The sequence below is a fragment of the Salmo salar genome, chromosome 02, assembly GCF_965601325.2.
Source record: "Salmo salar chromosome 02, fSalSal1, whole genome shotgun sequence".
In the NCBI taxonomy this organism is placed as follows: domain Eukaryota; kingdom Metazoa; phylum Chordata; class Actinopteri; order Salmoniformes; family Salmonidae; genus Salmo; species Salmo salar.
Window position 1 is genome coordinate 76,054,700 of NC_138292.1, and position 71,447 is coordinate 76,126,146.

Here is a 71,447-nt window from a genome sequence, read left to right on the forward strand (position 1 = left end):
TAGCAGCCTATATATGTTGTGATATCCATTCATTCCTCCTGCTCTCCTCATAGCAGCCTATATATGTTGTGATATCCATTCATTCCTCCTGCTCTCCTCATAGCAGCCTATATATGTTGTGATATCCATTCATTCCTCCTGCTCTCCTCATAGCAGGCTATATATGTTGTGATATCCATTCATTCCTCCTGCTCTCCTCATAGCAGGCTATATATGTTGTGATATCCATTCATTCCTCCTGCTCTCCTCATAGCAGCCTATATATGTTGTGATATCCATTCATTCCTCCTGCTCTCCTCATAGCAGGCTATATATGTTGTGATATCCATTCATTCCTCCTGCTCTCCTCATAGCAGGCTATATATGTTGTGATATCCATTCACTCCTCCTGCTCTCCTCGTAGCAGCCTATATATGTTGTGATATCCATTCATTCCTCCTGCTCTCCTCATAGCAGGCTATATATGTTGTGATATCCATTCATTCCTCCTGCTCTCCTCATAGCAGGCTATATATGTTGTGATATCCATTAATTCATCCTGCTCTCCTCATAGCAGGCTATATATGTTGTGATATCCATTCATTCCTCCTGCTCTCCTCATAGCAGCCTATATATGTTGTGATATCCATTCATTCCTCCTGCTCTCCTCATAGCAGGCTATATATGTTGTGATATCCATTCATTCCTCCTGCTCTCCTCATAGCAGGCTATATATGTTGTGATATCCATTCATTCCTCCTGCTCTCCTCATAGCAGGCTATATATGTTGTGATATCCATTCATTCCTCCTGCTCTCCTCATAGCAGCCTATATATGTTGTGATATCCATTCATTCCTCCTGCTCTCCTCATAGCAGGCTATATATGTTGTGATATCCATTCATTACTCATGCTGTACACATAGCAGCCTATATATGTTGTGATATCCATTCATTCCTCCTGCTCTCCTCATAGCAGCCTATATATGTTGTGATATCCATTCATTCCTCCTGCTCTCCTCATAGCAGCCTATATATGTTGTGATATCCATTCTTTCCTCCTGCTCTCCTCATAGCAGGCTATATATGTTGTGATATCCATTCATTCCTCCTGCTCTCCTCATAGCAGGCTATATATGTTGTGATATCCATTCATTCCTCCTGCTCTCCTCATAGCAGGCTATATATGTTGTGATATCCATTCATTCCTCCTGCTCTCCTCATAGCAGCCTATATATGTTGTGATATCCATTCATTCCTCCTGCTCTCCTCATAGCAGGCTATATATGTTGTGATATCCATTCATTCCTCCTGCTCTCCTCATAGCAGGCTATATATGTTGTGATATCCATTCATTCCTCTTGCTCTCCTCATAGCAGCCTATATATGTTGTGATATCCATTCATTCCTCCTGCTCTCCTCATAGCAGCCTATATATGTTGTGATATCCATTCATTCCTCCTGCTCTCCTCATAGCAGGCTATATATGTTGTGATATCCATTCATTCCTCCTGCTCTCCTCATAGCAGCCTATATATGTTGTGATATCCATTCATTCCTCCTGCTCTCCTCATAGCAGGCTATATATGTTGTGATATCCATTCATTCCTCCTGCTCTCCTCATAGCAGCCTATATATGTTGTGATATCCATTCATTCATCCTGCTCTCCTCATAGCAGCCTATATATGTTGTGATATCTATTCATTCCTCCTGCTCTCCTCATAGCAGGCTATATATGTTGTGATATCCATTCATTCCTCCTGCTCTCCTCATAGCAGCCTATATATGTTGTGATATCCATTCATTCCTCCTGCTCTCCTCATAGCAGCCTATATATGTTGTGATATCCATTCATTCCTCCTGCTCTCCTCATAGCAGGCTATATATGTTGTGATATCCATTCATTCCTCCTGCTCTCCTCATAGCAGGCTATATATGTTGTGATATCCATTAATTCATCCTGCTCTCCTCATAGCAGGCTATATATGTTGTGATATCCATTAATTCATCCTGCTCTCCTCATAGCAGCCTATATATGTTGTGATATCCATTCATTCCTCCTGCTCTCCTCATAGCAGCCTATATATGTTGTGATATCCATTCATTCCTCCTGCTCTCCTCATAGCAGCCTATATATGTTGTGATATCCATTCATTCCTCCTGCTCTCCTCATAGCAGGCTATATATGTTGTGATATCCATTCATTACTCATGCTGTACACATAGCAGCCTATATATGTTGTGATATCCATTCATTCCTCCTGCTCTCCTCATAGCAGCCTATATATGTTGTGATATCCATTCATTCCTCCTGCTCTCCTCATAGCAGCCTATATATGTTGTGATATCCATTCTTTCCTCCTGCTCTCCTCATAGCAGGCTATATATGTTGTGATATCCATTCATTCCTCCTGCTCTCCTCATAGCAGGCTATATATGTTGTGATATCCATTCATTCCTCCTGCTCTCCTCATAGCAGGCTATATATGTTGTGATATCCATTCATTCCTCCTGCTCTCCTCATAGCAGCCTATATATGTTGTGATATCCATTCATTCCTCCTGCTCTCCTCATAGCAGGCTATATATGTTGTGATATCCATTCATTCCTCCTGCTCTCCTCATAGCAGGCTATATATGTTGTGATATCCATTCATTCCTCCTGCTCTCCTCATAGCAGGCTATATATGTTGTGATATCCATTCATTCCTCCTGCTCTCCTCATAGCAGCCTATATATGTTGTGATATCCATTCATTCCTCCTGCTCTCCTCATAGCAGGCTATATATGTTGTGATATCCATTCATTCCTCCTGCTCTCCTCATAGCAGGCTATATATGTTGTGATATCCATTCATTCCTCCTGCTCTCCTCATAGCAGGCTATATATGTTGTGATATCCATTCATTCCTCCTGCTCTCCTCATAGCAGCCTATATATGTTGTGATATCCATTCATTCCTCCTGCTCTCCTCATAGCAGCTTATATATGTTGTGATATCCATTCATTCCTCCTGCTCTCCTCATAGCAGGCTATATATGTTGTGATATCCATTCATTCCTCCTGCTCTCCTCATAGCAGCCAATATATGTTGTGATATCCATTCATTCCTCCTGCTCTCCTCATAGCAGGCTATATATGTTGTGACATCCATTCATTCCTCCTGCTCTCCTCATAGCAGCCTATATATGTTGTGATATCCATTCATTCATCCTGCTCTCCTCATAGTAGCCTATATATGTTGTGATATCCATTCATTCTTCCTGCTCTCCTCATAGCAGGCTATATATGTTGTGATATCCATTCATTCCTCCTGCTCTCCTCATAGCAGCCTATCTATGTTGTGATATCCATTCATTCCTCCTGCTCTCCTCATAGCAGGCTATATATGTTGTGATATCCATTCATTCCTCCTGCTCTCCTCATAGCAGCCTATATATGTTCTGATATCCATTCATTCATCCTGCTCTCCTCATAGCAGCCTATATATGTTGTGATATCCATTCATTCATCCTGCTCTCCTCATAGCAGGCTATATATGTTGTGATATCCATTCATTCCTCCTGCTCTCCTCATAGCAGCCTATATATGTTGTGATATCCATTCATTCATCCTGCTCTCCTCATAGCAGGCTATATATGTTGTGATATCCATTCATTCCTCCTGCTCTCCTCATAGCAGCCTATATATGTTGTGATATCCATTCATTTATCCTGCTCTCCTCATAGCAGGCTATATATGTTGTGATAACCATTCATTCCTCCTGCTGTCCTCATAGCAGCCTATATATGTTGTGATATCAATTCATTCCTCCTGCTCTCCTCATAGCAGGCTATATATGTTGTGATATCCATTCATTCCTCATGCTGTACACATAGCAGCCTATATATGTTGTGATATCCATTCATTCCTCCTGCTGTCCTCATAGCAGCCTATATATGTTGTGATATCCATTAATTCATCCTGCTCTCCTCATGGCAGGCTATATATGTTGTGATATCCATTCATTCCTCCTGCTCTCCTCATAGCAGGCTATATATGTTGTGATATCAATTCATTCCTCCTGCTCTCCTCATAGCAGGCTATATATGTTGTGATATCCATTCATTCCTCATGCTGTACACATAGCAGCCTATATATGTTGTGATATCCATTCATTCCTCCTGCTGTACTCATAGCATAGTGATATCCGATATCCCCTCTCTCCACTGGGATTCTCTGCCTCAAACCCCTGCCGTCCCTAGGAGGGGTGCGTCACTTGAGTGGGTTGTGTCACTGACGTGATCTTCCTGTCCGGGTTGGCGCCCCCCCTTGGGTTGTGCTGTGGGGGAGATCTTCGTGTGCTATACTCTGCCTTGTCTCAGGATGGTATGTTGGTGGCTGAAGATATCCCTCTAGTGGTGTTGGGGCTGTGCTTTGGCAAAGTGGGTGGGGTTATATCCTGCCTGTTTGGCCCTGTCCGGGGGTATCGTCGGACGGGGCCACAGTGTCTCCCGACCCCTCCTGTCTCAGCCTCCAGTATTTATGCTGCAATAGTTAATCGGGGGCTAGGGTCAGTCTGTTATATCTGGAGTATTTCTCCTGTCTTATCCGGTGTGAATTTAAGTATGCTCTCTCTAATTCTCTCTCTATTTTTCTTTCTTTCTCTCTTTCTTTCTTCTTTCTTTCTTTCTTTCTTTCTTTCTTTCTTTCTTTCTTTCTTTCTTTCTTTCTTTCTTTCTTTCTTTCTTTCTTTCTTTCTTTCGGAGGACCTGAGCCCTAGTACCATACCTCAGGACTACCTGGCCTGATGACTCCTTGCTGTCCCCAGTCCACCTGATCATGCTGCTGCTCCAGTTTGAACTGTTCTGCCTGTGCCTATGGAATCCTGACCTGTTCACTGGAAGTGCTACCTGTCCCAGACCTGCTGTTTTCAACTCTCTAGAGACAGCAGGAGCGGTTGAGATACTCTGAATGATCGGCTATGAAAAGCCAACTGACATTCACTCCTGAGGTGCTGACCTGTTCCACCCTCTACAACCACTGTGATTATTATTTGACCCTGCTGGTCATCTATGAACATTTGAACATCTAAAACATATCAGAGAAATGTAATAAAAACATTAGTCATCAGTCAGACTCTTTACCTCTCTTTTATTAAGTGTTCATAAATGTTATCCCTGAACACATGATTAAATAAATAGATCACTGGACACCCAGAGAAATAATTAAGGGAATAGATTTAAGACAATTTTTATAGCAGTTTCCAAATATAAGGTAACAAGTGTGAAAAAGGCCTATCTATCTATCTATCTATCTATCTATCTATCTATCTATCTATCTATCTATCTATCTATCTATCTATCTATCTATCTATCTATCTATCTATCTATCTATCTATCTATCTATCTATCTATCTATCTATCTATCTATCTATCTATCTATCTATCTATCTATCTATCTATCTATCTATCTATCTATCTATCTATCTATCTATCTATAAAACCATCTATCAATCAATCATTCAATCTATGTTCCTGTTGTTTGGTCTTGTTTGACTGTGTTTACACAGGCAGCCAAATTCTGATCTTTACAGAGGCAGACAAATTCTGATATTTTGCCCAATTATTGACAAGAGATCGGATTGGTCAAAAGACCAATTAGTGGCAAAAGATCAGAATTATGTTGCCTGCGTAAAAACAGCCTTAATGATGTATACAGTATGTGATTGTTATACAGCTACGGAGACAGGTGTTTTAGCTCCACACCTTCCATTCTTTAGGCAGATAGCCGTTATTCCACTGGCTACTCCCAGCACCAGTAAGAGTGGAGCTAGAGCCAGGGCCACTGTGGTATCAGCAGCAGTTGCTATGATCACCCCTACTACTACACACACTACTGTTACTGCTAGAGCAATGTGGAGATTCCTCTTTTTATCTACCTTCTCCCTTTTCTCTTCCTCCTTTTCTTTCTCTATCTCTACCTTTACCTCTTCTTTTAATTTTCTCTCCTCCTCCTCCTTCCTTCTTTTCTCCTCCTCCCTCCTCCTCTCCTCTGCCTCCCTGATCTTCCTCTGAGCCTTCTGGTACATCTCGTTGGTGTAGTGCTCTCCTCCGTTCAGCTCCACCATCTCTTTGATCTTCTCCAGCAGCTCTGGGACCTGAGTGGGGTCATCTTTGGCGTCGTTGTTGAACGAGTGATACCCGCCGCCTAAAGTGATGGAGAGTCTCCTTAGCTCTTTACACATCTTCAGAGAATCTGTGACCTGTTTCCCCTTCAGCTGGTCTTTACAGGTGAACAGTAAGATGGTGTACATGGAGGCATCCTCTCCAAAGTTCTCCTGGATCCACCTCACGGCGTTCCTCTCCTCCTCTGTGAACCTCACCCCCAGCCTGATCACCAGCAGGAAGGCGTGGGGGCCCGGGACGGACATGTTAACACACTCCTCTATTTTCTCTTTCACTTCTTCGTCCAACCTGGCTGTGTCGAAGAGGCCTGGTGTGTCAACCACATGAACCGTCGTCCCGTTGACCTCTCCACTCTGTCTCTCACACTGTCCTGTCACTGACTCAGGGGAAGAGTCGACTTTAAATACATTCTTCCCCAGGATGGTGTTTCCTGTTGCGCTCTTCCCTGCTCCAGTCTTCCCTAGCAACACAATCCTCAGGTCAGCGGTCAAACCAGACCCTGTAGAAACCACACAGATAAAGTCAATGTAGCTCCCAGTAACTATCACAACAACAAAACATTTAAAGTAATTCAACTATCACACTGTAAAATAGAGATAATGTATGTTGATTCATTTAATTCATTCAATTGATTCATTGATTGATTCAATGTTTATTTGAACCATAACCATCCTGCTCAAAGTTACTAGTAGAGTTAGTATTATAAGTTACTAGTAGAGTTAGTATTATAAGTTACTAGTAGAGTCAGTATTATAAGTTACTAGTAGAGTTAGTATTATAAGTTAGTAGTAGAGTTAGAATTATAAGTTACTAGTAGAGTTAGTATTATAAGTTACTAGTAGAGTTAGTATTATAAGTTACTAGTAGAGTTAGAATTATAAGTTACTAGTAGAGTTAGTATTATAAGTTACTAGTCGAGTTAGTATTATAAGTTACTAGTAGAGTTAGTATTATAAGTTACTAGTAGAGTTAGAATTATAAGTTACTAGTAGAGTTAGTATTATAAGTTACTAGTAGAGTCAGTATTATACGTTACTAGTAGAGTTAAAATTATAAGTTACTAGTAGAGTTAGTATTATAAGTTACTAGTAGAGTTAGTATTATAAGTTACTAGTAGAGTTAGTATTATAAGTTACTAGTAGAGTTAGTATTATAAGTTACTAGTAGAGTCAGTATTATAAGTTACTAGTAGAGTTAGTATTATAAGTTACTAGTAGAGTTAGTATTATAAGTTACTAGTAGAGTTAGTATAATAAGTTACTAGTAGAGTGAGTATTATAAGTTACTAGTAGAGTTGGAATTATAAGTTACTAGTTGAGTTAGTATTATAAGTTGCCCAGCTCTAATGTGAGGTGTGTCATGATTTGACTAAACCATTAGAGACCATAACATCACAGTCCAAACAGAGTACATACCATCATGATTTGACTAAACCATTAGAGACCATAACCTCACAGTCCAAACAGAGTACATACCATCATGTTTTGTTGAGCCACACCCATCAGACTCAGGCAGCCGTTTCAGCTCCATCTCTCTGAGTGGTTTAGCTGGTAGGATAACATAACAAGTATATTTCAGTTAAATGTAAAACAGTCTTGTATTAGCTGAACTACAGAATCATTGTGATAGCTACACGTGTTCCAGGTTGAATGAACAGTTCAGTCTGCTACATCCTTCTCAAACAGTAAATGTATATGATATTTCATTATATAATATAAGATATTAAACCAAATATTGAGTTTTACCTTCAGCCATGGTTCTGTCCCTCTTTGCCAATATATTGTCAAATGTCACCAGCTCTTTCAGCTCCCCTGCCTGCGTTGAACCAGCTCTTTCAGCTCCCCTGCCTGCGTTGAACCAGCTCTTTCAGCTCCCCTGCCTGCGTTGAACCAGCTCTTTCAGCTCCCCTGCCTGCGTTGAACCAGCTCTTTCAGCTCCCCTGCCTGCGTTGAACCAGCTCTTTCAGCTCCCCTGCCTGCGTTGAACCAGCTCTTTCAGCTCCCCTGCCTGCGTTGAACCAGCGGTCTGAGTACTGAAGTTTTCTCACAAACAAAGAAAGGAATATCCTGTGCATCTGGCAGAATGGAGGGGAGGTTCCTGCTTCCCTGGATTGTCTACAGTTCTGACAAACATGGCCTGTGTCCCAAACGGCACCCTATTCCCTTTATTGTCTGCTACTGTAGAGCAGGGCCCTGGTCAAAAGTAGTGCACTATATAGGAAACAGAGTGCCGTTTGGGATGAACACGTGGACTGTTTCTCGAAACATCCCCTACCCTCTGCATCCCTTAGCCCCAATCCCCCAGGGACTGGAGTAGATCTGAAAGGCTTGGGTAGGTATCAGCAGTATGGTGGAAGTTCGACCTAACCTATCAGAAGGCAAGGTAGAGTCACTACCATGTTGCTTATTCCTGTCCAACTCCTCCATATCTACAGGAAGTATTTAGGCTGTAGTAATGAGGCTAGGGGTTGGTTGTACGGGGCCAGGTTGTAGGGGGCAGGCAGGGGCCAGGCTAGGGGTTGGTTGTAAGGGGCCAGGCTCTAGGGGCCAGGCTAAGGGGCCATGCCAAGGCCAGGCTAGGGGCCAGGCTGTAGGGGGCAGGCAGTGGCCAGGCTAGGGGTTGGTTGAATCTGGACTGGGCCTGGAGACCCAAAAGGGTGGGTAGTGACAATGTAGGCCAAGTTTTGAAGAATGAATAAAAGAATGAAAGAATTAATTCATTTTATTTGACAGATTTTAATATATAGAGAGTTGATTCAGCCATGTACAACAAATCATATAGGTGTAGGATCTTAATTTAATCATTGTTTTGTTGCTGAGAATTTTCCTGCTATGTGATTAACATAAATTAACTGAAAACCCACACTAACACATGGTTATATTAACACAACTGCACAGTACTACAGTACTTTTGTCCAGCTAATAGCCTAACCACCGATCAAGCAACATTATGGACAAAACTTTTAAATCCTGTTGCCGCAGTGTTATTTTGCTACAACAATATTGGTCAAATTAAGATTTTACATCTGTACATAAAAAAATGATGATTGAAACTTCTCTGACTTTCTGGTGTAGGTGTTGCTGAAACTGTAAGGGAAGTAGCTATACATGTTATTCTACAACTCTCTCTCTCTCTCTCTCTCGCTCTCTCTCTCTCTCTCTCTCTCTCTCTCTCTCTCTCTCTCTCCCAGCCTCACACAACAACTGTAACAAAATGTACAACTACATTTTCAAAACTGAAGTATAATTACTGCACGTTGACTAGAAACGTATTCAGAACTAAATTAGTGTGGTAAAACATGAGTATACATACTCACCCTACAGATGCACCATGTCCCATCCTCTAATAACGATTCTGTACACAATAATACACATCATAGAGATATAATGAACTATTAGCAATGTGCACTTCCTGTACGGCAGACAGTTGATTCCTACATTAACTATTAGCAATATGCACTTCCTGTACGGCAGACATTTGATTCCTACATTAACTATTAGCAATGTGCACTTCCTGTACGGCAGACAGTTCATTCCTACATTAACTATTAGCAATATGCACTTCCTGTAAGGCAGACAGTTGATTCCTACTGTCGTGTCTTTGGGGTACCATTAAACTGAAGACATGTTTATCAATTAACTCCCTGTAATTATTATCACGTGATTAAACTGATTAATCGTTTAATTGTAATTAACTAGGAGATCGGGGCACCAAGGAGAATATTCAGATTACAAAGCTATAATTTTCCTAATATAACTTTCCTGTATTATAATATTATATTCTATTATAGTATAGGCCGATTATCTTCTGGTTTAAATGGTGTATTTTACCTCGAGTCCAGTCTCATTCCAAACGTCGTAAATTGTTGTATCTGCACGAACCCAGTCTTTACTAAAATCATCCATACATCAATTGTCTTAAAATCATTTATTTACTACACTAAGTAATTAACAGAAAACATACAAACAGTAATTATCGTCACAAAGGATTGGTATAGTAATGTGCGCTAATTGCTAACAGGCATGGCTGGTCTGTTAGACAATGGGTCATAAACAGTCAGCTGAGAAGGTACAGAGTTCATTAATATTAACAATTGAAGGCTCGCTCATTCAGGAACAATTGCAATCAATATATATTTACGCTCATGTGTCGTCGTTCTTTGTTGGAGCGTCGTTCTGTGGAGAGTTTTGTCTCTCTCTCTCGGTTAGAATGGATCTTTCAAAGCGACATTCATTAATGTCGTCATAGAATGGATGTTTCGTTGGTCTTCGCGTTCGATGATATAATTTACTTAGCTGCAGACTAATAATTAATATCAAAGACTTGTTCTTATTCTGTGGGTCTCGATAGTCTAAAAGTTAACCACGTGGTGTAGTTCACTTTCAGTAGAGGAATTGGATGGTAAAACCTATTGGCCATGGAGTGGAGGCCTGGTCTGAAGAAATGTAAATCAGGGTGGGTTTTATAGTGACCCTTGAACAGGCTTGTCAAATGACGCCTGGTCCTGTCTGTGTCCCTTGGGGGCGTGCCGATGGCTGAGTGAAGCTTGGTACAGAAATCCAATTCTATCACATTAACATCAGTACATAGCATCTCAATGTATTACAAATAGCTTTATCCTTATTAATACATTTTATACAACCATTATGATGCAAGTCTCAAGCTGAGGCTATTATATAAACAGTTTTATGGTAATATGGCTATATTGTCTCTTCTGAGTATCACAAAATTGTACCAAGCGGACCAGTTCGTAGCTGGATTCTTCACCAATCTTCCATACCTTCTCCAGAACACAAATGTCGCTTGGCTCCCCAATTCTGTGAGTTGGAAGAATTTCCTGTGTCTCTCTATGGGCCATGTGGCCAGAGACTCCTCTTAGAGTTTTTACAACCCTTTCACACAGGGCCTGGGTGGTTGGGAAGGTAGGTTGGGGGATGGTACAAAGGGGAGGGGGTCAACTGTCCTTCCTGTACCCAAAGAGGCCAACGTCATGACACTACATTAACTATTAGGAATGTGCACTTCCTGTATGGCAGGCAGTTGATGCCTACATTTTCCTAAATTCATTCCACTTTATTTCCATTTGAGAACTTAACCCCCTAAGGTCAATGCCCCATGCAAATATAATTAGCATAATACCAAAATCCCCATAAAAATCTCCCAATTTAAGCTAGAGATATGTTTTTGTGTTGCTTTGGATGCGTCTAAATCCGCTGCATTCTCCTATGTCACGTTTAAAGCTGGAGGTGCTTTTATAAGATCTAGAAAACAGTGGTTAGAAAAGAACAGCAGGTATTTATTTAATTTTTAAAAGAGAAGAGGTCATCTGAATATGGTTAGGAGACTCAACATTGATGAGAAGAGGAGAACTGAATATGGTTAGGAGACTCAACACTGATGAGAAGAGGTGATCTGAATATGGTTAGGAGACTCAACATTGATGAGAAGAGTTGAACTGAATATGGTTAGGAGACTCAACATTGATGAGAAGAGGTGAACTGAATCTGGTTAGGAGACTCAACATTGATGCCATAGTCACTGTGGATAATAAATCAATATCAGACTTCACTGCAAACTTTTAGAAGAATTGATACTAATTTCACTCTTGCCTGATTTAATTCAAATCAATTATTCAGCTCCATTCTTGATGGCAATTCTGTTGATGAGGAATTCAATAAAGTTTGCTGGGAAGATTTGACAACAAAGGAGATCAGATATGATCACAGAGTTAAAAAATATCACACCCCCTGGTACTGATGGGCAAACCTCTAATTCTTACTTGCCACATATAAGAAAGCTATAGAAAAATGAGAGCTTCCAGCGTCATTAAAATAAGGTGTTATAACTCTTACCCCTAAACCACATAAGGATACATTCTTTCTTGATAACTGATGCCCAATTACACTCTTAAACAAAGATAAGATACTAGCTTCCATTCTTGCAAAATGCTTAAAATCTGGTCTGTGTAGTTTTATTAATCAGTGCCAATCTGGATTTTTGAAAGAGCGTCATATCTAAAAAAAATGATCAGGCTGGTCTTGGACTTGATGGAATATAACGATTAATTAGGTGACAACCCTGTTATTGGATTATTGGATTTCAAGAAAGCATTTGATACTGTTAGTCATCATGAGTGCATTTTTTGAACATTGCACTCTTTCAAATTTGTATTTTTTTAATCAATACGATTAAAACTCTTTCTAATGGTGGCAATAAACTTTCCCATGGATCCTCACCTACAGTTGAAGTGGGAAGTTTACATACAATTAGGTTTGAGTCATTAAAACTAGTTTTTCATCCACTCCACAAATTTCTTGTTAACAAACTAGAGTTTTGGCAAGTCGGTTAGGACATCTAATTTTTCAAACAATTGTTTACAGACAGATTATTTCACTTATAATTCACTGTATCACAATTCCAGTGGGTCAGAAGTTTACATGCACTACGTTGACTGTGCCATTAAACAGCTTGGATAATTCCAGAAAATGATGTCATGGCTTTAGAAGCTTCTGACAGGCTAGATTTTAATTTACCGGACATTTGAGACATGTTTCGGACATCCATATGCATTCAGATCTAACCTGGCGCAAATAATTAACGAGATCTTACCTGGCGCAGCCAGTGCCATCAATTAACGAGATCTAACCGGGCGCAGCCAGCGCCATCAATTAACGAGATCTAACCGGGCCCAGCCAGCGCCATCAATTAACGACATCTAACCGGGCGCAGCCACGCCATCAATTAACGAGATCTAACATGGCGCAGCCAGCGCCAACAATTAACGAGATCTAACCTGGCGCAGCCAGTGCCATCAATTGACGAAATCTAACCTGGGGCAGGCAGTGCCATCAATTAACGAGATCTAACCTGATGCAGCCAGCGCCATCAATTAACGATATCTAACCTGGCGCAGCCAGCACCATCAATTAATGAGGTCTAACCGGGCGCAGCCAGCACCATCAATAACGAGATCTAAACTGGCGCAGCCAGCACCATCAATTAACGAGGTCTAACCGGGCACAGTCAGCCCAATAAATTAACGAGATCTAACCTGGCGCAGCCAGCGCCATCAATTAACGAGATCTAACTTGATGCAGCCAGCACCATCAATTAACGAGATCTAACCTGAAGCAGCCAGTGCCATCAATTAACAAGATCTAACCTGATGCAGGTTACAATTGTTTACAGACAGATTATTTCACTTATAATTCACTGTATCACAATTCCAGTGGGTCAGAAGTTTACATGCACTACGTTGACTGTGCCATTAAACAGCTTGGAAAATTCCAGAAAATGATGTCATGGCTTCTGATAGGCTAGATTTCGAATGACTGGACATTTGAGACATGTTTCGGACATCCATATGCATTCAGATCTAACCTGGGGCAAATAATTAACGAGATCTAACCTGGCTCAGCCAGCGCCATCAATTAACGAGATCTAACCTGGCGCAGCCAGCACCATCAATTAACGAGATCTAACCTGGCGCAGCCAGCGCCATCAATTAAAGAGATCTAACCTGATGCAGCCAGCGCCATCAATTAATGAGATCTAATCTGATGCAGCCAGCGCCATCAATTAACGAGATCTAACCTGATGCAGCCAGCGCCATCAATTAACGAGATCTAACCTGATGCAGCCAGCGCCATCAATTAACACGATCTAACCTGATGCAGCCAGCGCCAACAATTAACGAGATCTAACCTGATGCAGCCAGCGCCATCAATTAACACGATCTAACCTGATGCAGCCAGCGCCATCAATTAACACGATCTAGCCTGATGCAGCCAGCGCCATCAATTAACAAGATCTAACCTGATGCAGCCAGCGCCAACAATTAATGAGATCTAACCTGGCGCAGCCAGCGCCATCAATTAACACGATCTAACCTGATGCAGCCAGCGCCAACAATTAACGAGATCAAACCTGGCGCAGCCAGCGCCATCAATTAACGAGATCTAGCCTGGCGCAGCCAGCACCATCAATTAACGAGATCTAACCTGGCGCAGTCAGCCCAATAAATTAACGAGATCTAACCTGGCGCAGCCAGTGCCATCAATTATTAACAAGATCTAACCTGATGCAGCCAGTGCCATCAATTAATGAGATCTAACCTGGCGCAGCCAGCACCATCAATTAACGAGATCTAACCTGGCGCAGTCAGCCCAATAAATTAACGAGATCTAACCTGGCGCAGCCAGTGCCACCAATTAACAAGGGGTTTGTTGCCCAAATGAGACACATTTACGTGTCCTTAGAACAACCTATAACAAATCACAAAAACACTATTCCTTGTGTTACAATGTGCAGCATATGCAAATTTGTATAGCCAATTCTTTTGTATTTATTTTTTAGGTCGATATATTGGATAGATATTTTGACAGGCTTGTTTAGATAGGTATATGTTTCTACTTATAATTACCAACATTTAGGCAGTGATGTGTACTCATGGATGCCAACAAAAAAAAGACTAAAATGTAAAATGTAAAGCCAGGCTTCCTAAAATATTTGACCAATAAAAGAACAGCAATTATAAAACAATTCTTCTTTCATTTACATACTTTTCCGTCAATTTGCAAGTGGCTGAATCTCAACAGAGAAATCATCTGAGCAGGGGAAACGCCCCTCTGTCTCAGTGTGTATAGCCAATGTGTCTGATGTCGTCTGGACCAAAATAGAATATATAACATGTTGCCGCCGTAGCATTTGATTGATGCCAGCAAGCATTTGGCCTCTCTTGATAAAAACATTATAAAATAATTTGCTAATTTGAGCTGAGCTGAACTGTGGGTTGTCATGGTGCAGCAAAACAGCCCCAAGGGAGGCTCGTTTGGATACACCAATCAAATCACATCCTAAGAAAAATGTAATCTTCAGAAAAACGTGTCTGTTTCTGGTCTGCTTGTGTTGATGTCCTGCAGTAGCTAGCTTGCTAAATTGGCCCTTTCCTAAGCCATGGATGGAGTTGGTGATTTGTACTGTAGTTTTTACTTAATTCTCTATACAGGTCAATGATTATGACAGCATTCTGATCTAAATTAATATGTTGTACCGTTGGCCTAAGAAGATTGAAGTTCAATCTTAGCCTAGATGTAGCCTAGTAGGCTCACTTTAATTAGCTAGCTAACTTAGCTGGTTCATTGTTGCCAATGTGAGGAATTTAGGGTAGCAAGCATTTTAGCTAGGTAGCCTATGACAACAAAAATTAAAAGTGTACTGTATGACAGAGTCATAGACCGTTTAGCCAACATGAAAGTGAGGAGGATGGCATTGGCGTTCAACTAGTCTACAAGTAGGGTGAGTGAACATGTTTTCTTTTACTTGTGCACAAAGACAGAAATCAGTACCATGGGAAGCCACATGATATTTAGCAACATTGATTGGACAAACATTTTTTCTGTGTATTAAACTATGCAGATATACCTTTCTTGATTTGATGATATTTCAATGTTTAAGTTAAAATGGTGCTGGAATAGCGGAGGCAGTGCTGCTGTTGTCTTTGTGCTGACTTGAGGTAACTGTTTGAATGTTAAATGACGAGACAGAGGCATTGATGCGAGTAACCAGTCTTGTTCACTATATTGCAATACATCCGGGTATTTCAAGCACACCGGTAAAAACACTGGAGTTGCAGTAATTAAAATTTACCAACAGATGGCAGCACTGTGCCATCTTACACCCATAACATCTTCCCTTTTATAAAACAGGACAGGAGGTGTCAATTCACTATCAAAACAAACCTAGTAATAATTTCCAACATGAACAGTTTATTTTGTTTCTTTTTATTCAGGTAACAACATTTTGATACTCTCTTCACTTGTATCTCTGTCTGGCAACAATCCCTAATGGGAAACCTACAGATTAAGTATTTTTGGTGGCTGGGACAGGTGCCCACAGCGTGAAAAGACAGGGGGCTTGTCTGCGAGGACTGCGGGTTCCCGCACAGGCGTGTCACCTGACTGTCTAAGGGGAGTATTGATGGGTGAGGGAGCGGCCGACCTGTGATCCCCTGGCTCTTCGCCCAGTGCCTCAGGCCCCATGTGACTTGCTGGGGTTCTGTCTTTTGTCATGCGACCCCTTTGACCATCAGGGTTCTGAGTAGGTGCTGGCTCAGCAATCCGAAGGTCAACCTTGTTACAACGGTACAGTGATCCATTCACTTCGACCAAGTAGAAGCGTGGTGCCACTTTCTGTACACAGGATCCGAGTCTCCAGAGGCCCGTCCGGTCCCCTGGTAGGGGCTTCATCCGCACCGTTTCACCCACCCTGAGCTCAGGTAAGTCTTTTGCTGATTTGTCATAGATGAACTTAGAGACCTGTCTTCTGTGATGTAGCTTCACCAGCACGTCTGTCACCACACATGGCTCCAGGAGAGTGCTGGCTACTGGCAGAGCTGCTTTTAAGCGCCGTGCCATGAGGCGCTGGGCCGGGCTGCTATCCATGCCTTCTGTCGGGGTATTGCGCCACTGCAGGATTGCTTTCCAGGCATCTTTGCCCTCTCTCAGAGCTTTTTTTGCAGAGGTTCTTTGCGATTTTGACCCCGGACTCCGCCTTCCCATTAGCTTTTGGGTGTCGTGGTGATGAAGTGATGTGCTCGAATTCCCAGTCTGCAGCAAATTTTCGGAACTCAACTCCGGAGAATTGGGGTCCATTGTCTGAAATTACCCTATCTGGCTGGCCATAGCGGGCACACCGAGCCTTGCAGCGTTTGATCGTTGTCTCTGCTGAGAGGTCGGGGAGGAGGTCAATCTCCCAGAAGTCTGAGTAATGATCGACTACCAGCAGAAAGTCTTTGCCACTGTGCTGGAAGAGATCTAGACTTACTATCTGCCAGTGGCGCATCGGTAGCTCGTGGGACATCATCGTCTCTCTCTGTTGCTCAATGGCATATTCATTGCAGATTGTGCATTTACTGACATAGTCTTTGATTTCACTCTTCATTCCTGGCCAATACAGTGTGTCACATGCTTGTCTGTAACAGGCCTCACCTCCTATGTGACTTGAGTGCACGCGCGCCAACATCTCAAGTTGCACAGACTGGGGAATAACGACTCTCTGACCCTTGAATATTACTCCTTTTTGAACACTGAGCTCCTCTTTGACTGGCCAATAATCTCTGACGGCTAAAGCAGTTTCTTCCTTGCAGTCGGGCCAGCCCATCAGAATCACAGACCTCAATGCCTGGAGTTGCTCGTCCCTGTCTGTGTGCTGTCTGATTTGTATAAGGCGCTGGTCCGTGACATTGAGGTAGTCAGCCATGTTGATGTGTTCAACATTCACTTGCTCTGTTTATAAGCTGCACACAGCGTGTCGTTCATGCATGGAGCGTGTGTGAGTGCCTGATGCAGTAGCTCTGCTGAACGTGTCACTCACATACATCTCTGGCCCTGGCTTATATACCACCTTGAGGTTGTAGTTTTGTAGGGCCAGTAGCATGCTCTGCAGTCGTTTCGGGGCATTCAGGAGAGGCTTGCTGAATATAGCAATAAGGGTGTGATCTGTCTCTGCGTTAATATTGTTGCGCCCGTACAGGTAGTGGTGGAAGCGTTGGCATGCAAACACAATGCTGAGGCACTCCTTCTCTATCTGGGCATAGTTCTGCTCTGTTGGGGTGAGTGCCCTAGAGGTGAATGCCACAGGCTGGCCCTCCTGCATGAGGCAACAGCCAAGTCCATACTGGCTTGAGTCAATCTGAATCGTGACAGGTTTTGACACATCGTAGTATCGCAGTACATGTGTCTGGGTGACCAGTTGTTTTATTTCCCTCAGCGCTCACTTCCATGTTTTGGGAGCCAATGCCAGATGGTGTCCTTGTCCATGAGCCTTCTTAGTGGCTCACACACTCCAGAGAGCCGCGGTAGGAACTTGGCCAGGTAGGTGACGAATCCGACAAAGCGCTGCACTCAGATGGGTGGGGCATTTCCAAGACAGCCTTCACTTTTTCAGGATCCGCCTTCAATCCGGTGGAGGACAAGATGTGCCCATGAAAGCGAACCTCTGGCACTTTAAACTGAAGCTTTTTTATGCTTAGCCTTAGCTTGACCTGTCTACATCTGAACATCAGGGCCAGCAGCTTGGCGTCATGGTCACATTCTGCCTCCTCATCACTGTCCCCACAGCCGACTACGAGGATGTCATCCGCTATGGGTTCCACGCCACTGAGTCCCATCAACAACTTGTGCTGTTTCCGCTGATACACCTCTGGAGCCACGGAGACACCAAACGGGAGCTTCAACCACCTCTTCCTGCCCCAGGGTGTCCAAAAGGTGGTCATGTAGCTGCTGGGCTCGTCGAGCTTGCACTGCAGGAAGGCATCTCTGGCATCCACGAGCGTGAATACTCTGGCCTTTGGGAGCTTGTAAAGAACATCCTCCAACGTGGGCATAATGTAATGTGAGCATCGCAGAGCCCGGTTGAGGTGTTTAGGATCAATGCATATCCGTAGCTTGTCTGGTTTCTTGAAGATGACCATATTACTTATCCAGTCTGTAGGCTCGATGACGGATATCATGTGGCCGTCTGCTTCGGATTTGTCAAGCTGAGCCTTTGTAGCTGCTTTCATGGCCACTGGTACATTGCAGGGTGCACACTGGACAGGCTAGTTTGCTGCGTCCAACTCAAAGTGGACTTCGCCGGGAACTGACTCGACCGGTGCGTTGAAGACATCATGGTACTTGCTTAGGAGTGTCTCCTTGCTCAGGGGCCCAGCCTGGTCTATAATGTTAAGATCAGCTGGGATGGTGAAGTTAATAAGCCTAAGGCGCTCGCATGTAGAACCTGACAGTAATGGCTGTTGACTAGCCTCAACGATTTCAAACTCAAGGGTGTGTTTCTGGCCACGTAAAACACACTCTGTCACAAACAGGCCTAAAGAGGTCATGAACTGGCCTGAATACAGTTTCAGCTTGGTGCTACTCTGTGTGAGTTTGTCTCTGGGCGCGAGCCTCCTTTTATCTTTAAGGCTCATAACGTTACATGTGGCCCCTGAATCTAGCAGGCATTGCTGTGGTTTATTATTAACCTGTTAGGGCTAGGGGGCAGTATTGACACGGCCGGATAAAAAACGTACCCGATTTAATCTGGTTACTACTCCTGCCCAGTAACTAGAATATGCATATAATTATTGGCTTTGGATAGAAATTTATCGTGAGTAATTTAGTAAATTCACCGGCAGTGTTCGGTGGGAATGCTAGTCACATGCTAGTCACATGCTAATGTAAAAAGCTGTTTTTTGATATAAATATGAACTTGATTGAACAAAACATGCATGTATTGTATAACATAATGTCCTAGGGTTGTCATCTGATGAAGATCATCAAAGGTTAGTGCTACATTTAGCTGTGGTTTGGGTTTATGTGACATTATATGCCAGCTTGAAAAATGGGTGTCTGATTATTTCTGGCTGGGTACTCTGCTGACATAATCTAATGTTTTGCTTTCGTTGTAAAGCCTTTTTGAAATCGGACAGTGTGGTTAGATTAACGAGAGTCTTGTCTTTAAAATGGTGTAAAATAGTCATATGTTTGAAAAATTGAAGTTTTTGCATTTTTGAGGTATTTGAATAACGCGCTACGGGATTCCACTGGCTGTTACGTAGGTGGGACGAAATCGTCCCACTGGCCCTAGAGAAGTTAAGAGTTTCCCCAGTATATGCCTGATGTTTATACATTGTACGTGGTGTGGAAAATATCCAAATCAAAGAGAATGTTTTGGTAAAGATGAAATGTGAAGTTAGTGTCTAAAATTGGATTTGAGTAAAATCCAGCCCTTGCTCTTAACGTGGTACGCCCAGAGAACTGCCCTAAAGGCGGTTACGCCCACTTCTGACCCGAGGGTATAAGACAGGAGATTGGAGAATTAACATTAGACTAAGAGACCCCAAGCTGCAGCGAAGGTCTAAATGGTCAACGAACCCCAAAACGAAACACAAGGAAGAAGACCAAGGAATCCTTTTCTACACAAGCTATGGATGAGTAGCTGTGTCTAAGCGGGTGATTTCAAGCCGAACCACCTAGCCTCCACTCTCCATCGAATCGTGGTATCTACACTGTGAGCTCTGAGCTACAGAGCTGTCTGTCCTCAGGCGACACCACAGAGAAAAGGGAAGAAATCAGACCACCAAGCCAAGAAGGACACTGACATCGTGAGGACAATCAGAGAGTTGCGTCGGAGCTCTGCGCCTTTGAGAAGCCTAAACGAGCCACGCGGGACGCCCATCTGAGACCTCCAACACGTAATTACATCATTATATTCTGACCCATAAGAGCGGCAGTTCGGGGCATGGCTAGGTTTAAATAAGCATAGCTGACAAATTAACTCAAATGTATATTTCTCTCGTGTACTTTCTTTGTTTCTCTCTCTTTTTAAATCCCCATTTTGGGTAACACGCGCCACAGTGTGTTGGCCCGTTATACTAAGTCCTAATCAATAGCCTAGACTGTGTTTTGTGTATGTGTATTTTTATCATCATTTTAGCTTGCTAGTAAATAAATAATCAACTAAGATTGGTGTGGTAAACTCATTGGTGTAGCCCGGGTTCGTGCAGATTCCTGGATTATGCGACATCAGAAATGAGACATTAGAGGAAATTGTTTTAAGTAGCGACTGTTGTAAAATCGATATTCTGATATTCTTTGAGTTAATTTGGGAAATAGAAACTCAATAAAACTAATTTTCCCATGGTGCCCCAGGTTAATGAGTTAATAATTGCTTGATTCATTGCTTGATTCATTTAACCACGCAATTATAAACAGTTAATCATTCGATGAGCAACAGTCGTCACATTAACTAATACAACGTCACGACCCTAGCATTAAACTTATCTTAGAAAAAACAATCAATCTTAACATAATCACTAGTTAACAACAAATGGTTGATGATATTACAAGTTTATCTAGCTTGTCCTGCGTTGCATATAATGGATGCGTTGCCTGTTCATTTATCATTGAATAACAGCCTACTTCTCCAACCAGGTGATTTAACCTCTATGGGACCGGCGGGACGAATTCGTCCCACCTACGTAACAGCCAGTTGAATCCTGTGGCGCGATTTTCAAAACCTTTGAGATGCTATTACTTCAATTTCTCAAACATATGACTATTTTACAGCTATTTAAAGACCAGACTCTCGTTAATCTAACCACACTGTCCGATTTCAAAAAGGCTTTACAACGAAAGCAAAACATTAGATTATGTCAGCAGAGTACCAAGCCAGAAATAATCAGATACCCATTTTTCAAGCTAGCATATAATGTCACAAAAACCCAGAAGACAGCTAAATGCAGCACTAACCTTTGATGATCTTCATCAGATGACAACCCTAGGACATTATGTTATCCTCTTGGGGCTAGGTGGGACGCTAGCGTGCCACCCGTGGTGCACTCCATCAACAGCAGGTGCATTTCAAGAGCGGCAAATTTGAATCCAAATAAATGTCAAAATTCAAATTTTTCAAAAATACAACTATTTTACACCATTTGAAAGATAAACATCTCCTTAATCTAACCACGTTTTACGATTTCAAAAAGGTTTTACGGCGAAAGCATAAATTTAGAGTATGTTAGGACAGTACATTTACAAGAGTTGTGTGTAATGTTTTGTCAAGTCAAAGACAGGGTCACCAAAACCATAAAACCAGCTAAAATGATGCACTAACCTTTTACAATCTCCATCAGATGACACTCCTAGGACATTATGTTAGACAATGCATGCATTTTTAGTTCTATCAAGTTCATATTTATATCCAAAAACAGCGTTTTACTATGGCATTGATGTTGAGGAAATCGTTTCCCTCCAATAACCGGCAGTCAAGTCAGCGTCACAAATTAAATAATTAAAATTAGAAAACATTGGTAAAATATTATATTGTCATTTAAAGAATTATAGATTTACATCTTTTGAACGCAATCAACTTGCCAGATTTAAAAATAACCTTACTGGGAAATCACACTTTGCAATAATCTGAGCACTGCGCCCAGAAAAATACGCGTTGCGATACAGACTAGACGTCATGTTGGGGAGATCTAAAATCGAAAATACTATGTAAATAATCCATTACCTTTGATTCTCTTCATCAGATGTCACTTCCAGGTATCACAGGTCCATAACGAATGTAGTTTTGTTCAAAAAAGTTCATCATTTATGTCCAAAAATCTCCGTCTCGTTAGCACATGATGTAAGCCAGCCGGACTTCTCGTCATGAACGAGGGGAAAAAATATATTTCCGTTCGTTCAAACATGTCAAACGTTGTATAGCATAAATCATTAGGGCCTTTTTTAACCAGAACATGAATAATATTCAAGGTGGACGAATGCATACTCTTTTATAACGTATTGGAACGAGGGTACCCAACATGAACTCGCGCGCCAGGTGTCTAATGGGACATCATCGTTCCATGGCTCTTGTTCGGTCAGATCTCCCTCCAGAAGACTCAAAACACTTTGTAAAGGCTGGTGACATCTAGTGGAAGCAATAGGAAGTGCCAAAATATTCCTAAACCCCTGTGTTTTTCAATGGGATAGGTTTAAAGTCAATACAACACATCAGGTATCCACTTCCTGTCAGAAAATGTCTCAGGGTTTTGCCTGCCAAATGAGTTCTGTTATACTCACAGACACCATTCAAACAGTTTTAGAAACTTTAGAGTGTTTTCTATCCATATATAATAAGTATATGCATATTCTAGTTACTGGGTAGGATTAGTAACCAGATTAAATCGGGTACATTTTTTTTATCCAGACGTGCAAATGCTGCCCCCTAGCCCCAACAGGTTAAACAATACATGCATGTTTTGTTCAATCAAGTTCATATTTATATCAAAAACCAGCTTTTTACATTAGCATGTGACGTTCAGAACTAGCAAATTCCCCGCAAACTTCCGGGGAATTCGCTAACAATTTACTAAATTACTCACGATAAACGTTCACAAAAAGCATAACAATTATTTTAAGAATTATAGATACAGAACTCCTCTATGTACTCGATATGTCCGATTTTAAAATAGCTTTTCGGTGAAAGCACATTTTGCAATATTCTCAGTAGATAGCCCGGCATCACAGGGCTAGCTATTTAGACACCCAGCAAGTTTAGCACTCACCAAAGTCAGATTTACTATAAGAAAATTGTTATTACCTTTGCTGTCTTCGTCAGAATGCACTCCCAGGACTTCTACATCAATAACAAATGTTGGTTTGGTCCCAAATAATCCATTGTTATATCCAAATAGCGGCGTTTTGTTCGTGCGTTCAAGACACTATCCGAAAGGGTAAATAAGGGTGACGAGCATGGCGCATTTCGTGACAAAAAATGTCTAAATATTCCATTACCGTACTTCGAAGCATGTCAACCGCTGTTTAAAATCAATTTTTATGCAATTTTTCTCGTAAAAAAGCGATAATATTCCGACCGGGAAAGCGTGTATACGTACAAAGAGAGAGAAAATAAAAACATATCGTGCCCTCGTGCATGAGCCTGAGTCTCAGAGTACTCTGACCGGCCACTATCCAAATGCGATAATGTGTTTCAGCCTGGGGCTGCCTCGATATCATTCAGCTTTTTCCCGGGCTCTGAGAGCCTATGGGAGCCGTAGGAAGTGTCACGTTACAGCAAAGATCCTCAGTCTTCAATAAAAAGAGCCAATATGAACAACAACTTGTCAGACAGGCCACTTCCTGTTCAGAATCTTCTCAGGTTTTTGCCTGCCATATGAGTTCTGTTATACTCACAGACACCATTCAAACAGTTTTAGAAACTTTAGGGTGTTTTCTATCCAAAGCCAATAATTATATGCATATTCTAGTTACTGGGCAGGAGTAGTAACCAGATTAAATCGGGTACGTTTTTTATCCGGCCGTGTCAATACTGCCCCCTAGCCCTAACAGGTTATTAAACTAGGGAAATTGTGTCACATCTCTTGCGTTCTGTGCATGTAGAGTCAGGGTATATGCAGCAGTTTGGGCCGCCTGGCTCGTTGCGAACTGTGTGAAGACCATTTCTTCCTAAGAAAGACCATAACTAATTTGCCAGAATTGTACATAATTATGACATAACATTGAAGGTTGGGCAATGTAACAGCAATATTTAGACTTAGGGATGCCACCCGAACGGTTCCGTATTTCCCTGAAAGAATAAACATTTTGTTTTCTAAATGATAGTTTCTGGATTTGACCATATTAATGACCTAAGGCTCATATTTCTGTGTGTTATTATATTATAATTAAGTATATGATTTGAAAAAGCAGTCTGACTGAGCGGTGGTAGGCAGCAGCAGGCTCGTAAGCATTCATTCAAACAGCACTTTCCTGCATTTGCTCTGCTTCAAGCATTGCACTGTTTATGACTTCAAGCCTATCAACTCCTGAGATTAAGCTGGCAATACTAAAGTACCCATTAGAACATCCAATAGTCAAAGGTATATGAAATACAGAGAAATATTTTATTTATCTGTTATTTTACCACATAAGTTGGCTGAGAACACATTCTCATTACAGCAACAACCTGGGGAATAGTTACAGGGGAGAGGAGGGGGATGAATGAGCCAATTGGAAACTGGGGATTATTAGGTGACCATGATGTTTTGAGGGCCAGATTGGGAATTTAACCAGGACACCAGGGTTAACAGCCCTACTCGTACAATAAGTGCCATGGGATCTTTAATGACCTCAGAGAGTCAGGACACCCATTTAACATCCCATCTGAAAGACAGCACCCTACACAGGGCAATGTCCCCAATCATTGCCCTGGGATAATATTTATTTTTTACACCAGAGGAAAGAGTGCCTCCTACTGGCCCTCCAACACCACTTCCAGCAGCATCTGGTCTCCCATCCAGGGACTGACCAGGACCAACCCTGCTTAGCTTCAGAAGCAAGCCAGTAGTGGGATGCAGGGTGATATGCTGCTGGCTAAATAGTCCTATAAAAACTACAACCTAAAACTTCTCACCTGGGAATATTGAAGACTCATGTTAAAAGGAACCACCAGCTTTCATATGTTCTGAGCAAGGAACTTAAATGTTAGCTTTTTTACATGGCACATATTGCACTTTTACTTTCTTCTACAACACTTTGTTTTTGCATTATTTAAACCAAATTGAACATGTTTCATTATTTATTTGAGACTGAATTGATGTGTTATTGATGTATTATATTAAGTTAAAATAAGTGTTCATTCAGTATTGTTGTAATTGTCATTATTACATTATATATATATATATTATATATATATAAATCGGACAATTAATCGGTATCGACTTTTTTTTGGGTCCTTCAATAATCGGTATCGGCGTTGAAAAATCATAATCGGTCGACCTCGTACACTGTAAGACTTTTCTGTAATTTCAACAGTAAAACACTGTAGAATGAACAGTAAAATAACTTAAATGTGTTTTACAGCGTTAATGCAGTAGATTGCACTGCATCATGGGTAAAATGCTGAAAAATACTGTTGTTAACTGTGAATGTAAGCCTCCTGTAAAAATTACTCTAACTTATTATATTTCTTTACAGTCCGAACACTGCTGTAGTTGGTGGCGCCAAACGGCCTGTGGTGTGTGTGTGTGTGTGTGTGTGTGTGTGTGTGTGTGTGTGTGTGTGTGTGTGTGTGTGTGTGTGTGTGTGTGTGTGTGTGTGTGTGTGTGTGTGTGTGTGTGTGTGTGTGTGTGTGTGTGTGTGTGAAAGAGAAAGAGAGCTGTATCTCAAGGTTGAAACCAAAACTGTTCTCAGGGCAGCTCTGCCGGTTTTGAATGGCAGAAAATACTTTTCGTAGCAGGTTACGAGAATTAACGCAGCAAGTTAGGATAATTAGGTAAAGGTTAGGGAAAGCTAAAATACTAACAATGTCCCCGACACGACTCGAATCTATCTACAACCAGGCCTGCCCTGAGAACAGACTTGATTTCCACTAATGCGATGCTCCTCGCCAAACGGTCTGTGAGGAAGACTCATGAGAAAATAAGCTTTCTGTTCTACTCTAGCTATTTTATTTTTGTGGAAAAGCCTAAATATTTTTGAGCATCTGATAAGTTTGTAGTAATTCCATATACTATATTCTTCTATATACCTACTGCAGGTTTTCTTAACTAAGCTACTAACTAGCTAGCTAACGTTAGCTTGTTTGGATTGTGTTAGCTAACAGTAGCCAAGTTGAAATGTCAGTCTGTTGCATTGATCTTTCTTGTTGATCTTTCAGGTTTCTCTGTTGTTTCCCTGTCTCACTCAGTGTGTTCTTAAACCAGTGTAGGCATGGAGGGTCTTCAAGATGCAATTAAAAACCAATTGCCTGAGTTGGAGACTGAGACGTTGAGATCTTTGTCAGAGCATCTGAGGGCAAATGTTGGAGTGGAGAATATTAAAGACCTTGAATATGTTCAACCGGAGGACATAAAAGACCATTTGATGCCAATATAGTGCCGGGAATTGCTTCAGTCCTTCAACCAAAGAGGTGAGATCTTGATTGATGAATGTAACATATGTATGTAATTGTTATGAAAAAAGGTGCTATCTAGAACGGTAAATGGTTATTTGGCTGTCCCCATAGGAGAATCCTTTGAAGATCCCTTTTTGATTCCAGGTAACTTTACATGTATAACCCTTTTGGTTCCAGGTAAAACTCTTCTGGGTTCCATTTAGAACCCTTTCCACCAAGGGTTCTAGCTGGAAACAAAAAGGGTTCTCCTATGGGGACAGGCAAAGAACCCTTTCGGAACCCTTTTTCTAAGAGTGTACACACATGTTAAAAAGGTTCTGTAAATAGTTAATTTGTTTTCCCTCAAAATAAATGGTTTATGCTTTGAGGGAGCGAGACAAATGTAATAAAATGGACAGAAATGACAAAAATACATAAAAGTACAAAAATATACAAATGTTTCTTTAAATTGTTTGTTTGTCCTCTTGTGCTGGTATGGAGTGCAGCACATAGTCTAACAGTTTTTTCTTTGTCATTGTTTAAAGAAAATGAAGAATGGATATTATCTGTAACAATGGATAGGACTCTTGTCCTCCTCCAAGCACCAGTGACCTCCAGGAACAGTGGCCTTTCCTTTTCACCAAGTTATGGCTCTGCGACCACTTCAATACCCTCACTGGCATCGTGATTGACAGTCGCCTGGCTCAAGCTCTCCTGAACAAGAGTAAGAGAATTGTCAACATTTTTAAAAGCCAAAAGACCATTCTGCCATTGTTTTGTTGATGACCCACTTCAAAGAGGAGGACAAAACTTTGTTCCTCTTGGCAGATGTAAGGAATAGTGTTTTTAGACTTATGAAGTTTATATGATTAATGGTGTTTATACTGTACCATTACACATGATATGAATATTTTTTATGTGTATGTTTTGTGATTTTAGGTCACTGCAACTCGGGTTGATATCGAGGTGCAAATTCCTTTGCCATTTCATATCCAACATTGTTATGCAAGTAAAGTCCAGGTCAGATAAAAAATGTTATGACAGGCATGGAAACAAACAAAATTCAAACACAATTTGGCCAGGTAGTGTTCTCCTGGCATCCGCCAAACCCAGATTCGAACTACCAGATGGTGAAGCTTGATTCAACACTCCAGAGAACATGTTTCCACTGCTCCAGAGTCCAATGGCGGCGAGCTTTACACCACTCCAGCCGACACTTTGCGAATGGCGATATTAGGCTTGTGTACGGATGCTCGGCCATGGAAACCTATTTCATAAAACTCCCGATGAGCAGTTCCTGTGCTGACGTTGCTTCCAGAGGCCGTTTGGAGTGTTGCAACCGAGGACAGACACGCGGCTGAGCTGTTGTTGCTCCTAGACGTTTCTACTTCACAATAACAGCACTTACAGTTGACCAGGGCAGCTCTAGCAGGGCAGAAATTTGAAGAACTGACTCCTCTTGAACTGCACTGTTGGTCAAGGGCTTATAAGTAAGTACTTCACGGTAAGGTCTACACTTGTTGTATTCGGCGCATGTGACAAATAAAGTTTGATTTGATTTGTATCTGACGTCTGTTGATTCTCATTGTACAGTATAAATCTACTCTACTGCTACACTTAAACCACTGAGTGTATTCCCCACTCCAACCTCTTAATTTCCACATCTTTATATGTCAGGGTCTTTCAGTCTTTTTAAAGACATTGAACCCTGAAAATACCCCGTTAAAACACTTGTAACGGGATCTACTACTGGAGCTGCTACCATCGTCAGAACAACTGCTGTTGCTGTCAACACGCCATCTTAAATCTGCTTCTTCTTGACTTTATATTTCCACTCATTCTGTTTCCTGTTCTTTCCTACACCATCCCCACTAAATACACACACTACCATTTTAATATATACTATATATCCCCACTAAATACATACACTACCATTTAATATATACTATGTATCCCCACTAAATACATACACTACTATGTACTATGTATCCCCATTAAATACATACACTACCATTTAATACATACTGTCATGACGTTGCCCTGTTGGCGGAGGTTTATGACCCCCCCCCCATAAATACCTTTCCCCCTTTTTCTCTCCACTCTACAGAATGGACTCTTGGAAAGCCCTTTGGTAACATAGAGTATGGTAACATCAAAAGGTTGGGAACCTAACAATATCTCGGTAATCCAACCAGTTGAAAGTGTCCGTTGGTACTTAAAAAATGTGATGTCAGATCAGTTGTCGTCTGAGACATTATTACTGATGATTGGACAACATTAACTGTATCTTGGAAAGTCTACACATTCTAGTTATCAGATTCACATGGAATTGTTGTGCAATTTAAATGTTTAAATATGAAACTATTTGTGAAAAGATTTAAATGTAATTTTAGCTTCTAAATGAAAGAATTGTTTTCATAAGTGAACTATGCTCACACAGTGGCCCCGCCCAAGTGAACAGGCATTGGTTGTGAACTATGAAACATGCCCTTCTCTCCCTCACCACAAATGCCCATTGACGAAAGTCAACCTCTTATAGTCCCGATGACGTGAGGACTGCTGTCCATACTTTAAAAAGGGCGAATTTCAATGTGGAGGTGACGATCGACACGCTGAAAGGATGAATTTCGACTATACCAGCCAGAATATAGCATGAGCTTATGGTATAGCAACTTGGTATGAACTTTGAAGTGATACATCCTGGCCGTCGAGTTATCAGCAGCAGCTGTGGACGTGCGTGGCCTGGGAAGGGACGGAGAATCTCTTCGGAACGACAGGGTACTACATCGTATCCGTTCTACCACCGAACAACAGGGTATTACATGGTATCTGTTCTACCACCAGATGAACGACTACAACGTATCTGCCCAGAAATACTCTTCAAAGGACAAGGGAGATCTCTGCTGGGCAACCCAGCCTTCCATCTTCAACCAATCTATCGAAGCGCAGCTCAGAGTAAATATACTGCTCAAAAAAATAAAGGGAACACTTAAACAACACAATGTAACTCCAAGTCAATCACACTTCTGTGAAATCAAACTGTCCACTTAGGAAGCAACACTGATTGACAATAAATTTCACATGCTGTTGTGCAAATGGAATAGACAACAGGTGGAAATTATAGGCAATAAGCAAGACACCCCCAATAAAGGAGTGGTTCTGCAGGTGGTAACCACAGACCACTTCTCAGTTCCTATGCTTCCTGGCTGATGTTTTGGTCACTTTTGAATGCTGGCGGTGCTTTCACTCTAGTGGTAGCATGAGACGGAGTCTACAACCCACACAAGTGGCTCAGGTAGTGCAGCTCATCCAGGATGGCACATCAATGCGAGCTGTGGCAAGAAGGTTTGCTGTGTCTGTCAGCGTAGTGTCCAGAGCATGGAGGCGCTACCAGGAGACAGGCCAGTACATCAGGAGACGTGGAGGAGGCCGTAGGAGGGCAACAACCCAGCAGCAGGACCGCTACCTCCGCCTTTGTGCAAGGAGGAGCAGGAGGAGCACTGCCAGAGCCCTGCAAAATGACCTCCAGCAGGCCACAAATGTGCATGGGTCTGCTCAAACGGTCAGAAACAGACTCCATGAGGGTGGTATGAGGGCCCGACGACCACAGGTGGGAGTTGTGCTTACAGCCCAACACCGTGCAGGACGTTTGGCATTTGCCAGAGAACACCAAGATTGGCAAATTCGCCACTGGCGCCCTGTGCTCTTCACAGATGAAAGCAGGTTCACACTGAGCACGTGACAGACGTGACAGAGTCTGGAGACACCGTGGAGAACATTCTGCTGCCTGCAACATCCTCCAGCATGACCGGTTTGGCGGTGGGTCAGTCATGGTGTGGGGTGGCATTTCTTTGGGGGGCCGCACAGCCCTTCATGTGCTCGCCAGAGGTAGCCTGACTGCCATTAGGTACCGAGATGAGATCCTCAGACCCCTTGTGAGACCATATGCTGGTGCGGTTGGCCCTGGGTTCCTCCTAATGCAAGACAATGCTAGACCTCATGTGGCTGGAGTGTGTCAGCAGTTCCTGCAAGAGGAAGGCATTGATGCTATGGACTGGCCCGCCCGTTCCCCAGACCTGAATCCAATTGAGCACATCTGGGACATCATGTCTCGCTCCATCCACCAACGCCACGTTGCACCACAGACTGTCCAGGAGTTGGCGGATGCTTTAGTCCAGGTCTGGGAGGAGATCCCTCAGGAGACCATCCGCCACCTCATCAGGAGCATGCCCAGGCATTGTAGGGAGGTCATACAGGCACGTGGAGGCCACACACACTACTGAGCCTCATTTTGACTTGTTTTAAGGACATTACATCAAAGTTGGATCAGCCTGTAGTGTGGTTTTCCACTTTCATTTTGAGTGTGACTCCAAATCCAGACCTCCATGGGTTGATAAATTGGATTTCCATTGATTATTTTTGTGTGATTTTGTTGTCAGCACATTCAACTATGTAAAGAAAAAAGTATTTAATAAGATTATTTCTTTCATTCAGATCTAGGATGTGTTGTTTAAGTGTTCCCTTTATTTTTTTGAGCAGTGTATATTTCTTGGATTTTCCTTTTCCGAATGTGTGGTTATTTAGAATGCATAAGATTCTGTACTTACGATATCATAGCTTCATAAGGTCCGATAGAGACCCAATCCTTTTGTTCCTCAGTCTTCCCGCACTTTCATTCAAACCCAACCCCCTTTCTTTGTGTAACCAGCCGTCATATCGGTTTCGTCCGCTAGGGACGTTTCCCTTTATGACATAATTAGTAATCAATGTATGATCCATCCGTATATATGTAATTCTGTGTAATTATTTAGGTATTTTGTAAATAAATAATTAAACCAAATGTTGTATTGCAGATTCAACTTGTTAGCCAGGGTTCGTGAAGATAACCAAGAATTTTACGACTTTCAGATGAGACTGAATAAGGTGATGATTAATAATTGGCTGCTATTGATATAAAAGATTACCAGGTCTTTAAGAGTTTATTAGAAAGACAACAGCTCTATAAACATTATTCTGTGGTGCCCTGACTTCCTAGTTAATTACATTTACATGATTAGTTTAATCAGGTAATATTAATTACAGAGAATTGATTTTATAAAATAGCATGTCATATCATTTAATCCATAGTAAAGACACGACAATACTATATATCCACACTAAATACATGCACTAAGATAAACATGGTCAACTCCTGGGCTGCTTTCAAAAACTGTCATGATTTGAGTTGAGGAACAATGTAACTATAGGTGATGAGAGGGTGATTGTGTACAGTGCAGCAAGAGTTTTGTTAACATTTTCCACGTTCCCACCCTGCTAGGGCCATCCTGCCACACGGCTAGCATATCTATAACATTGCAAATGGTTTTGAAAGAACTGTTATATCATTCAGTAAGTACCGTTGCCATTCGTATTGAAAAGTTAAGACCAACTGAACGCACACCTGGTGTTTTAAAAGCCTAGCATCTCCTTAGTGCATTCAAACCCTTGGCTGAAGCCTGCAGCTAGACCTGCTGCCACCAATACTGGTGAAGCAGACAACATCCCTAGTCCTGCTGTGGCTAGACCGCCATACGCTGCCAGTTTACAGTAAAACGTAATATCACTGGTCTTTCTCTGAGCCTCTTCATAGTCAGCACTGGTGTAGTGTTCTCCTCCATTGTCCTCCACCACCATCTCCTCGATCTTCTCCAGCAGCTCTGTAACCTGAGTCTTGTCTTCTCTCTTGTCATTGATTATGGAGTGATATCTGCCCCCACACATATTGATGAGTCTCCGTAGCTCTTTGCTCTGAGCAAGAAACCCTTTGACTGTTTTGCCCTTCAGTTGATCTCCATGTGTGAACAGCAAGATGGTGTACATTGACGCATCTTCTCCAAAGTTCTCCTGGATCCACTTAACAGTGTTCTTCTCCTCCTCTGTGAACCTCACCCCCAGTCTGATCACCAGCAGGAAGGCGTGGGGTCCTGGGACTGACATGTAGATGGCCTTCTCTATTTCTCTTTTAATCTCTTCTTTAGACATTGTTGTGTCATAGAGCCCCGGGGTGTCGATGACATCAATCTTCCTCCCAGCCACCACTCCACTCTGTTTCTCACTCTGAGCAGTCACAGACACTGGAGATTCCTTCACCTCAAACACTTTTTTACCCAGGATGGTGTTTCCTGTTGCACTCTTCCCTGCTCCAGTCTTCCCCACCAGAACTATCCTCAGGTCAGAAGGCTGCCCTGAAACTGGAAACAGACAAGAAGTGCTTGAGTTCATAGTTTTCAGTAGCCATTTATCAAGACACTATGTGTGTGTTCATGTACAGTATGTGTGTGTGTGTACCTTGGCATTGACCAGTGAAGTCTTGCAGACAGAGTGTCAACAGGAACATAATCTTCAGAGTCCCTCCTGTACCTTGTTCCATCTCTACTACTGCAGCCAATCAAAAACATGGAAACAGGCAATGACCTCAATACAAAATACAAAGTCCACATTTCTTCAGTGACTCATCCAAAGGGTTTGGCCAAGTTCCAACATTCACAGATGAGGAAAGACTAAATTATTTATTTTTTCAGCTATTTGACTTGTAAACAATAAAAACTAGAAAACTAGAAACTATACTGTATGATATGCTGTACAACTGTTGTAAAACACAGTACATTCCCTAATATAGGGCGTACATAACGTAGTCATATATGGCGTATCAAATGACATTCTAAACATGGCTATTATTCTACCGTTGCCTGGCTGCTACATATTAAGACCAGATAGACCAGTTAGAGGGAGTGTTCCCATTACCATCAAATATCACATCTACTGTGTAGACAGACAGGAAAAGTTCAAACAATAATTAAGGAGAATCAGTATAACTGAAACCAGTGCTTAATGAGTAAATTGGGAGGTGTCGGGAACACAAAAGGTGCATTTCTCTGCTCAGACTTTGCTGACGCTAGATGTTACAACGCCAGGAGAGGTATTTTACATATCAGCTAACCACATCATGTGTTTTAGCAATCTGTCAGTCAACCATTGGTTGATGCATGCAACGTCTAAGCAGTGGAACGCGACCTTAGTCAGTACTGTCAAAAACCTGCAGGTGTGTCCCACACAGCAACAACCTGCTATAAGATGGGTGTTGACCCAAGATCAGCCTCCTTGAACGAGACACGGTATACTGCACTAGCTCTGCAGTAAACAAGCTAAATGTTTCAGGTAAAATTTTAACCATGTTTCCCCTTTCACTGTTAAACAATATGTATAAATACACACATATAGCAGAATGTGATCGTTAACAGCTACATGATTTTACTGTTTTGACATAATCATGATTATTTATGCATAAATGTTAACAGACCTGGTATCAATAAAATGTCTACTTAATATTGTGCTACAGTTATTAAAATACTGTAGAGTAGATTGTTATACAACATTTATTTAGTAAGGTAGTTAAGTTGAATACTCACTTTTAGTGTGGTTTCACAGATCTGTTAATTGTTGTCCCCTGTTGTCACTGAGAGAACTGAAGCAGTGGGCCTGCTGGTTTTGCATAGCCAGATGCCGCAGGTGGGTGGAGATTTACCTCAACGACCAATGGAATGGTCTATAACTCATGCAAAACTAAAGCGCCCAATATGCTGCACCTTACATTCTGTTAAGTTTCATTTTTCCAGCAACTAGTCATTTCTAGCCAATGAGAGAGTGCTGCTAGGCAAATATTATTCTACTCAGGACTGAATTCTGATTGGATGTTGCTTTTTAACTTTAACCTTGGCTACTTGCCAGAATCAGAAGATAGGCCACATCTTTGGGTAAGACGAAATGTGTTGGACACATGGGACACAAAAAAAGGTTAAAAATGTAATAACATATAAAACTGCATTTTCAAATGTAACTTTATACTTGCCTAGCCTGGTCCCAGATCTGTTTGTTCTCTTTAAAGTATTGTAACAAAACTGTCTTGATACATATATTTAGACCGGTTGTGACATTTCTTACATTATTTTAAGGCTGGTTATGACACCTACATAAAGAGTCAAAACCCACAGAACCTACCACTGTAGTTATTTTATGGATGGTTATGACACCTACATAAGAGTCAAAACACACAGAACCTACCACTGTAGTTATTTTATGGATGGTTATGACACCTACATAAGAGTCAAAACCCACAGAACCTACCACTGTAGTTATTTTATGGTTGGTTATGACACCTACATAAGAGTCAAAACCCACAGAACCTACCACTGTAGTTATTTTATGGCTGGTTATGACACCTACATAGTCAAAACCCACAGAACCTACCACACAAGGCAAAACATTCCATTACAACATAGCCTATATCATTTTCTGAAATTGACCTTTGACCATTAAATGATCATTGTAATTGCGCACACATTGATGTCATACATGCACCTACCCCAATGCTCTGCTGCTGATGACTGGGATGAATGCAGAATTTTGTCATGAGACTGAGAGAAAGTCATGTTTTTTTTCCATCATACCTTAAAATAAACTTGTAGAAAATACACTTTATGAGACGATAAAGAAGCATTATGACCATCCTAATCATATAAGTCAGATAGGCCTATCATGCCCTTATGTCAGTCATCAGTCAAAAATAGGGTGTCTTGTCCTGCTCCTGAAATATGCTCCTCCATTCATCCAACTTTTTGCCTTGTGTGGTAGGTTCTGTGGGTTTTGACTCTGAAAAGTGCAAATCAATCCCAGAACAACAGCAAAGGACCTTGTGAAGATGCTGGAGGAAACAGGTACAAAGGTATCTATATCCACAGTAAAACGAGTCCTATATCGACATAACCTGAAAGGCCGCTCAGCAAGGAAGAAGCCACTGCTCCATGGGGACAAAGATCGTATTTTTTGGAGAAATATCCTCTGGTCTGATGAAACAAAAATAGAACTATTTGGCCAAAATGACCATCATTATGTTTGGAGGATAAAGGGGGAGGCTTGCAATCCAAACAACACCATCCCAACCGTGAAGCATGGGGGTGGCAGCATCATGTTGTGGGTGTGCTTTGCTGCAGGAGGGACTGGTGCACTTCACAAAATAGATGGCATCATGAGGATGGAACATTTTGTGTATATATTGAAGCAACATCTCAAGACATCAGTCAGGAAGTTAAATCTTGGTCGCAAATTGGTCTTGCAAATGGACAATGACCGCAAGCATACTTCCAAAGTTGTGGCAAAATGGCTTAAGGACAACAAAGTCAAGGTATTGGAGTGGCCATCACAAAGCCGTGACCTCAAACCTATAGAAAATGTGGGCAGAACTGAAAAAGCGTATGTGAGCAAGGAGGCCTACATACCTGATTCAGTTACACCAGCTCTGTCAGGAGCCAAAATTCACCCAACTTATTGTGGGAAGCTTGTGGAAGGCTACCTGAAACATTTGACCCAAGTTATACAATTTAAAGGCAACGCTACCAAATACTAATTGAGTGTATGTAAACTTCTGACCCACTGGGAATGTGATGAAGGAAATAAAATAGAGGCAAAATAATTACAATTTAGCATTAACACTGGATTGATAGATGTGCAGATGATGTGCAAGTAGAGATACTGGGGTGCAAAAGAGCAAGTTAATTAAATAACAATATGGGGATGAGGTACTTGGGTGTGCTATCTACAGATTGGCTGTGTACAGGTACAGTGATCGGTAAGCTGATGCTTAAAGATAGAGAGGGACATAAGTCTCCAGCTTCAGTGATTTTTGCAGTTTGTTCCAGTTATTGGCAGCAGTGAACTGGAAGTAAAGGCGGCCAAAGGGAGTGTTGGCTTTAGGGATGACCAGTGAAATATACCTGCTGGAGCGCGTGCCACAGGTGGGTGTTGCTATGGTAGCCTTCCACAAGCTTCCCACAATAAGTTGGGTGAATTTTGGCCCATTCCTCCTGACAGAGCTGGTGTAACCGAGTCAGGTTTGTAGGCCTCCTTGCTCACACACGCTTTTTCAGTTCTGCCCACACATTTTCTATAGGTTTGAGGTCAGGGCTTTGTGATGGCCACTCCAATACGTTGACTTTGTTGTCCTTAAGCCATTTTGCTACAACTTCGGAAGTATGCTTGGGGTCATTGTCAATTTGCAAGACCAATTTGCAACCAAGCTTTAAATTCCTGACTGATGTCTTGAGATGTTGCTTCAATATATCCCCAATTTTCCGTCCTCATGTTGCCATCTATTTTGTGAAGTGCACCAGTCCCTCCTGCAGCAAAGCACCCCCACAACATGATGCTGCCACCCCCATGCCTCACAGTTGGGATGGTGTTCTTCGGCTTGCAAGCGTCCCGCTTTTCCTCAAAACATAAAAATTGTTATTTTTTTGCCAAACAGTTCTATTTTTGTTTCATCAGACCAGAGGACATTTCTCCAAAATGTATGACCTTTGTCCCCATGTGGAGTTGCAAACCGTAGTGTGTCTTTTTTATGGAGGTTTTGGAGCAGTGGCTTCTTCCTTGCTGAGCGGCCTTTCAGGTTATGATGATATAGGACTCGTTTTACTGTGGATATAGATACTTTTGTACCCGTTTCCTCCAGCATCTTCACAAGGTCCTTTGCTGTTGTTCTGAGATTGATTTGCACTTTTCGCACAAAAGTACGTTCATCTCTAGGAGACAGAACGCGTCTCCTTCCTGAGCGGTATGACGGCTGCGTGGTCCCATGGTGTTTATACTTGCGTACTATTGTTTATACAGACGAACGTGGTACCTTCAGGCATTTGGAAATTGCTCCCAAGGATGAACCAGACTTGGAGGTCCACATTTTTTTCTGAGGTCTTGGCTGATTTCTTTTGATTTTCCCATGATGTCAAGCAAAGAGGCAATGAGTTTCAAGGTGGGCGTTGAAATGCATCCACAGGTACACCTCCAATTGACTCAAATGATGTCAATTAGCCCATCAGAAGCTTCTAAAGCCATGGCATCATTTTCTGGAATTCTCCAAGCTGTTTAAAGGCACATTCAACTTAGTCTATGTAAAGTTTCTACTCACTGGAATTGATACAGTGAATTATAAGTGAAATAATCTGTCTGTAAACAATTGTTGGAAAAATTACTTGTGTCATGCACAAAGTAAATGTCCTAACTGACTTGGCAAAACTATAGTTTGTTAACAAGAAATTTGTGGAGTTGTTGAAAAACAAGATAATCACTCCAAACTAAGTGAATGTAAACTTACGACTTCAACTGTAGGTTATCAGTTGTAGTAAACTGGCATATTTATGTTTACCAATAGATGGCGGTGTTGGCTCGATGGGGGTTTGCTTTCCGCTCTCCGTAGCCATTTCCTATGTCTGCCTATATAACCGTGATTAAGAAAGCTTCAGGTAGCTTATGCCAGGTGCATTAGCGAATGTTATTCTAAGTTACAATTAAATACTAAACCGTACTTACGTGTCAGGAGTCATCAATCTAAGAAGCCTCTAAGGATATTACATATTTGGCGACAAGGATAACTATGGAGGACTGCGTTGGATTTTTTTGCCACGCATTTAATGGAGTGTTTGGCATGCGACGCGGGATGTGAGACTCAAGTGAGCGGTGGAAGATTCTGAAGGCCTGATTTCCTGGATACGGGTAGGACAAATTATTGACTGTGTGAGGGGAGAGAGAATCGGAAAAGATGGCTTTGGCAACAATAGGCTCGCTACCACCATTTGATCCTATAAATCAGGAATGGGAGGAGTACTGTGAAATAATGTAACATTTCTTTGCTGCTAATGAAATAACTGATGCTCTGAGTAGGCTGCCCGTTCCAGAAGTCATCATTCAGGAAGAAGAAAATGACCAGGTCTTGATGATCGATGTGTCGGATGATGTGCCGGTGAACACCGTACAAATCAGGCAATGGACTTCAAAGGATGTGACATTATCACAAGTGCATGAATTTATCCTGAAAGGATGGCCTACAGTGACAGAGCCTCAGATCAAGCCTTACTATGCTCGCTGCTTGGCCTTGAGTGTTGGAGATGGGTGTGTTCTGTGGGGTTCAAGAGTAGTTATCCCATTGCAAGGGCGGGGTATTATTATTTTACCTTTATTTAACTAGGCAAGTCAGTGGGGTAGGGGGCAGTATTTTCACGGCCGGATGATAAACGTACCCAAATTAAACGGCCTACTACTCGGGCCCAGGAACTAGAATATGCATATTATTAGTAGATTTGGATAGAAAACACTCTGAAGTTTCCAAAACTGTTTGAATGATGTCTGTGAGTATACTACTGATTAATTTTTAGAATGTGGAAGAACAGTATATATCCAGTGATGATTTCAGTTTGTGGAAGAACAGTATATGTGACATTTTGCATGACACTTGTAAGATGTCCTTTTTTAACACCTGATATGATGTTTTAAGTACTTTCAAGTACAGATGCCCTTCCTGTAAATAACTTAAATGCAATATGTAGTTAATTCATTTGTATGGAGGTTCATTTAAAGGTGGTCTATCAACTTTAGCACTGATGACTTTCCTTAAAAGTTGAGTCATGAAATCTTAGTCTCATTTAAAATGAAGCCCTCAATGTGAACATACCATAGAATAACTACAAAAATAGAATACAATTAAATTAATTCAATCAAAAGAAGCACAACTTGTACATATCAAATATGGATCAATGTGATGTGCCAATATGCATGTCCATTATGCAGGTCCCTAAGGTCAATATTACAAAACGTTCAGAAAACCATTCTCTTTGCGTTTAACACTATGATCAGCAATTAAGTTTTCAATTGCGTTAAACCCATGCTAAAGGCAAGAAATGTCCTTCTGTACTGAGGTGACAGCAGTAAATAAGTATTAACTGCTTAGAGTTAATGCTAAATGTGGTGACAGAGAGATGTACTGTATATTGTAATGAATAAAAAAAGGGAATCATTAGGATATTTTATTGTTAGAACAACATGTTGCATGTTGATGGGATGTTAGTAAACTATTTTCTGTGCAATACCTGTGACTTTTAACCACCTCACTGAGGTGATCTGTAGTCCAGCTGGTCGCTTGAGGACAGAATCTGGAAGGTGCCTGAAGACTTCACATTGCATCCTCATCACCTTGAATGGTTTTGCTGGTTGTGCTTCAAGTATCATCTTTGAAACATCATCAGGTGTATGAAGGACTGACTCCTTGCACCTCTTCTCGATGGTGGCAAAAGATCGATCACAAGGAAGAAAAGAATGACCAGAGACCATGAACTTCTGCTCAACTTGGGTAAAGTAACCCATAGAGACGAGCATCGACATCAGATTGAGCATCCGCCAGTTGTTATTCTGCCCACTGCATCTGTCACTGAAGATGATCAACTTGCGCACCTCTGGTTTGGTGAGTGGCGTGAATTTTGGCTTCACCCACTTCAATATGCAGCTTGCTACCTCAATGGACCCTCGGTGTGCAATCCCCTCATGCCAAACACACATGTATGCAGGATCTTCTTTTCCAAGTTCCTGGATGCAAAGGTTAAAATTTGACAGCTACCGCTGGTAGTAGACATTGGAGTGGGTCAGATTAGGGGTGTACATCACCCCCTGTAGATCCACAGAAATGACATGGTAGTCAGCATTGGCTTTAGCCCACTCAGTGTCACTTTGAAGCTGTGTGTAGGCCTTTTCGGCTTTTCGATGGTGCAACTCACTTTCAACTGCAATCTTCCTCTTCTCCTCTTCAGATGTTTCTGCTGACATCTTAGTGAAGAATGCGTCACATTTGCCACAGGTGTCACTCCTGGGTTGGCCGAAATTGAGACTCTGCTGTTTGAAAATGTCCCTATAAACCCAGAGTTTTGCAGATGATGTGGTATTCTTCTCTTTGTAGAACATATACATGTATTGATAGTAAAGCATATACTGTAGCACATTCAGGCTATTGCTTGATCAGGACCCCCATCTTTCACACACTCCCAACCTATACACAGAATGAGTTTGTATTGCACCATTGTGTAACACTGCACTTTTAGAGTTAACGTTAATGTACGTATCATTACTGTGAAAGTTAAACTATGCAAGTGTTCAATATAGCTATTATAATAGGAGTTTTGTCCTATTTCTAACCTGTTCTAAGCCGGAGAGAATCAACGCTTGTTGTTTCTCGTATGGGACAGTGTAGAAACTGTTGAACAGATGCAGCTTGCGCTCATCAGTCAACTTTCCACAATCCTTTCTGCACGTCGTGGAACACACTCTTCCCTGCAGGATACAGTGTAACGTTACATATAACTAGCTAGCTACTGTAGCCATGTCGAATCATCCGGTGGATGGAGAAAAAGTAGCTAGCTATGTTTCCTCTATAATCAAGTAATAACATTTGTAACGATAATGTATAAATTAGTAGCCAACGAACTTAAGCTAATATGTTTTCTCTATAGTTACAAATTAGACAACACAGAACATACATGTTAGTTACTGTACTCTATAGCTAGCTAGCTTGATTGTTTGATATACGGTTCTTCCACATACCTCTTTTGGACAGCTTTTCACAGTTTTTTCTTGATCCTTAAGATTTGTATAGGGTTTTCCCGCATTCCGTAAGATCTTCCTTTGCCTGTCTTTCCATTCTTTTAGTTTTGTTTTACGTTTCTTTCCCACATTTCGGCGATTTTCATCAGCAACAGAAAAGTTGTGCGCTTGTCCATCCATTCTGAGTGGTGCACATAAACGGTTATTCCACGAGAGCCTATCTTTAAAGTTAAAATGATTGTTAATTAGTGCGTGGAAAGCTTGTGAAACCGGTTCACTATAGAAAAATGTCACATATACGGTTCTTCGTCTGTAGGATTCAATTGTTGTGCTGATTCACCGGCAGTATTGGAGGCAAAATATTTTATGAACGTCACGCGCCAATGTAAAATGCTGTTTTTGGATATAAATATGAACTTTATCGAACAAAACATGTGTGCTTTTTCTTGTGTTGGAACTGTCCTAACATAATCTAACTTTATGCTTTCGCCATAAAGCCTTTTTGAAATCGGACAATGTGGTTACATTAACCTGTTATGGCTAGGGGGCAGTATTTTCACAGCCGGATAAAAAACGTACCCGATTTAATCTGATTATTACTCCTGCCCAGAAACTAGAATATGCATATAATTATTAGCTTTGGATAGAAAACACTCCAAAGTTTCTAAAACTGTTTGAATGGTTTCTGTGAGTATAACAGAACTCATTTGGCAGGCCAAAACCTGAGAAGATTCCATGCAGGAAGTGGCCTGTCTGACAATTTCTTGCCCTTCTTGATTATCTCTATCCATTACAGAGGATCTCTGCTGTTACGTGACACTTCCTACTGCTCCCATGGGCTCTCAGAAGGCGGCAAAAAGCTGAATCGTGGCTTTGCAGGCTCTGGTTGAAAAAAAGTAGCGCGTTTGGGTAGTGGCTGGTTACAGTACTGTGAGACTCAGGCTCGTGCCCGCGTCGACAGAATGCTTTGTTTTCTTTCGTCTGTTTACCTGAACGCAGATTCCCGGTCGGAATATTATCGCTTTTTTACGAGAAAAATGGCATAAAAATTGATTTTAAACAACGGTTGACATGCTTCGAAGTACGTTAATGGAATATTTAGAAATCTTTTGTCACGAATTGCGCCATGCTCGTGACCCTTATTTACACTTCGGATAGTGTCTTGAACGCACGAACAAAACACCGCTATTTGGATATAACAATGGATTATTTTGGACCAAACCAACATTTGTTATTGAAGTAGCAGTCCTGGCAGTGCATTCTGACGAAGACAACAAAGGTAATCAAACTTTTGTAATAGTAAATCGGAGTTTGGTCAGGGCTAAACTTGGTCGGTGTCTAAATGGCTAGCCGTGATGGCTGGGCTATCTACTGAGAATATTGCAAAATGTGCTTTCACCGAAAAGCTATTTTAAAATCGGACATATCGAGTGCATAGAGGAGTTCTGTATCTATAATTCTTAAAATAATTGTTATGTTTTTTGTGAACGTTTATCGTGAGTAATTTAGTAAATTCACCGGATGTTTGCGGGGGGTATGCTAGTTCTGAACGTCACATGCTAATGTAAAAAAGCAGTTTTTTGATATAAATATGAACTTGATTGAACAAAACATTCATGCATTGTATAACATAATGTCCTAGGGTTGTCATCTGATGAAGATCATCAAGGTTAGTGCTGCATTTAGCTGTGGTTTTGTTTTTTGTGACATTATATGCTAGCTTGAAAAATGGGTGTCTGATTATTTCTGGCTTGGTACTCTGCTGACATAATCTAATGTTTTGCTTTCGCTGTAAAGCCTTTTTGAAATTGGACAGTGTGGTTAGATTAACGAGAGCCTTGTCTTTAAAATGCTGTAAAATAGTCATATGTTTGAAAAATGGAAGTTTTCGGATTTTAGAGGAGTTTGTATTTCGCGCCACGCCCATCATTGGATATTGGAGCAGGTGTTCCGCTAGCGGAACGTCTAGATGTAAGAGGTTAAGGAGACGTGTACCTTTAAAATGGTGTAAAATAGTCCTTTGTTTGAGAACTTTGAATTATGACATTTTGTGGTTTTGAATGTGGCGCTCTGATTTTTCACTGGCTGTTGAATAGTATGAACCGTGGGTGGGACGCTAGCGTCCCACCTGCCCAAGAGAGGTTAAGAAAAAAATCTTATTTCAATGATGGCCTAGGAACAGTGGATTAACTGCCTTGTTCAGTGGCAGAACAACAGATTTTACCTTGTCAGCTAGGGGACTCGATTTTACAACCTTTTGCTTATTAGTCCAACACTCTAACCACTAGGCTACCTGACGCCCTGACGTTGGTGCATCAGTTGCATCCAGGTATGTCGAGAATGAAAGACCTAGCGAGGTCATACATCTGGTGGCCAAAGATGGACCACGATGTGGAAAATGAGGTTAGCCGGTGAGCAGATTGTCAGAGTAACAGGAAGTCACCCCCCACCACGCCATTACATCCATGGGAATGGCCAGAAAAACCATGGACACGACTACATGTGGACTACGCTGGACCTTTCCTAGGAAATATTTTCCTTGTTCTGATTGATTCTAATTCAAAGTGGATGGATGTTTACCCCATGAACACGTCCACATCATACGCTACAATTAAGAAGTTGAGACAAAGCTTCAGTGTTATGGGATTGCCTCAAATGTTGGTAAGTGACAATGCTACTTGTTTTACAAGCACTGAATTCACAAGTTTCATGAAACAAAATGGAATTCAGCATGTAACGTCGGCCCCTTTTCACCCATCTTCAAACGGATTAGCAGAACGTGCGGTTCAGACCTTGAAGGAGGGGATGAGGAAGATGCAAGGGCCCAGCATTGAATCAAAGGTGTCAAGATTCTTGTTTAGCTACAGGATTACTCCTCAAGCTACAACTGGGTTGTCACCTGCAGAAATGTTGATGTCAAGGAGGTTAAGATCAACCTTGGATCTCATCAGACCAGACCTGAAAGTGAAAATACAACAAAGGCAATGGAATCAAAAATGGAATCATGACAACCAAGCCAAACTCAGAAGTTTCTCACCTGGAGATGATGTCTATACAAGAAACTATGGGTTTGGTCCTAAATGGATTCCAGCTACCATTGAGGATTGCTCAAGACCAGTATCCTATACTGTGATCATCGGAAGTGGACAAAGACTAAGGAGACACGTGGATCAGATGGGAGCTAGAATTCCAGTTCCATCCGGGGATCTGGATCAATGCTTAAACGAGCAGGACAGGACATTGGAACGTTCCCCAGAGTTGCAGTTGGACAAACCACCTGAGACCAACAATGCACAACTTTCTGAGACCACCAGTCCGGGACTACCTCCTCCTGTGAAGTCTCCACAAAAGGACTTCGTTTCACCATCAAGGGGTGAAGATCTGGTGGCACCAGCTACACCACCTCTGAGACGCTCTATTAGAGAGAGACGTCCGCCAGGCTTTTTCACATCCTAAAGGAGATCATGTTTAAAAAAAATAATATATGAAAATAGCATAGCTCAAAAAGGAATTATGTTGGGTTATTAGCTTTAAAGGGGGGGAATGTAGTAACCTGGTATATTTATGTTTACCAATAGATGGCAGTATTGACTCGACGGGGGTTTGCTTTCCGCTATCCGTAGCCATTTTCTATGTCTGCCCATATAACCGCGATTAAGAAAGCTTCAGGTAGCTTAAGCCAGGTGCATTAGCGAATGTTATTCTAAGTTACAATTAAATACTAAACCGTACTTACGTGTCAGGAGTCATCAATCTACATCAGTAGTGATGGGGACTGTTATCATCAGTGATGGGACCTGTTATCAGTAATGATGGTGCTTGTTATCAGTAGTGATGGGGCCTGTTATCAGTAGTGATGGAGCTTGTTATCAGTAGTGATGGGGCCTGTTATAATTAGTGATGGGCCTGTTATCATTAGTGATGGGGATATCAGTAGTGATGGGAACTGTTATCAGCAGTGATGGAGCCTGTTATCAGTAGTGATGGGGCCTGTTATCATTAGTGATGGGGCCTGTTATCAGCAGTGATGGAGCTTGTAATCAGTAGTGATGGGGCCTGTTACCAGTAGTGATGGAGCCTGTAATCAGTAGTGATGGGGCCTGTTACCATTAGTGATGGGGACTGTTATCAGTAGTGATGGGGCCTGTTATCAGTAGTGATGGGACCTGTTATCAGTTGTGATGAGGCCTGTTATCAGTAGTGATGGGCCTGTTATCAGTAGTGATGGGGACTGTTATCAGTAGTGATGGAGATTGTTATCAGTAGTTATGTGACCAGTTATCATTAGTGATGGGGCCTGTTATCAGTAGTGATGGAACCTGTTATCAGTAGTGATGGAGCTTGTTATCAGTAGTGATGGGGCCTGGTATAGGTAGTGATGGGCCTGTTATCAGCAGTGATGGAGCATGTTATCAGTATTGATTGAGCTTGTTATAAGTAGTGGTGGAGCTTTTATCAGTAGTGATGGGAACTGTTATCAGTAGTGATGGAGCTTGTTATCAGTCGTGATGAGGTATGTTATGAATAGTGATGGGGCCTCTTATCATTAGTGATGGAGCTTGTTATCAGTATTGATTGAGCTTGTTATCAGTAGTGATGGAGCCTGTTATTAATAGTGATAGGGCCTGTTATCAGTAGTGTTGGAGCCTGTTATCAGTAGTGATGGAGATTGTTATCATTCGTGATGCGCTAGCGGGATCAAATTCGACAACATCCGGTGAAATCGGAGCGCGCCAAATTCAAAATACAAAATCGTAATATTAAACATTCATGATAATACAAGTGTCATACATGATTCTTCAGCTGAGAATCTTGGTAATCGAACTGCGTTGTCAGATTTCAAAAACGCTTTACGGCAAAAGCATTCGATTGTCTGAGGACAGCGCCTCACATAAGCATATTTTCCAAACCAGTGCAGGCGTCACAAAATAACAAATAGCAATAAAATAAATCACTTACTTTTGAAGATCTTTTCAATCCCAAGGGTCCCAGCTACACGATGAATGGTCGTTTTGTTCAATAAAGTCCTTCTTTATATCCCAAAAACGCTGTTCAGTTGGCGCCATTGAATTGAATGATCCAGTCCTTCAACATGCATACAAAGGGTTCCAAAAAGTTCCCAGCAAAGTTCGTCCAAACGAGTCAAACGATGTTTTTTATTAATCCTCAGGTTGTGTAATATCTAAATAAACGATAATATTTCAGACGGAGTTTACTATGTTCAATAGCAAAGGAAAAGAACGAAGAGCGCACCCACTTTCACCCGCGCAAAAAGACTACTTTTGCCCTGGTGCTCAACTTGGAAAGACTACAAATACTTCTTCATTTGACAAAAAAACAAGCCTAAAACCTTGTATAAAGACTGTTGACATCTACTGGAAGCCATAGGAACTGCAATCTGGGAGGTGGAAATTAGATCTTTCAATAGCATTGCATTGGAAGTCATTCAGAGCTCAAAAAAAATAATTCCGGATCGATTTTCCTCGGGTTTTTGCCTGCTATATCAGTTATGTTATACTCACAGACATTATTTTAACAGTTTTAGAAACTTCAGAGTGATTTCTATCCAATTCGACCAATTATATGCATATCCTAGCTTCTGGGCCTGAGTAACAGGCAGTTTACAGTTTAACAGGCAATTCAGGAAACTAGCCTTACTCGCAGAGAAGTTATCAGCAGTGATGGAGCTTGTTATCAGCAGTGATGGGGCCTGTTATCAGTAGTGATGGGGACTGTTATCAGTAGTGATGGAGCCTGTTATCAATAGTGATGGAGCCTTTTATCAGTAGTGATGGGGGACCAGTAGTGACAGGTGCTGTTACCAGTAGTGATGGGGGCTGTTATCAGTAGCGATGGAGAATGATATCAGTAGTGATAGATCCTGTTATGAGTAGTGATGGGGGCTGTTTTCAGTAGTGATGGGGATGTTATGAATAATAGTGGAGCTTTTTATCAGTAGTGAAAGACAAATTCAACTCCATCTTTCATCGAATCATGGCTTATTCATCACAAAACCATTTGATGTTGCCAATTATTTTCATGATTACTTCAAAGATGGCAAACTTAGGCAGGAAATACCACCAATGAACAGTGAGCCATCATATTCCTGCATAAAAAAATTGTAAAAGAAAAGCATTTTCTGGTTCTAACAGCAGACCTTGCTCCCAGCTCTGAGCAAACAGTTGGAAAAAAATGTGTTTGACCAAATGCTATTTCTGTGTAAACAAATTCACAACAGGCTTTCAGCATGCTTATAGAGAAGGGCACTCAACATGTACTGCACTGACACAAATGACTGATGATTGGTTGAAAGAAATGAATTATAACATGACTGTGGGAGCTGTACTATTAGATTTCAGTTCAGCCTTTGATATTATCAGTAGTGTAAAAATATTTGTATATATCAATCAGGGCTGGTAGGACCCCTGGGGGTACTTGGCCTTTCCAAAGAGGGTACTTGAGAAGACTCATGAGACAATAGGCTTACTGGTAAAATCGCATGAGGGGGTTCTTCAGGATTAATCCGGGCAGAGCAAAATGTACTTGGTGGTACAGTAAACGAAAAAGGTTAAGAAACACTGGCCTTCTTATTTAGTGTTGTGTTCAAGGTCACCACTAGAGGGACCCATAAGACCAGAGAGTGTTGTGTTCAAGGTCACCACTAGAGGGACCCATCAAACCAGAGAGTGTTGTGTTCAAGGTCACCACTAGAGGGACCCATCTGACCAAATCAGGACAAAGAGCCAAAGGACAATGATGAGTTCAGTTGTTATAAAATATTTATTATAAACTCCTCACAATAGTTTACATATATTTTCATAAATGGTTTTCCTTCAGAAATAATTTTGTGTAAAAACAAAAGACAGTCTGACCTAAACAAGTGACAGAGAAGTTTACACTACTGTTTGTAGATATTTTCAAAAAATGTTGATTCTTCATCCGAATATGAATCTTTAGATGCTTTCCCCTCCCTATCACAAGTCATTGGCCGTGGTTTAAATCAGTGAAATGCGTCCTGCTTCCTAACCTAATTATATTGCTACTGATGTTGTCGGCAACTCAATTGGTGACACAAGCTCTGCTGTTCCAGCGATTAAAAAACAAGTTCCTACCTTTGCTACGGCTTTCCCTAACTTTCAATCTTTCGCCAACTGTCTGTCTGTTCTTGGGCTCTCAGAGCTTCCTGATACATGTCACTGGTGTAGTACTGTCCTCCATTCCCCTCCACCATCTCCTCTATCATCTCACTGGTGTAGTACTGTCCTCCATTCCCCTCCACCATCTCCTCTGTCATCTCACTGGTGTAGTACTGTCCTCCCTTCCCCTCCACCATCTCCTCTATCATCTCACTGGTATAGTACTGTCCTCCATTCCCCTCCACCATCTCCTCTATCATCTCACTGGTATAGTACTGTCCTCCATTCCCCTCCACCATCTCCTCTATCATCTCACTGGTGTAGTACTGTCCTCCATTCTCCTCCACCATCTGCTCTATCATCTCACTGGTGTAGTACTGTCCTCCATTCCCCTCCACCATCTCCTCTGTCATCTCACTGGTGTAGTACTCTCCTCCATTCCCATCCACCATCTTCTCTATCATCTCACTGGTGTAGTACTGTCCTCCATTCCCATCCACCATCTCCTCTATCATCTCACTGGTATAGTACTGTCCTCCATTCCCCTCCACCATCTCCTCTGTCATCTCACTGGTGTAGTACTCTCTTCCATTCCCATCCACCATCTTCTCTATCATCTCACTGGTGTAGTACTGTCCTCCATTCCCCTCCACCATCTCCTCTATCATCTCACTGGTATAGTACTGTCCTCCATTCCCCTCCACCATCTCCTCTATCATCTCACTGGTGTAGTACTGTCCTCAATTCCCCTCCACCATCTCCTCTGTCATCTCACTGGTGTAGTACTCTCCTCCATTCCCATCCACCATCTTCTCTATCATCTCACTGGTGTAGTAATGTCCTCCATTCCCCTCCACCATCTCCTCTATCATCTCACTGGTATAGTACTGTCCTCCATTCCCCTCCACCATCTCCTCTATCATCTCACTGGTGTAGTACTGTCCTCCATTCTCCTCCACCATCTGCTCTATCATCTCACTGGTGTAGTACTCTCCTCCATTCCCCTCCACCATCTCCTCTATCTTCCTCAGCAGCTCTGTGACCTGAGAGCAATCTTTTGTCTGGTTGTTGTGAGAGTGATTTCTAAATCCATAGATGTTTATAAGATCCTGAAGCTCATCGCTTTCTCCCACAAACTTCGACTAATTACAATTTAACTGATCTTCACCAGTGAATAATATAATAGTATATTTTGAAGGCTGCCCTGAATCTGTAAACCAAACATGAAAAGTAAAAATTACAATGCAAGCCATTGGTTTTGCTTCACATTTTCTTTTGTAATTGTGAGAAATTAAGAGAAATTCTAGACTCTAGACTTCTTCTCCAAAGTTCTCCTGGATCCACTTCACAGTGTTCCTCTCCTCATCTGTGAACCTTGTCAGTCTGATCACCAGCAGCAACATGTCCTGGCTTGTCTATACATCCATCTCACTCTTCATTGCCTTTTCAGCGAGCGTTGTGTCAAAGAGACCAGGGCCCGGTTTCCCAAAAAGCTATGTTCATTGTTAGAACCTTTCATAGGAGCATTGTTAAAGCTCTGAGCTGTGGTGACTGCAACTGTGCTGTCAGATTGTACATTCATAAATTCAGTGTTTCTAGTTCAGAGCGCACACCGGACTCTCTGGGCGATGAGTAGGGTTGATCCGAACATTCTGACCTCACAACTGCAGTCAAGCACCCAAGCTAACTGGCTAACATTGGCTAGCTACTTCCAGACACATAATGAGAGAACACCCCACTCTGACCATTTTACTCACCCTAGCAGAGCTGGTTAGGTTGTTTTCATTTTATCGAGAGTGTTGGTGACTGTAACTGTGCTGCTGGCAAAAATTTAATTTCGCTTATTTGACGACGTTTACTGACAACGGCCATATTTAATTGGTGTTGAGCGTTCGTAAATTCATAAGTTATTTTGCTCTCTCTGGCACACTGAGACGAGAGTGCTCTGAAATCGGAGTAGATTGTCAGACTGAATTTACAAATGCACCCGAAATGTTTACTTGCATAGTGGAGTCTTTTGTTAAGATAAAAAAGCGTTGAGCCTAGAGTGCCAGCTATCACACAGTACAATACTGCTAGAGTTGACATCTCCATTAAGGATTTAAAATGTTATTGTATTTATAAAGCTTTTATGTAACTTTTGATTGTTTCCTCGTGTCATATTTTATTTTTATTTGTAGATAAATAATGAACCATAATCCCAACTCATGATGTTACTACCCTGCATGAATCTGCAGGTAGCTAACCAACCAGGTTCAATGTTAGCTAGCTAACATTAGGCTATAGCTAGCCAAGCAAATAGCTCTGAGATATGAATAATAAGATCATACACGTAACGTTAGCTAGCGAGCTAGCCAGCTAACATTAGCTAGCTAACAATGTAAACAATGAACCATAATCACAACTCATGACGTTACTACCTTACAAGAATCTGAAGGTAGCTAACCAACCAGGTTCAATGTTAGCTAGTAAATGGCTCTTTCTGTCAAAATTAGAAATGTGTAATATCTGAAAATGTAGCCAGCTAGACTATTTTACACGTATACATCATTCATGGTTGGACGCGTCTCCTGTCGGATGCCATGCTTGCCCTTAGTTTGAAGATTTAATCCGGCGACAGGTGTTTTCCCCATCTCCTTAGCTATCATATGGCAGGGTAGCCCAGTGGTTAGAGCGTTGGACTAGTAACCGAAAGGTTGCAAGTTTGAATCCCCGAGCTGACAAAGTACAAATCTGTCAGTCTTCCACTGAACAAGGCAGTTAACCCACTGTTCCTAGGCCATCATTGAAAATAAGAATTTGTTCTTTACTGACTTGCCTAGTTAAATAAAGGTAAAATAAATATTTTTGGAAAAAATACTCTAATTCCACTGATTTCAAAACTCAGTCCTCCAGAAAGTGGAGAGCAACACTAATGCAGTTTTAATACACAATACATTTGTTTTTTAAATGTGTTAGACAGGATTACCTAGACATACTGAACAGCTCAAATAGACAGAAGCATGCTAAATGGCAGACCAATCCAAACTTAGCTCTCGGAATGTCCAGCCCACTCATTATCTCAGCCAATCATGGCTAGCGGGAAGGCTGCCAACTTTTTCTTTGGCTAAACCAACTAGGCTCGTAATTTAACAATTGTATTCGTACTTACAGATGGCATACAAGTTTGTTATTAAGGCACATGAAAGTTCACATGTTTCAGAAGGCATTTTTGCCAAAAAACGCATTTTGATAAAAATATAAATGTTTAGGTTCCAACGGCCCTCCTGTGAAGTAGTGACCCACGACATACACCTAGTTTCCTGAAACCGGTCACAAATGTCCTCAAAGGTTGTCCATCAAATGTTCATCAAAGATTGACAAATCACAAAACATTATACAGCACAAGCATGAAACAAAAAATATACGAATAATGGATAATCTGTCAATTTATAAACAGCTCAGACATTTTCAGATAGCCATGGTAATCAACTCGGGGCTCTACGACGTGCTAGCGTAGTGAAACTTAACCTTCCACAGAGTTGCATTATTTTCAGAAAACGCATAGAGAGCCCAGAGATGATTATCCCTTTTATACTATGGCTACAATTTAGCATATTTGCAGCTGGAAATGTGTTCATTTGTAGGAAGAAATGTGTTCAACATCCACTGAAGTTGCTAGCAAGTTTATTAGCTAGCTACTGTAGTTGCCTTGGTAACCAAACAAACAGACTCGCTAGTTTATCTAACCAAAACATCAGTCATAGCTTTCTATTATGAAAATTGAATTCAACAATGCCAAATGTAGAACATGTAAGAATGAACTATAGCTATTGAGTTCTACATTACAAATATACAGTGTGTTATATACAGTTCTAACTTATATATCAGGAAATAATGGATGCTCTAGAATGCCCGTCAAGCCAATCAGAAATGAGTATTCAACGATGTCATGGTATGAACCGGATTAAACACATACAAAAATGCAATTATATAATATAGAAGTTATTTTATTGTAATTGCTGAAGTAATAATTGTTCTACTTAGTGCTGAGCCAGGGAGGGTAAAGGGAGAACATAGACCAGGGAGGGAGGATAGAGGGAGTACACAGACCAGGGAGAAAGGGTAGGGGAGGTACACAGACCAGGGAGAAAGGGTAGGGGAAGTACACAGACCAGGGAGGGAGAACACAGACCAGGGAGGGAGGACACAGACCAGGGAGGGAGGACACAGACCAGGGAGGGAGGATAGAGGGAGTACACAGACCAGGGAGGGAGGATAGAGGGAGTACACAGACCAGGGAGGGAGGATAAAGGGAGTACACAGACCGGGGAGGGAGGATAGAGGGAGTTCACAGACCAGGGAGGGAGGATAGAGGGAGTACACAGACCAGGGAGGGAGGATAGAGGGAGTACACAGACCAGGGAGGGAGGATAGAGGGAGTACACAGACCAGGGAGGGAGGATAGAGGGAGTACACATTTTTCTGAACAGCCTCCTATGTTATTATCCCTGATGCTCTGAATAATAAACATGTTATATAACTAATCATGTTAGAAAGTGTTGAACAACCCCTGATGGTTGTCATTGTACAGTATTAATCAACTGCTACTACTTGACATTAAAATGAGGAAGATAGTGGCACTTCACACTGCTACCTCTTCCTCAATCGTCTAAATGTTCAGCTACTTCATTTGCAAGTAAAGCAGCTCCAACTGGAATTGCTGCGGGTCCTGCTAACACCGCTGTGACAAAAGTTGCTAACAATCCCACAGCTTTTCTCAACATGCCCTTTTGTCTCTTCCTCTCATCCTGTCTCGCTTTCTCTACCCGTTTTCTGGTCTCCTCCTCCTGTTTCTTCTTCTCGGCCTCCTCTTTGTCCTTCTTCTCCTGTTCCTTCCTCTCCTCCTCTTCTTTGATCTTCCTCTGGGCCGCCTTGTACATGTCATTGGTGTAGTGTTGTCCTCCATTCTTCATCACCATCTCATCTATCTTCTTCAGCAGCTCTGTGACCTGATTGTTGTCATTCTTCTTTTTATTATTGAAGACATGATTTCTGCCCTTAAAGACCTTGACGAGTTGCATAATCTCCTCACTCTCACTTAGAAAGTCCACCATTGATTTGTCCTCCAGCTGGTCTCCACCAGTGAACAGAATGATGGTGTACATTGAGGCTTCTTCTCCAAAGTTCTCCTGGATCCACTTCACAGTGTTCCTCTCCTCCTCTGTGAACCTCCCCAGTCTGATCACCAGCAGGAAGGCGTGGGGTCCTGGGACTGACATATAGATGGCCTTTTCTATCTCACTTTTCATCTCTTCTTGAGACATGGTTGTGTCATAGAGCCCCGGGGTGTCGATGACATCAGTCTTCCTGCCCTCCACCACTCCACTCTGTTTCTCACTGTGATCAGTGACAGACTCAGGGGAGAAGGCTTCTTTAAACGACTTTCTCCCCAGGATGGTGTTTCCTGTTGCACTCTTCCCTGATCCAGTCTTCCCTACCAGAACAATCCTTAGTTCAGAGGGCTGCCCTGAATCTGTGAAAACAGAGAAGATAAACGTTTCTGCCATTGTTGTTCAGAACCCACTGCTCGCAAGTTGTCAAGTTCACCACCCCCCACCCCGTCCGCTGGTTGTGCCTGTTTCCCAGTCTGACCTGTAAAGAGACACTCAGCTTGAGAGACCTTAACATTTATTCAACACTTGATTTAGCCTACATCATCATCTGTATTCAGTCTGATTGGCTGATAGGAGCAGCAGATAGAGGAAGAAAATACTTCAGTCTGATTTACTGATAGGAGCAGAGAGAGAGAGAGAGAGAAAGAAAAGACTTCAGTCTGATTGTCTTTTCTTCTTCTGTATGCCCCTATCAGACAAAGGTAAATTACAATCAGTAAAATAAATAAAGCTAACCAGCAGATTAACATCAATCACCAACATCAATGATCAGCTGATAGCCCGCCTTCTTTTCCCCATATCAATCATGTCTTTAGGAGGCACTGAACTGAGTGTGTTGTTGCAGAAATAAATAGGCCTATGATAAAAATGTACACTACAGAGGCATTTTTTTTGTTGAGCACCTGCCCCTGAAAGGTCTGTGCATGGCCCTGGTGTGTGTACGTGCATGCATGTGTGTACGCGGGTGTGTGTGTATACCTTGGCATTGACCAGTGAAGTCTTGCAGACAGAGTGTCAACAGGAACAGAATCTTCCGAGTCCCTCCTCGTCCTCGTTCCATCGCTGCTACAGTCGGCCAATCAAAAACAATCAGAAACAGACGATGACCTCATTACAAAAAAACTAAGCCCACATAAACTAAATTGGAATTTCTTCTCAGCTATTTCACTTTAAAACAATATGAACTAAAAGAAGAGTAATGCTATGTGGTGTAACTGTCGTAAAACAAAGTACATTCCCTAACAACATAACCAGCATCAGGTAAACATAATGTACTCATATAGGGGGTGTCAAATTACGTTCTAAACGTGTATCATTCTACAGTTGACATTCTGCTACGTGTTAGGACCAGATGGACCAGTTCCTGTGCACATGGGATGGCAACTCCAGTTCTCTGGGGCCTGATTGGTGTCACACTTTTCCCCCAGCCCTACATCTAAAACACCTGATTCAACTAATGACATTCTAACCTGAAGACCATCATTAGTTGATTATTGGAGCCAGGTGTGTTAGCTGGGGCTAAAGTATGATCGTGTTTCCCTGCACAGGAGGTTCATTGCATCAACCTATGGTTGCATGCCACATCATCAACTGTGCTGTCGGGCACCAGATCGCTATAGCATATGATGTGGATATTTGATATCTGTGGAGGCTGGTGGGAGAAGATATAGGAGAATGGGCTAATTGTAACGGCTGAAATGGAATCATTGGAACGGTGTTAAACACGTTGTTTCCATGTGTTTGATGTGTAGGAACCATTAAATGTATTCTATTCCAGCCATTACAATAAGCCATCCCTCCTACAGCCTCTGGCTGGTATGTAAAATACCTATCCAGCCGTTGTAATATCTGTCATGCATCATCAATGTAGTCAGGCAGGAATGCACTCAAAGTCACCAAACAGGCCCCAGATGAATGGAGATGCCCATCCCTGCTGTACACTGTGGCATAATGACCTGTCCCTCAGTACCAAGAAACCTGCAGGTGTCCCTCAGTACCAAGAAACCTGCATGTCAGTCCCTCAGAGCAACAACTTGCTATAAGGTGTGTTGACTCAAGGTTTGCCCACTTCAATAAGATATTTTTACAATTTAGTCATTTAGCAGACGCTCTTACCCAGAGCAACTTACAGTAGTGAATGCATACATTTCATGCATTTTTTTTCTTTTTTTCTTCTCCATACTGGCCCCCCGTGGGAATCAAACCGACAACCCTGGCATTGCAAACACCATGCTCTACCAACTGAGCCACAGTGAAGACAGCAGGGTCACCCAACTCACGGCCCACAGGCTGAATTTGGCCAGCAGGTGGTTTAATTTGGCCCACCAATTTTTACTGTAACAACACGAGGAAATCAGCTCCAATACGTTTTTATTTAAGAAATCTGTTCCCAAGTATTCCCACACATAATAGAGAGACGTGATCGTACACAAATTAAAGTGAAACATATCTGTTTGGGCTTCTTGCGGTCAATTTGCAGTCTACAAATGATTTGTAATTATGTTCCGGCCCCCCGACCATCCCCTACAAAAAAAAACAATCGGACCGTGGCTGAATCTAGCTGATGATCCCTGCAGTATAGGCTACTTAACCCGAGAACTCTCTTAGGTAAATATCATAGACCCTGACCTGTGCTACACTATCTTGTCCTAGACTCTCTGGTTTCTATTTAATGAAACAAGATAAATGTTTCAGGTAAAATTGAAAAACATAATTCTCCTTTCATTGTTATACAATATTAAACCACATGTTTAAATACAAACAGAAGAATGTGATTGTTGACTTTCCAAGAAACTTGTTTATTTTGATTGAATTGTCCTGACATGTCTAGTGATGTCATTGTTTGATTATGTATGCATCAATGTCAACAAACCTGGTATAAATAAAATGTTTACTCAATATTGTGCTACAGTTATTAGAATACATTGTTGTACATTTAATTAGTAAGGTAGTTAAGTTGAATACTCACTTTTAGTGTAGTTGCACGTATCTGTTAATTGTCCCCTGTTGTGACCGTGAGAGCTGAAGCTATGTGCTGCACCTTATAGTCAGAGTTAAGTTTAATTTCACTTGTAACTAGTCATTTCTAGCCAATGAGAGAAATAATTCACCTCAGGACAGGCAGAGGCTGAATTCTGATTGGGTGTCACTATTATCAACCTCCTCTGACAACTCAATCTTGGATAAGCCACAACTCTGGGTAAAATGAAATTTGTTGGACACAGATGTCTTCTTCTGGGAAAAAGGTTAAAAATAAAATAGCAAATAAAACATTTTCAAATGTAACTTTATATTTGTCTAGCCTGGTTCCAGATCTGTTTTTCTCTTTCCAACTCCATTGATCACTATCAAGCCATGACAATGAGTGACAAGGAGATGTAATGATATCACACACAGACTGCCACTTTGTCTCATAGTTGTCTAGGTCTTCTAATGTAATTGTTTTAGTCATAACTGTCCTGCTCAGTTTATAGAGGAAAAAGTGCTGTCTAGAACCTCAAATATTTTTTTTATGTTTTTACATTTTATGTCATTTAGCAGACGATCTGATCCAGAGTGACTTACAGGAACAATTAGGGTTAAGTGCCTTGCTTAAGGGCACATTGACACATTTTTCACCTGTTGACATTTATGCAGACATAATCAAACGATGACATCACTAGACATGTCAAGACAAAACAATCACATAAATAGAGGCACACTCGTAGGAAAAAGGGTTCCAATATGGTTCTTTGACTGTACCCATAAGGGAACACTATTTTGTTCCAGTAGAACCCTTTCCACAGAGGGTTCTACATGGAACTCAAAAGGTATCTACCTGGAACCAAAAAGGGTTTTCCTATGGGGGAAGTCGAAGAACTCTTTTGGAACCTTTTTTTCGAATAGTATACTTCTGGCGCCGGAGGGGATGGCTGCCGTTTTACGGGCTCCTAACCAACTGTGCTATTTTGATACTTTTTTTTTTTGTTTCAAAAATGTTTTACCTATTTTGTACATAATGTTGCTGCAACTGTCTCTTATGACCGAAAAGAGGTTCTGGACATCAGAACAGATTACTCACCTCGACCTGGACTGAAGTTTTTTATGTAACGAGTCCGACACAAATTATATAATGCCTTCTGAGAACAGGCCCAAATCTCCAACATTGGCGTGAAGAAAAGACAGAGAAAAAGGGGGCGGAGGTCGGGCTGCCTTCTGAGAATTCATAGGCGAGTGAGTAAACCTCCACTACCATCCGTTCTACTGGACAACGTGCAATGATGGAAAAATAAAATGGATGATCTACGATTAACACTATCCTACCAATGGGACATTAAAAACTGTAATATATTATATTTCACAGAGTCGTGGCTGAACAACGACACGGATAATATAGAGCTGGCTGGGTTTTCTGTGCATCGGCAGGACAGAGAAGCTACGTCTGGTAAGACGAGGGGCCGGGGTGTGTGTCTATTAGTCAATAACAGCTGGTGCGTGATGTTTAATATTAAAGACGTCTCGAGGTTCTGCTCGTCTGAGGTAGAGTACCTCATGATAAGCTGTAGACCACTCTATCTACCAAGAGAATTCTCATCTATATTATTCATAGCCATCCATTTACCACCACAAACCGATGTTGGCACTAAGACCGCACTCAAAGAGCTGTATAAGGCCATACACAAACAAGAAAATGCTCATCCAAAAGTGGCGCTCCTAGTGTCCGGGGACTTTAATGCAGGGAAACTTAAGTCCGTTTTACCTCATTTCTACCAGCATGTCACATGTGCAACCAGAGGAAAAATAAACTCTAGACCACCTTTACTCCACACACAGAGACGCATACAAAGCTCTCGCTCGCCCTCCATTTGGCAAATCTGATCATAATGCTATCCTCCTGATTCCTACTTACAAGCAAAAACTATAGCAGGAAGTACAGGTGACTCGCTCAGTATGGAAGTGGTCAGATGATGCGGATGCTACACTACAGGACTGTTTTGCTATTACAGACTGGAATATGTTCCTGGATTCATTCAATGGCATTGAGGAGTATACCACTTCAGTCAACGGCTTCATCAATTAGTGCATCCACGACGTCATCCCCACAGTGACCGTACGTACGTATCCCAACCAGAAGCCATGGATTACAGGCAATATCCGCATCGAGCTAAAGGCTAGAGTTGCCGCTTTCAAGGAGCGGGACACTAATCCAGACACTTATAAGAAATCCCACTAAGCCCTCAGAAGAACCATCAAACAGGCAAAGCGTCAATACAGGATTAAGATTGAATCCTACTACACCGGCTCTGACACTTGTTGGATGTGGCAGGGCTTGAAAACTATTACGGACTACAAAGGGAAACCTAGCTGTGAGCTGCCCAGTGACGCGAGCCTACCAGACGAGCTAAATGTGCCCAAGGAAGTGAAGGTAACCTGACTAAATGATTACCGCCCCCTAGGACTCAAGTTGGTAGCTTTGAAGTGCTTTGAAAGGCTGGTCATGGCTCACATCAACAACATCCCGGAAACCCTAGACCCACTCCTATTCGCATACCGCCCCAACAGATCCACAGATGACGCAATCTCAATCACACTCCACACTGCCCTTTCACCCATTGAAAAAGGAACGCCTATGTGAGAATGCTGTTCATTGACTACAGCTCAGCATTCAACAACATAGTGCCCACAAAGCTCATCACTAAGCTAAGGAGCCTGGGACTAAACACCTTCATCTGCAACTGGATCCTGGACTTCCTGACGGGCCACCACGAGGTGGTAAGGGTAGGCAACTACACATCTGCCAAGCTGATCCTCAACACAGAGGTGCGTGTCCCCTCCTGTACTCCCTGTTCACTCACGACTGCGTGGCCAAACACGACTCCAACACCATCATTAAGTTTGCTGACGACACAACAGTGGTAGGCCTGTTCACCGACAACGATGAGACAACCAATAGGGAGGAGGTCAGAGACCTGGCAGTGTGGTACCAGGACAACAACCTCTCCCTCAATGTGAGCAAGAAGAAGGAGCTGATCATGGATTACATGAAAAGGCAGGTGGAAAAGGCCCCCATTAACGTCGACAGGGCTGTAGTGGAGCGGGTCGAGAGTTTCAAGTTCCTTGGTGTCCACATCACCAACAAACTATCATGGTCCAAACACACCAAGACAGTCGTGAAGAGGGCATGACAACACCTTTTCCCCCTCAGGAGACTGAAAAGATTTGGCAAGGGTCTCTAGATTCTCGGTTGCATCACCACCTGGTATGGCAACTGCTCGGCATCTGACCATAAGGCTCTACAGAGAGTAATGCGTACGGCTCAGTACATCACTCAGGCCAAACTTAATGCCATCCAGGACCTATATACTAGGCATTGTTAGAGGAACGCCCCAAACATTGTCAAAGACTCCAGTCACCCAAGTCATAGACTGTTCTCTCTGCTTCCGCACGGCAAGCTGTAGCATTAGCAATGTCTTTCAAAAGGAGACAACTCACAAATGTGGAAATTCTGGAGATTTTTTTAAATTCTGACAATGAGTCTGAGTATGAAAGTCAGGAATCAGATTCTGGCAGTGAGGAGCTGCCCCCCAACCTTGCAGCCATTGAGAACCCTGAATCTGAGGATCCCTTGTCCACTGACAAAGTCTCAGGTCCCTTTGAAGATGCTGGTGGTGATGGAGGCAGACCGACAGTGGATGAAGTACAGGAGTTCTGTGGTAGCTGGAAGGTCGCCAGCCATTTCACCACTCCTGGCCCTGCTGTTTGCTTTGATGAGTCCCAGTCTTGAGTGCAATGCCCCTTTCCATTTCCCTATAGCTAAAACACCTAATCATTCTAACCTGAAGACCATGATAAAATGGTTACATTTTTATTGGAGTCAGGTGTGTTAGCTGGGGCTGATGCAAAAGTATGATTGTGTTTCCCTTCACAGGCGTTGTATGCATCAACCAATGGTTGCGTGCCATGTCATCAACTGTGCCATCCGGTACCAGATTGCTATAGCATATGGTGTGGTTTGCTGATATCAGAGGAGGCTGGTGGGTTGGAGCTACTGGAGGACAGGCTCATTGTAACAGTGTCACGCCCTGACCTGAGAGAGCCTTTTTATGTCTCTATTTAGGTTTGGTCAAGGTATGATTTGGGTGGGCATTCTATGTCCTTTTTTCTATGCTTTGTATTTCTTTGTTTTGGCCTGGTATGGCTCTCAATCAGGGACAGCTGTACATCGTTGTCGCTGATTGGGAGTCATACTTAGGCAGCCTGTTTTCCTTTGGGGTTTGTGGGTAGTTATTTTCTGTTTTGTACATTTTGTGACCTGACAGAACTGTTGGCTGTCGTTCATTTTCTTGTTTGTTTGAAGTGTTTCTTATTATTAAAACATTAATATGAACACTCACCACGCTGCGCTTTGGTCCCCTTCTTCTACAGACGACAAGTGTTACAAACAGCTGGGATTAAATCAATGGAACGAAGTCAAACACGTTGTTTCCATGTGTTTGATGTGTTGGTACTATTCCATTGATTCCATTCGCGATATTACAATAAGCCAATCCTCCTATAGCTCCTCCCACCAGCCTCCTCTGGCTGATATGTGAAATACCTATCAAGGCATTGTAATATCTGTCACGCGTCAGCAATGTAGTCAGGCAGGAATGCACTCAAGGTCACCAATCAGGCCACAGCTGACAGGAGATGCCCATCCCTGTCCCTCCATCCCATCCCTGCTGTGGTATATCAGCACCACTGTGGTCAATCAGCACCAAGAAACCTGCAGGTGTGTCCCTCACAGCAACAACCTGCTATAAGATTGGCCCAGTTCAATACGACACAGTATAGGCTACTTAACCCTTGAACTCTCTTAGGTAAATATCATATACTTTGACCTGTGCTACACTATCTTGTCCTAGACCCTCTATTTAATCTATTTAATGAAACAAGATAAATGTTTCAGGTAAAAGTGAAAAACATAATTCTCCTTTCATTGTTATACAATATTAAACCATATGTTTGAATACAAACATATAGATTTATGTGACTGTTGACTTTCCAAGAAACCTGTTTCTGTGATTGCATTGTCTTAACATGTCTAGTGATTAAATCGTTTGATTATGTATGCATCAATGTCAACAGACCTAGTATCAATAAAATGTTTACTCAATATTGTGCTACAGTTATTACAATACTGCACAATAGATTGTTGTACATGTCATTAGTAAGGTAGTTAAGTTGAATACTCACTTTTAGTGTAGTTTCGTATATTGGTTAATTGTCCCCTGTTGTGACTGTGAGAGCTGAAGCTATGTGCTGCACCTTACAGTCGGAGTTAAGTTTAATTTCAAGTCATTTCTAGCCTATGTGAGAAATAATTCCCCTCAGGACAGGCAGAGGCTGAATTCTGATTGGATGTTGCTATTATCAACCTACTCTGACAACTCAACCTTGGATAAGCCACATCTCTGGGAAAAAGGAAACTTGTCGGATACATAGACGTCTCCTTCTGGGAAAAAAAGGTTAAAATTAAATAACAAATAAAACAGTATTTTCAAATATAACTTTGTAGTTGCCTAGCCTGGTCCCAGATCTGTTTGTTCTCTTTCCAACTCCACTGATCACTATCAAGCCATATGACAATGAGTGACAAGGAGTTCAATGTTTTTGGGGGGTTGGTATTTGAACACGACATAAGCAATGGAACAATTTGTAGAATTGCAAGAAATTTGCTCTCAAACCGCAACAAATTTTTCTCAGCCTCATGACAAAATGTTAAACAGCGGTTGACATGCTTCGAAGTACGGTAATGGAATATTTAGAATTTTTTTGTCACGAATTGCGCCATGCTCGTAACCCTTATTTACCCTTTCGGATAGTGTCTTGAACGCACAAACAAAACGCCGCTGTTTGGATATAACGATGCATTATTTTGGACCAAACCAACATTTGTTATTGAAGTAGAAGTCCTGGGAGTGCATTCTGACGAAGACAGCAAAGGTAATAACATTTTTCTTATAGTAAATCTGACTTTGATGAGTGCTAAACTTGCTGGGTGTCTAAATAGCTAGCCCTGTGATGTCGGGCTATCTACTGAGAATATTGCAAAATGTGCTTTCACCGAAAAGCTATTTTAAAATCGGACATATCGAGTGCATAGAGGAGTTCTGTATCTATAATTCTTAAAATAATTGTTATGCTTTTTGTGAACGTTTATCGTGAGTAATTTAGTAAATTCACCGGCAGTGTTCGGTGGGAATGCTAGTCACATGGTAGTCACATGCTAATGTAAAAAGCTGGTTTTTGATATAAATATGAACTTGATTGAACAAAACATGCATGTATTGTATAACATAATGTCCTAGGGTTGTCATCTGATGAAGATCATCAAAGGTTAGTGCTACATTTAGCTGTGGTTTGGGTTTATGTGACATTATATGCTAGCTTGAAAAATGGGTGTCTGATTATTTCTTGCTGGGTACTCTGCTGACATAATCTATTGTTTTGCTTTCGTTGTAAAGCCTTTTTGAAATCGGACAGTGTGGTTAGATTAACGAGAGTCTTATCTTTAAAATGGTGTAAAATAGTCATATGTTTGAAAAATTGAAGGTTTTGCATTTCTAAGGTTTTTGAATAACGCGCCACGGGATTGCACTGGCTGTTACGTAGGTGGGACGATTTGGTGCCACCTATCCCAGAGAGGTTAACCTGTTAGGGCTAGGGGGCAGTATTTACACGGCCGGATAAAAAACGTACCCGATTTAATCTGGTTACTACTCCTGCCCAGTAATTAGAATATGCATATAATTATTGGCTTTGGATAGAAAACACCCTAAAGTTTCTAAAACTGTTTGAATGGTGTCTGTGAGTATAACAGAACTCATATGGCAGGCAAAAACCTGAGAAGATTTCATGCAGGAAGTGGCCTGTCTGACAAGGTGTCGTTCTTCTTGTCTCTGTTTATTGAAGAGTCAGGATCTTAGCTGTAACGTGACACTTCCTACGGCTCCCATAGGCTCTCATAGCCCGGGAAAAAGCTGAACGATATCGAGGCAGCCTCTGGCTGAAACACATTATCGCCTTTGCCAAGAGGCCGATCAGAGGACAAAGGGCTTAGGTGCGTGCCCGCGTCGACCCAGTGATATATTTTCTTTCGTCTGTTTACCTAATTGCAGATTCCCGGTCGGAATATTATCGCTTTTTTACAAGAAAAATGGCATAAAAATTTATTTTAAGAATAGCATTGCAATAGCTGCAAATGTTTCTCTCTGCCCCACTGCAAAATGTGTTGAAATGCAGGATGTAAGCTGTTTTCGTTTTTGAGCGGAGTTGGGGGTGTCATGGAAATTCTAATAAATTTTGAGGAGAGATGGTCAATCACCAATCAGGATATTACTTTATTCAAAACGTATTAATAACATTGATGAATTTTTATAATAATGAAGCTGGTCGACGAACCACCCTTAGATGATTCGTTGAGAGCCCAACGAGCGGATTTGAGCCACAGCATTTTATAGCAAAGTACATCCTCCTGAATGTTCATGACAAACAACGGATGTATGGAATGGGTCAGAAGGTTAGGATTTGTATGAAACATACTAATAGACAGTATCTTCTGTAAAGACTGTTCTCATTGTATAGAAACCAGGGTCTCGCCCCCAAAACAAGGTTCCTCTCATAATTATCCATACCCGAGCCATCTCCACCCTGGCACCTCCCGGCAAACAAACACCAACTCATGCTATGGAATGCGGTATTTTAAGTTTTATCTCCAAAGGCATAGTAAATCCACTGTTAGCATTAAGCCCCAGAGGCCCATTCTCAGATCACACAGACAAAATAGAGGAGTTCTAAGAGCCCCCTATTCTGTTACATAAAACAACCATTTGATGCAATAACAGTATTATAACATAATCTTGTAATTTCACTCTCACAGGGGGCCCCATGGGAGTATGTGCCCCAGGGCCCCAAATGCAGTAGTCTGGCCCTGCACTGCAGTAGACCTTCACCAGTGCTTCTCAACCAGGGATGATAGAACCCCTAGGGTTACTGGGCCTATCCACAGGGGGTACTTCAGAAGACTCATGGGATAACAGGCTTATTGGTCAAATGTACATGAGGGGTACTTCAGGGGTACTCCAGGCAGATCAAAATGTACTTGGTGATACAGTAACCAAAAAAGGTTGAGAACCACTAGCCTACACATACAGACACATTACAACAACAAAATTCACTGATCTCATGGCTTGCATTTTCTTGATAAATACATTTGGATGAAAACAAATATTTTGAAAAACATCTTAGTGAAAAGCAAATAGATATATAATGGAACATGTTCATATTTTGTGATATTCTCATTAGGTTCAATGTGAGATAAACAAAAAAATGCAATTAGCAAGATAATTTTTGTAATCAATCTATAACATGCCATGGATTGAAATCCAGCCAGCATGTCTATACAGTGTCATCATTCACCATGATTGTCCTACTAAAGGTTCCACTACTACAGCCTTTCTTAACCTGTTAGGGCTAGGGGGCAGCATTTGCACGTCTGGATATTTTTTTTTTACCCGATTTAATCTGGTTACTAATCCTACCCAGTAACTAGAATATGCATATACTTATTATATATGGATAGAAAACACTCTAAAGTTTCTAAAACTGTTTGAATGGTGTCTGTGAGTATAACAGAACTCATTTCGCAGGCAAAACCCTGAGACATTTTCTGACAGGAAGTGGATACCTGATGTGTTGTATTGACTTTAAACCTATCCCATTGAAAAACACAGGGGCTGAGGAATATTTTGGCACTTCCTATTGCTTCCACTAGATGTCACCAGCCTTTACAAAGTGTTTTGAGTCTTCTGGAGGGAGATCTGACCGAACAAGAGCCATGGAACGATGATGTCCCATTAGACACCTGGCGCGCGAGTTCATGTTGGGTACCCTCGTTCCAATACGTTATAAAAGAGTATGCATTCGTCCACCTTGAATATTATTCATGTTCTGGTTAAAAAAGGCCCTAATGATTTATGCTATACAACGTTTGACATGTTTGAACGAACGGAAATATATTTTTTCCCCTCGTTCATGACGAGAAGTCCGGCTGGCTTAGATCATGTGCTAACAAGACGGAGATTTTTGGACATAAATGATGAGCTTTTTTGAACAAAACTACATTCGTTATGGACCTGTGATACCTGGAAGTGACATCTGATGAAGAGAATCAAAGGTAATGGATTATTTACATAGTATTTTCGATTTTAGATCTCCCCAACATGACGTCTAGTCTGTATCGCAACGCGTATTTTTCTGGGCGCAGTGCTCAGATTATTGCAAAGTGTGATTTCCCAGTAAGGTTATTTTTAAATCTGGCAAGTTGATTGCGTTCAAGAGATGTAAATCTATAATTCTTTAAATGACAATATAATATTTTACCAATGTTTTCTAATTTTAATTATTTAATTTGTGACGCTGACTTGACTGCCGGTTATTGGAGGGAAACGATTTCCTCAACATCAATGCCATAGTAAAACGCTGTTTTTGGATATAAATATGAACTTGATAGAACTAAAAATGCATGCATTGTCTAACATAATGTCCTAGGAGTGTCATCTGATGGAGATTGTAAAAGGTTAGTGCATCATTTTAGCTAATTTTATGGTTTTGGTGACCCTGTCTTTGACTTGGCAAAACATTACACACAACTCTTGTAAATGTACTGTCCTAACATACTCTAAATTTATGCTTTCGCCGTAAAACCTTTTTGAAATCGTAAAACGTGGTTAGATTAAGGAGATGTTTATCTTTCAAATGGTGTAAAATAGTTGTATTTTTGAAAAATTTGAATTTTGACATTTATTTGGATTCAAATTTGCCGCTCTTGAAATGCACCTGCTGTTGATGGAGTGCACCACGGGTGGCACGCTAGCGTCCCACCTAGCCCATAGAGGTTAAACCAGTTTGTGCCAGGGACCAGCAAGGCATGGCCTTCTTCCTCTTGGGACCGCTTTGGTAATAAATTATTGAAAATCGCTTTTTCGTCATAAAAAACACCTTTTATTTATTGTATTTTTTACTTTACTCTAAATTAATGAATTATGTATTTACTTGGCTGCCTTCATGGTCTGTCTGTCTGTCTGTCTGTCTGTCTGTCTGTCTGTCTGTCTGTCTGTCTGTCTGTCTGTCTGTCTGTCTGTCTGTCTGTCTGTCTGTCTGTCTGTCTGTCTGTGTTGTACTCATGTCTCTCTCTATGCTGTCTTCAAACAATGTAACAATAACTGAATCCTTATAAACAAATAACAATCTTTCATTATTTCGATATATACAGTGCCTTCGGAAAGTATTCAGACCCCTTGACTTTTTCCTCATTTTGTTATGTTACAGCCTTAATCGAAAATAGAGACCCGTTTCAATGAACTAGGTGTATGTCGGAGGATCACAACTTTACAGGAGAGCCGTTTGAGCGTAAACTTTTTTTAAAAGATCAAAATGGTTTTTTTTCACCGGTTAATATTGTACATAAAAGCCTCTAAGAGAGGTGAGCACTAGAATATCCTCTCTGTCTCCTCACTGTCCGATCCGCTGCTTTGGTTGCTGCTTCACAATATCTTTCACATGACCCATCAATTTAGACAAGTGTGTCTGGGTAAGCGTCATCTAATATTAATAAAATATTTTTATCTGGACACTGTTAACCTAGAATTTTTCCTTTTACCATTTTTTGTCTTAATCCTTACTACACGACCTCACATGTGAATCCAGATGGGTGGGGCTGACTTAAGAGGGTGGGAACATTACTGAATGGGTGTAGACAAAGGAGAGCTCTCCAGTAAGTTCCAAAACATTCAAAGGCCATTTTCTCAAAAGTTAATTTACAAGTTTGTCAACTTTCAAAGCAGAATTACTGACACATTGTTCCTGCAGAAGCAGTGTATGATATACAATTTTGTAGCTCCGAGTCTCTACTTTTATCCAATGAAAAAAACACAGTTTCAAATTTTGCTACATCGAATCAAGGTGGTCGGTCACATATTTTGCTTCATAATACCGATTTGAGCAGGTCGGTCACAATTGATTACATTTTAAAAAATCCTCAGCAATATACAAACAATACCCCATAATGACAAAGTGAAAACAGGTTTTTAGAATTTTTGCAAATACAAATATAAAACAAAACAGAAATACCTTATTTACATAAGTATTCAGACCATTTGCTATGAGACTCAAAATTGAGCTCAGGTGCTTCCTGTTTCCATTGATCATCCTTGAGATGTTTCTACAACTTAATTGGAGTCTACCTGTGGTAAATTCATGATTTGGAAAGGCACACAACTGTATATAAGGTCTTACAGTTGACAGTGCATGTCTGAGCAAAAACCAAGACATACCTCTGATCTGGTGGACTCACTAAACAACACACACTTTGTTTGTAAATTATGTCTAAGTGGATATCTGTAAATTAAAAACACAAGAAAATATTACTGTCTGGTGTGCTTGATATAAGGAATTTGAAATGATTTATACTTTTACTTTAGATACTTAAGTATATTTTAGCAATTACATTTACTTTTGATACTTTAGTATATTTTAAACCAAATACTTTTAGACTTTTACTCAAGTAGTATTTTACTGGGTGACTTTCACTTTTACTTCAGTCATTTTATATTAAATTATCTTTACTTTGAATCATTAATGACAATTGGGTACTTTTTCCACCACTGGTTTTGAAGACATCAGCAGGAACTAGTTCAGCATGTTTCTAAACAAGGAACGAAAATTGTAGGTAACTGACATGATGATAGATTAAAAAATATAATCTGATTATTCAGGGGTAATTTCAGGTCAGGCTCACAAGCATGGTTACCATAGAACAAGACTCTGACCTGGATTCAATCCAAGGTGTATTATAGAGCAGTGCACTAGACAGATGACAATGCTCCTTTTAAAGGCAATTTCCCCGCTGTTCACGGATATCACATTCATGGTTTAATCAAAGTTGCACAGAAAAGAGAAAATGTCTATCTGGCCTTCTCTGAGTTCTATCAACAATAACCCTGGAAGCTGGTAGGAAATCCAAATATGGAAGTCCATCAGCTGTTACAGAGTTATAAAACATCAGTTGTTACAGAGTTATAAAACATCAGTTGTTACAGTTATAAACATCAGCTGTTACAGAGTAATAAACATCAGCTGTTATAAAACATCAGCTGTTACAGAGTAATTAACATCAGCTGTTACAGAGTTATAAACATCAGCTGTTACAGAATTATAAACATCAGCTGTTATAAAACGTCACCTGTTACAGAGTAATTAACATCAGCTGTTATAAAACGTCAGCTGTTACAGAGTTATAAACATCAGCTGTTATAAAACGTCAGCTGTTAGAGTAATTAACATCAGCTGTTACAGAGTTATAAACATCAGCTGTTACAGAGTTATAAAACGTCAGCTGTTACAGAGTTATAAACATCAGCTGTTATAAAACGTCAGCTGTTACAGAGTAATTAACATCAGCTGTTACAGAGTTATAAACATCAGCTGTTACAGAGTTATAAACATCAGCTGTTTCAGAATTATAAACATCAGCTGTTACAGAGTTATAAACATCAGCTGTTTCAGAATTATAAACATCAGCTGTTACAGAGTTATAAACATCAGCTGTTACAGAGTTATAAACATCAGCTGTTACAAAGTTATAAATGTCATCTGTTATAAACATCAGCTGTTACAGAGTTATAAAACATCAGCTGTTACATAGTTATATATACATCACCATATCCTACCCACCACTGCGACCTGTACGTTCTCGTTGGCTGGCCCTCGCTTCATACTCATCGCCAAACCCACTGGCTCCAGGTCATCTACAAGACCCTGCTAGGTAAAGTTCCCCCTTATCTCAGCTCGCTGGTCACCATAGCAGCACCCACCTGTAGCATGCGCTCCAGCAGGTATATCTCTCTGGTCACCCCCAAAGCCAATTCCTCCTTCAGCCGCCTCTTCTTCCAGTTTTCTGCTGCCAATGACTGGAACGAACTACAAAAATCTCTAAAACTGGAAACACTTATCTCCCTCACTAGCTTTAAGCACCAGCTGTCAGAGCAGCTCACAGATTACTGCACCTGTACATAGCCCATCTATAATTTAGCCCAAACAACTACCTCTTCTCCTACTGTATTTATTTATTTATTCTGCTCCTTTGCACCCCATTATTTCTATTTCTACTTTGCACTTTCTTCCACTGCAAATCTACCATTCCAGTGTTTTACTTGCCATATTGTATTTACTTTGCCACCATGGCCTTTTTTGCCTTTACCTCCCTTATCTCACCTCATTTGCTCACTTTGTATTTAGACTTATTTTTTTAGAGTTATAAAACATCAGCTGTTAGAGTTATAAACATCAGCTGTTAGAGTTATAAAACATCAGCTGTTACATAGTTATAAACATCAGCTGTTAGAGTTATAAAACATCAGCTGTTACATAGTTATAAACATCAGCTGTTACAGAGTTATAAACATCAGCTGTTACATAGTTATAAACATCAGCTGTTAGAGTTATAAAACATCAACTGTCATGGTTAGAAACATCAGCTGTTAAATAGTTATAAAACATCAGCTGTTACAGAGTTATATACATCAGCTGTTACAGAGTTATAAACATCAGCTGTTACATAGTTATAAACATCAGCTGTTATAAAGTTATAAATATCAGTTGTTACAGTGTTATAAAACATCAGCTGTTACATAGTTAAACATCAGCTGTTACAGTTATAAACATCAGCTGTTACAGTTATAAACATCATCTCTTACAGAGTTAAACATCAGCTGTTACAGTTATAAACAGCTGTTACAGTTATAAACATGAGCTGTTACAGTTATAAATATCAGCTCTTACAGAGTTTTAAACATCAGCTATTGCATAGATATAAACATCAGCTGTTACAGTGTTATAAACATGAGCTGTTATAAGCCTTAGCTGTTACAGAGTTAGAAACATCGGCTGTTACGGAGTTATAAAACGTCAGCTGCTATAGAGTTATAAACATAATCTCTTACAGAGTTATAAACATCAGCTGTTAAAGAGTTATAAAACATCAGCTGTTACACAGATATTAAACTGTTTTAAAGCAATCACTATAGTAAAAAGATTATTAGTAATCAATTCCATCAAACAGTAGTTGTAAACTAATCAGATCATCAGACAGTGTCCACAGAATGTTATCAATATAATACAACAGTGAATAATCAGTCCTCGGTTCTTTAACTTGTACCTTCAGTAACTTGCTCTGGTGTCATTCACTATATCAACAGATATGAGAACAAACCATAACAAGTCTGGTGACTATAAACCCGCACCCTGAGTACCTCCCACAACACAAACCCAATGGGGAACTTACATTTCCCCATTGGGTTTGTGTTGTGGGAGGTACCTGTGGGGATTGTACCAAAAGGCACCCAGTACACTTTATAGTGCACGAGGGCCCTGGTGAAGGGAATAGGGTGCCATTTGTGACACACCCCACATGTGCTGATGTGTTTCAGACAGTCCTTCCTATTTAGATACCTATCTCTCACCACAGGTGTATGAAATGTCTGCTTTGTTCTGAAGTCATCAACATGATGCACTGACTTCCCTCACAGTCCTTCTCATCACGAGGTGTGTTTGGATGGAAAGACGTCCTTCTCATCACGAGGTGTGTTTTGGTGGAATGACGTCCTTCTCATCACGAGGTGTGTTTTGATGGAATGACGTCCTTCTCATCACGAGGTGTGTTTCTAATGTAATTTCCAGTGAAAGGTGTGACAACGTAGCCTGTGTACCCAGATCCTATTTCATTGTGTGTAACAGTCAGTTTAGCTTATAAAACATTTGCTTAGTAACCGGACACCAATGTGATCTGTTGGACAAAACGTGATCTGTGATAGACTTACTATATTTGCATAACCTTGTGATAAGGATATATGTGAGGGTTTTTGAATCAGGATAAATCCTCTTTATCTTTTTGAACTCATTAATGATAGAATGTTCATATGTGACCTGATTCAAGAAGCTAGGCACTACTTCACTGCTTGTTTGGCAGAAATGCCTTAAAAAAAAACGTATTTGCCATCTGCAAATTAGAGCCTAGTCGGTTTAGCCACAGAAAAAGCCAGGAACCTTCCCGCTAGCCATGATTGGCTGAGATAATGGATG

The 71,447-nt window shown here is 41.3% G+C and overlaps 3 protein-coding genes across 3 annotated transcripts; all 3 read right to left on the reverse strand.

Annotated features, from left to right (window-relative positions):
* Window positions 1-5,088: 5,088 nt before the first annotated feature.
* Window positions 5,089-8,241, reverse strand: LOC106592452 (GTPase IMAP family member 6-like). Its single transcript, XM_014183800.3, has 3 exons — window positions 7,888-8,241; window positions 7,618-7,689; window positions 5,089-6,641 (listed from the first exon to the last, which is right to left on the reverse strand). Exons 1-3 carry the CDS (start codon window positions 7,895-7,897, stop codon window positions 5,686-5,688), a joined length of 1,038 nt encoding a protein of 345 aa, XP_014039275.2. The 5' UTR covers window positions 7,898-8,241; the 3' UTR covers window positions 5,089-5,685.
* Window positions 8,242-31,498: 23,257 nt separating this feature from the next.
* On the reverse strand, window positions 31,499-34,173 carry LOC106591005 (GTPase IMAP family member 7). The gene is made up of 3 exons (XM_014182177.3): window positions 33,994-34,173; window positions 32,873-32,962; window positions 31,499-32,775 (listed from the first exon to the last, which is right to left on the reverse strand). The coding sequence occupies exons 2-3, from the start codon at window positions 32,952-32,954 to the stop codon at window positions 31,994-31,996; spliced, it is 864 nt and encodes a 287-aa protein (XP_014037652.2). The 5' UTR covers window positions 32,955-32,962; window positions 33,994-34,173; the 3' UTR covers window positions 31,499-31,993.
* Window positions 34,174-51,781: 17,608 nt separating this feature from the next.
* On the reverse strand, window positions 51,782-56,373 carry LOC106596984 (GTPase IMAP family member 7-like). Its single transcript, XM_014188221.3, has 3 exons — window positions 56,257-56,373; window positions 54,267-54,353; window positions 51,782-53,647 (listed from the first exon to the last, which is right to left on the reverse strand). Exons 2-3 carry the CDS (start codon window positions 54,346-54,348, stop codon window positions 52,776-52,778), a joined length of 954 nt encoding a protein of 317 aa, XP_014043696.3. The 5' UTR covers window positions 54,349-54,353; window positions 56,257-56,373; the 3' UTR covers window positions 51,782-52,775.
* Between the last annotated feature and the right edge of the window lie 15,074 nt (window positions 56,374-71,447).

Coding starts and splice junctions, on each gene's coding strand:
- LOC106591005 (XM_014182177.3), bottom strand. CDS start 32,954: ATGGAACAAGGTACAGGAGGGACTCTGAAGATTATGTTCCTGTTGACA. Junction 32,776..32,872: donor CTTCACTGGTCAATGCCAAG/GTACACACACAC, acceptor GTCTGTTTCCAG/TTTCAGGGCAGCCTTCTGAC.
- LOC106592452 (XM_014183800.3), bottom strand. Junction 6,642..7,617: donor TGGCTCAACAAAACATGATG/GTATGTACTCTG, acceptor TGGTTTCTACAG/GGTCTGGTTTGACCGCTGAC.
- LOC106596984 (XM_014188221.3), bottom strand. CDS start 54,348: ATGGAACGAGGACGAGGAGGGACTCGGAAGATTCTGTTCCTGTTGACA. Junction 53,648..54,266: donor CTTCACTGGTCAATGCCAAG/GTATACACACAC, acceptor CTGTTTTCACAG/ATTCAGGGCAGCCCTCTGAA.